The sequence below is a fragment of the Anomaloglossus baeobatrachus genome, chromosome 4 (genome assembly GCF_048569485.1).
Source record: "Anomaloglossus baeobatrachus isolate aAnoBae1 chromosome 4, aAnoBae1.hap1, whole genome shotgun sequence".
In the NCBI taxonomy this organism is placed as follows: Eukaryota; Metazoa; Chordata; class Amphibia; order Anura; family Aromobatidae; genus Anomaloglossus; species Anomaloglossus baeobatrachus.
The window spans coordinates 478,077,288-478,149,376 of record NC_134356.1 but is presented as its reverse complement, the minus strand read 5'-3'; positions in this window follow the sequence as shown (position 1 = coordinate 478,149,376).

The following is a 72,089-nucleotide window of genomic DNA, read 5'->3' as shown; positions in this document are numbered from 1 at the left end:
ATTTTAACAATCTCCAGTTGCAGTTATGCTTTTCTCTGAAATGTTTTGGGATGTTCTTCAGCATGTCAATATCTTCATCTTTCTTCAACTTGGCAGCACTCTTGATATCCCGAATGTGCTCCAAAATCCTAGTCCTAAATTCCCTTGACGTCAAACCGACGTATATCAAGCCACAAGGGCAAACTGCCCAGTAAACAATGCCCGAGGACCGACAATTTATGAAGTGTAATATTTTGTATGTCTTTGTTCTTGAGGAATCATAAAATTCAAAACTTCTCTCCACCTGCGTACAAGCACTACAATCCCCACATGAATAACAACCCCATCTGGGGCCTCTATCAACCCCAAGAAAATATTTTTGAGGAGATGGTATGTAGTGGCTTCGCACTATTAGGTCCCTGATTGTTTTAGAGCGCTTCGGTGTAATAGCTGGTCTGGGGGTCAGTACTGTAGCCAGATCACCATCGGACAACAAAATGGGCCAGTACTTCTCCAAGATGGTTGACATTTCCCGCCATTGAGCATGGTAAGGAGTTATGTATCTCACCTTGTTGTCCTGCCCTCTCTGCGTTGGTCTCAAAAGTTGCTCTCTCGTGCTTTTTTGTGCCCGTAAGTATCCATCCTCTATTACTTCCGTTCTATAGTGGCGAGAATGAAAACGTTTTTTTAGATCAGATGCTTGTACTTCAAAAAGTTCATTTGAGGAGCATATACGTTTCGCCCTCATAAACTGACCTGTTGGAATGGCCCTAATCGTTTGTGCTGGGTGAGAAGATTTTGCACTCAACAGTGCATTAACAGCGGTTTCTTTGCGGTGAATATCAGTCGTTAAATTCCCATTATCGTCCTTGGTAATCCTGACATCAAGATAGTCGATACTTTTATTACTAAAAACATAAGTAAATTTGATGTTATCCTCATTGTTATTTAGGTTTTCCATGAACCTCTCCAAATGGTGGACCCCCCCCTCCCATATGAAAAATACATCATCTATAAACCTTAGCCATAGATGAACTGTACCAGAAAATTCAGATGAAAATTGAATGGACCGCTCCCACCAACCCAGGAAAAGCTTTGCAAATGAGGGCGCACAAGACGCCCCCATTGCAGTACCCCTCTCCTGGAGGTAGTAGCGGTCCTTAAACAAAAAATAGTTATGTGTTAAAACAAATCTGAGTAATTGCAAAAGGAGGTCCACCATTTGGTCGTCCATGTTAGAGGATCTCAAGTAGAATTCAACTGCCGAGATACCTGCCTCATGTGCTATTGAAGTATATAATGACTGTACGTCAGCCGTTACCATCAGCATATCCTCACCCATCCTGATATCATATATCCTATTGAGAAACTCAGTTGAGTCCCGGATATGCGATGGCAACGTGCTGACAAATGGCTTAAGGTAATGGTCCAGGAACTGGCAAACAGGCTCACATAAGCTTCTATTGCCTGACACTATCGGTCTCCCAGGTGGTTGTAGGGGGTCTTTGTGAATCTTGGGAAGGAAGTAAATAGTGGGAGTGACCGGTAATTCTAACAGAAGGCCTTCTGCCACAGATTTAGGGATGAAATCATCTTCGCGTCTTGTGCGCCCTCATTTGCAAACCTTTTCCTGGGTTGGTGGGAGCGGTCCATTCAATTTTCATCTGAATTTTCTGGTACAGTTCATCTATGGCTAAGGTTTATAGATGATGTATTTTTCATATGGGAGGGGGGGGTCCACCATTTGGAGAGGTTCATGGAAAACCTAAATAACAATGAGGATAACATCAAATTTACTTATGTTTTTAGTAATTAAAGTATCGACTATCTTGATGTCAGGATTACCAAGGACGATAATGGGAATTTAACGACTGATATTCACCGCAAAGAAACCGCTGTTAATGCACTGTTGAGTGCAAAATCTTCTCACCCAGCACAAACGATTAGGGCCATTCCAACAGGTCAGTTTATGAGGGCGAAACGTATATGCTCCTCAAATGAACTTTTTGAAGTACAAGCATCTGATCTAAAAAAACGTTTTCATTCTCGCCACTATAGAACGGAGGTAATAGAGGATGGATACTTACGGGCACAAAAAAGCACGAGAGAGCAACTTTTGAGACCAACGCAGAGAGGGCAGGACAACAAGGTGAGATACATAACTCCTTACCATGCTCAATGGCGGGAAATGTCAACCATCTTGGAGAAGTACTGGCCCATTTTGTTGTCCGATGGTGATCTGGCTACAGTACTGACCCCCAGACCAGCTATTACACCGAAGCGCTCTAAAACAATCAGGGACCTAATAGTGCGAAGCCACTACATACCATCTCCTCAAAAATATTTTCTTGGGGTTGATAGAGGCCCCAGATGGGGTTGTTATTCATGTGGGGATTGTAGTGCTTGTACGCAGGTGGAGAGAAGTTTTGAATTTTATGATTCCTCAAGAACAAAGACATACAAAATATTACACTTCATAAATTGTCGGTCCTCGGGCATTGTTTACTGGGCAGTTTGCCCTTGTGGCTTGATATACGTCGGTTTGACGTCAAGGGAATTTAGGACTAGGATTTTGGAGCACATTCGGGATATCAAGAGTGCTGCCAAGTTGAAGAAAGATGAAGATATTGACATGCTGAAGAACATCCCAAAACATTTCAGAGAAAAGCATAACTGCAACTGGAGATTGTTAAAATTTAGGGGAATTGATAAAGTTCATCTTGGAGTAAGAGGGGGTGATCTTAAAAATAACTTAGCCCAGAAGGAAATCCGCTGGATTACCATCCTAGATACTATCAAACCTAAAGGGCTCAATGATATGGTGAGCTTCAGGCCCTTTTTGAAATATAGGTAGTTCACGACTGTGTGGGTGTTTGGCCAATAATGTACTGCATACCTCATCCCGATTGTTTTAATCTCTGTTTTTAATTTGTTTTAAATTTTGTATCTTTATAGAATTTAATCACTGGTTCCCAACTTACAACAATCCGAATTTGCTGTTTTGGATCAAATCTGGAGGGCCTGGAGAGCGAATAATAGACTGAGATTCACAACAATGAAACATACTTATGTTATGGCTGTTATTGATTAAGAACTGTCTAAAACATAGTAAGATCTTGTATATTAAGATATACTACGAGCGCTTGCCCTGCTATTTGCCCATACTTAAAATGGCATCTGGATCCTCTGTGCTCAGCGAGCGTGCGCGCGTTGTCCAGGTCACGGCCCCCTTCTGTTTCGTGCTCGGCGTCCAATGGTTGTCCGGTCCTACGCGCATGCGCGGGATGGACTTCCTGGACGCCGGCCGCGTCAGAGAATGCGGAAGTGGCTGGACGGCGCGCGCCATTACTGCTGCAAGCACATTAGGAATAAGGTATTTATGGAACCGGCTTTCACTGCCCCTGCACCTCCGGACGAAGCTCCGGCGAAACGCGTTGGGGTGCGGGGCAGTGCGACCTGAGACCTGGCACATCAACCCTAGGTGGCCTTTCCAGGGGTTAAACCCCCCATATTGTAACTATGAGCAGTTATTGTGACTAGACCTGGTTTTCTAAGCCACGCTGGCTAACATTCATAATGAGCATGGTGTTTAGTATGAATTTGTACCATGGTTTTGCCCATTGAAGATTTACCTCTGAATAATGGGAAATGTGCAATATTTCTATAATAGCTACACGTATACTATAGCTAAGCGCTGTATCCAAATCAAATTTTTTTGATATATGTTATATTGCAGATGGTGGGATATGTGCAATACGATTGAGGTGCAATAATTTGAAATATGTCATTTGACTAATAGCACTATAAATAAGCACTTTAATCTAGGGTTACATATCCCTGGGTACCGCTATATGTACATATATTTATATGGAATATGTGCAATATTTCTATAATAGCTACACGTATACTATAGCTAAGCGCTGTATCCAAATCAATTTTTTTATATAGGTTATATTGCACATGGTGGGATTTGTACGATACGATTGAGGTGCAATAATATGAAATATGTCATTTGACTAATAGCACTATAAATAAGCACTTTAATCTAGGGTTACATATCCCTGGGTACCGCTATATGTACATATATTTATATGGAATATGTGCAATATTTCTATAATAGCTACACGTATACTATAGCTAAGCGCTGTATCCAAATCAATTTTTTTATATAGGTTATATTGCACATGGTGGGATTTGTACGATACGATTGAGGTGCAATAATATGAAATATGTCATTTGACTAATAGCACTATAAATAAGCACTTTAATCTAGGGTTACATATCCCTGGGTACCGCTATATGTACATATATTTATATTGCTCTTGTGAATGCTGCATATAAGATCATTATACGAATTGTTCTGATTATTGCCTGTTGCTTGGGTCGCACTGTCCTGTTTTTCTGTTTACCCAAACGTACAGTTTGTTTTTATGCTGCACTTTTTGCACTTTGTGTATCCAAAAAATATAAAAAACAAAAAAACAAAATTAATAAAAGTGATATTGAATCCACTTGGAAAATATTTTTTGAATATTTCTTTGAGTATATATACTATGGGTGCAGGAATATGATGTAAATGTTCATCACCAAATTTGCATCTCTTCGAACAAGAATGCAAAAAATAAGAATTGGTTTTGATGCCATTTTGGTTCAGTTTTCTGCCATCAGTGCAAATTTGGTGCTGAAATCTGGTGCAGCCATTTCAGCACCACATTTGTACCTTCTGGCAGAAAACCGCACCTAAACTGCGTCAATACTGTTTTTTTTGCATTCTTGGGCCAAGAGATACAAATTTAGTGATGACATTTTTACACCATATTCATGCACTCAACCAACACCTCCTGGCAAAAAAAAATGCATCAAAACCACATGCAGTACGTTGCATTTTTTTGCCAGCAGGTGAAACTTGGGTGCCAGGGTGCCAGGAATATGGTGTAAAATTTCAGCACCAAATCTACATCCCTTGGCAAAAAAGAACTGTTTTTTTGCCAGGAGATGCAGGTCTGTGAACTTAGTGATCTCGCCTGAGGTGTGGCCACTGAGTTTACTGAGGTCATCTGAGGTCAGTTTACCTGCGATCACAGGTGGACGACCGTGGGAACCTCCAGCTGTGACCACAAATAGCCTGAGTGACGTCACTGCTCATCACACAGCTTATTCTCTGCCTGAAGCTCACAACAGGCAGACATTTTCTATGGCCACCCACTATCACTTCAGATATAGCAGAGCCGGAATTGTCATGGGTAGAGATGAGCGAACTGGTCCCGGTTCGGCTCGAGGCCGGTTCGCCGAACGGGGGTCCCGTTCGAGTTCGGTTCGTCGAACGTTCGACGAACTGAACTCGAACGTATAGGCTAGAATGGGAGGCAATCACAAACACATAAAAATGCATGATAAATGTACACAAACAGTTAATAAACATTGCCATAACACTTACCGGTCCTCGCGATCCCTTCTGCACTCTGTCTCCTGCCGCTATTCCATCTGATGATCGCTGAAACCTCCCGGTGACCTGCACTGCCAGCAGAGATGCAGGACCTATCGTGACGTCAAAATAGCCATGTGACCAGTCACGTGGCTATTATCTCATTGGCTACAGACTGGTCACATGACTATGACACGTCATGTAGGACCTGCGAGTGCATCTCTCCGGTACACGGTGCACATATGTGTATCGCCGTGTACCGGCGACATGCTCTAGCACACGGTCGACTCCCCGTTCCGTTAGGGACCGGCTGACACAGCCGGTCATTAACGGAGATCACCGTTGCCATAGCAACGCAGTTAGCGGTGACGTCACCGCTAACCGCGGCTCCGAGAGCACCGTTGCTATGGTAACGCGTCTCTCAGCGTTACCACTGTTACCGCTAGCAGCCAGCACTGATCACTCACGGAGTGAAGGCTGCACGCTGCTTCCCGATTGTAGTGATGATTGTAGTGAGGATGGAGGTTCCCCAGCCCCAAGTGATGAGCTGGTGAACCTCATCCTTCCTCACTACAATCATCACTACTACTACACTAGTGATGGTTGTAGTGAGGATGGAGGTTCCCCAGCCCCAAGTGATGAGCTGGTGAATCTCATCCTCACTACAATCGTCACTACTACTACACTAGAAAGAAAGAAGACAGAAGAGCAGGATCGTGGAGGGCTGACAGGGGGTAATAAAGATGGAGTCTCTAATGTGTCTGTGTATTTATTTCTATTAAAGTATTTTTTATCTGTGTGGTGTCTTTTTTTTAACCCTTTATTGGAGATTGTTAATGGCCGGGTCAAACGTGCCTGACATTAAGAATCTCTGGCTTAATACTGGCTGGTAAAACAAAGCCAGTATTAACTCATGATTACCCAACAAGCCACCCGGCTCCAGGGCTGTTGGAAGAGTTGGATACAGCGCCAGATGATGGCGCTTCTATGAGAGCGCCATTTTCTGGGACGGCTGCGGACTGAAATCCGCAGCAGAGGCGCCCACAAACCTCGGGCTAACCTGTGCTGCGGATTCCAATCCCCAGCTGCCTAGTTGTACCCGGCTGGACACAAAAATGGGGCGAAGCCCACATCATTTGTTTTTTAATTATTTCATGAAATAAGTGAAATAATTAAAAAAAACGGGCTTCTCTATATTTTTGGTTCCCAGCCGGGTACAAATAGGCAACTGGGGGTTGGAGGCAGCCCGTGGCTGCCAGCTGTACCTGGCTAGCATACAAAAATATGGCGAAGCCCACGTCATTTTTTTGGTGGGCAAAAAACTTCTGCATACAGTCCTGGATGGAGTATGCTGAGCCTTGTAGTTCTGCAGCTGCTGTCTGCTCTTCTCCATACAGACAGACAGCAGCTGCAGAACTACAAGGCTCAGCATACTCCATCCAGTACTGTATGCAGAATTTTTTTGCCCCCTGAAAAAATTATGTGGGCTTCGCCATATTTTTGTATGCTAGCCAGGTACAGCAGGCAGGTACGGCTGCCCCCAACCCCCAGTTGCCTATTTGTACCCGGCTGGGAACCAAAAATAAAGGGAAGCCCTTTTTTTATTATTTCATGAATTTCATGAAATAATTAGAAAACAAATGACGTAGGCTTTGCCCCATTTTTGTGTCCAGCCAGGTACAACTAGGCAGCTGGGGATTGGAATCTGCACCACAGGTTGGCCTGAGCTTTCTGGGCCCCACTGCTGCGAATTGCAGTCTGCAGCCGCCTCAGAAAATGGCATTTTCATAGAAGCGCCATCTTCTGGCGCTGTATCCAACTCTTCCAGCACCTGCCTGCTATACCTGGCTAGCATACAAAAATATGGCGAAGCTCACGTCCTTTTTTTGTAGTTTTTTGGCAAAAAAAATAAAAAATGCTTCCCTGGATTTTCCATTGCCAGTGAAGGTAACACCAAGCAGTGGGGGTTAGCAGCCAGTAGCTGCTTGGATTACCCTTAGCTAGCAATACAAAAAATGCAGCGGGAGCCCATATATATTTTTTTTAATTATTTATTTAAATAACTAAAAATAAAATGGGCTTCCCTGTATTTTGATTGCTGGACATCACAGTGCTGTAAAAATAAATCTTTAAAAAAATGACGTAGCGCTCCGCGGTATTTTTGATTCTCAGCGCAGATAAAGCAGACAGCTATGGGTTGCCACCCCCATCTGCCTGCCGTTACCTTGGTTGGCAATCAAAATACAGGGAAGCCCATTAATTTTTTCTATTTAAAAAATAGTTAAAAAAAAAAATGACGTTGGGTCCCCCCATTTTTGATAGCCAGCTAGGGTAAAGCAGAGGGCTGTAGCCTGAAAACCACAGCTGGCAGCTTTACCGTGGTTGGGGATCCAATGTGGAGGTCCCCTCAGGCTCTTTTTTATAATTATTTTATAAATATTAATAATTACACAATAAAAGTAGGGTCCCCCCCAAATTGGATCACCAGCCAAGGTAAAGCGGACAGCTGTGGTCTGGTATTCTCACGGTGGGAAGGTCCATAGTTATTGGGCCTTCACAGCCTAAAAATAGCAGGCCGCAGGCACCCCGGACGTGGCGCATCCACTAGATGCGCCAATCCTGGCGCTTCACCCCAGCTCATCCCGTGCCCTGGTGCAGTGGCAAACGGGGTAATAAATCGGGTTGATACTAGCTGTAAAGTCACCTGAGATCAAGCCCAGCAGTTTGTGATGTCATGGCGTCTATTAGATACCCAACATCATAAACTGTCAGTACTAACAAAAACAAAAAATCGACAAAAGAAATTTATTTGAAAAAACAGTCCCCAAAACATTTCCTCTTTCACCAGTTTATTGTAAGAAAAAAAATAAAGGGGTCCCACGACAACTCTGGACCGTCTAGAATATGGGGGGGAGACGCTCGGGGAACGTATCCCCCATTTTCTAGGAGTGCGGACCCTTCATGTGAGGAGTGTGGGTGCAATGAATCTGCACTCACTCTCCCCGGGTCCACAGCAGCAGAGTCCATGTCGTAATGGTTGCTACCAAAGCTGCAATGCCCTGCTCATGAGGTAAGGGCATGCCTAATCAGGAGAACTACTGTAGAGGAAGCTCTGCTCACTGGTATATAGGTGCTCAGAGGTAATAATAGATAAAATTAGTGAGTAACCTCGGCACTCTATATCTCCCAGACTAAGTCAGTAAGTCACAATGGATAGTAATGCAAAATCACTCTTTATTGGTCCGTATTAAGAACATTTTTTTTCATAAGCATATATGTTTTTGTCCAAAACAAGTTACAAATGACGTTTCGGCCTGAGCCTTCGTCAGATTGGACTTATCTGCATGTAATCATGAAAAATGACAATAATCAGTATCACATAAGAGTGAGAGAACAATAACATAAACTCGAACAATGTAGAGGTACAATTGGGATGCAGCAAAAAAATTGCAACACAGCAAGAAATGAAACACATGATACAAATGTCATAATACAGTACAAGGACAATATAGTAATAACAAATATGGGGTCAGAGTAGGCTTAGACAGCTCTGGTACGAAAGAGATGTCAATCATAAAGTAACATGTGCAGTAGGTGTAGAGCTACAGTATGCATGGCAGAGCTAATGGGTAGACCGACCATAGAAAAAGAACGGAGAAAAAGTGGAGAAAAAGTGGAGAAAAAATGGAGAAAAAGTGGAGAAAAAGTGGAGAAAAAGTGGAGAAAAAGTGGAGAAAAAAATGGAGAAAAAGTGGAGAAAAAGTGGAGAATAAATGGAGAAAAAGTGGAGAAAAAAATGGAGAAAAAGTGGAGAATAAGTGGAGAAAAAGTGGAGAATAAGTGGAGAATAAGTGGAGAAAAAGTGGAGAAAAAGTGGAGAAAAAGTGGAGAAAAAGTGGAGAAAAAAATGGAGAAAAAGTGGAGAAAAAGTGGAGAAAAAGTGGAGAATAAGTTGAGAAAAAGTGGAGAAAAAGTGGAGAAAAAGTGGAGAAAAAGTGGAGAAAAAGTGGAGAAAAAGTGGAGAAAAAGTGGAGAAAAAAATGGAGAAAAAGTGGAGAAAAAGTGGAGAATAAATGGAGAAAAAGTGGAGAAAAAGTGGAGAAAAAGTGGAGAAAAAGTGGAGAATAAGTGGAGAAAAAGTGGAGAAAAAAATGGAGAAAAAGTGGAGAAAAAGTGGAGAAAAAATGGAGAAAAAGTGGAGAAAAAAATGGAGAAAAAGTGGAGAATAAGTGGAGAATAAGTGGAGAAAAAGTGGAGAAAAAGTGGAGAAAAAGTGGAGAAAAAGTGGAGAAAAAGTGGAGAAAAAAATGGAGAAAAAGTGGAGAAAAAGTGGAGAATAAATGGAGAAAAAGTGGAGAAAAAGTGGAGAAAAAGTGGAGAATAAGTGGAGAAAAAGTGGAGAAAAAAATGGAGAAAAAGTGGAGAAAAAGTGGAGAATAAATGGAGAAAAAGTGGAGAAAAAAATGGAGAAAAAATGGAGAAAAAGTGGAGAATAAGTGGAGAATAAGTGGAGAATAAGTGGAGAATAAGTGGAGAAAAAGTGGAGAAAAAGTGGAGAAAAAATTGGAGAAAAAGTGGAGAAAAAGTGGAGAAAAAAAATGGAGAAAAAGTGGAGAAAAAGTGGAGAAAAAGTGGAGAAAAAAATGGAGAAAAAGTGGAGAAAAAGTGGAGAATAAGTGGAGAAAAAGTGGAGAAAAGGTGGAGAAAAAGTGGAGAAAAAAATTCTCCACTTTTTCTCCATTTATTCTCCACTTTTTCTCCACTGTTTCTCCACTTTTTCTCCACTTTTTCTCCACTTTTTCTCCACTTTTTCTCCATTTTTTCTCAATTTTTTCTCAAGTGGAGAAAAAAGTGGAGAAAAAAGTGGAGCACCCTTTGGTGCCTTTCATGTGGCACTAAGGGGTGCTTAGCTTTGTATTTAGCCAAAAAAATGAAAAAAAATGACGTAGGGTTCCCCCTAGTTTTGTAGCCAGCTAGGGTAAAGCAGACGGCTGTAGCCTGCAGACCACAGCTGGCAACCTCACCTTGGCTGGTAATCCAAAACTGAGGGCACCCCACGCTGTTATTTTAAATTAAATAAATAATTTAAAAAAAAAACACGTAGGGGTCCCCCAAAATTGGATTACCAGCCAAGGTAAAGCAGACAGCTGGGGCCTGATATTCTCAGACTAGGGAGGTCCATGGTTATTGGACTCTCCCCAGCCTAAAAATAGCAGGCCGCAGCCGCCCCAGAAGTGGCGCATCCATTAGATGCGCCAATCCTGGTGCTTCGCCCCAGCTCATCCCACGCCCTGGTGCGGTGGCAAACGGGGTAATATATGGGGTTAATACCAGATGTGTAATGTCACCTGGCATCAAGCCCTGGGGTTGGTGAGGTCAGGCGTCTATCAGATACCCGACATCACCAACCCAGTCAGTAATAAAAAAAAAAATAGACGACAAACACATTTTTATTTGAAAAAACACTCCCCAAAACATTCCCTCTTTAACCAATTTATTAGAATGAAAAACAAATCCAGGTCTGGTGTAATCCAAGGGGTTGCCATGACGATCCACACTGTCCCAGTCAATGAAGAGCAGGATGTTCCCCATTGACTGGGAGAGTAATGCAGTGACCTGAGCTAACATCAATGGGTCAGCCCAGGTCACTGCAGGGGATGACAAGTGCTGCTGTCAGCGAGGTACATTACCTGCGCTGATCTCCAGCACTGCCGACAGCCCCTGTCACTGAGGTCAATGACCGGCGCCTTCACATCAAGTATCGCGAGAGGTCCGTGACGTCTCGGGTCGGAAGCGAGAGGTGATGTGACAAGCGGCGGCCATGGAGGACAGTGACAGCGCTGAGGTCGGGATGGCGGGACTTCATCACCGCAGGTAAGCCGAGCGGGGGGGGGGATGTGTGTGTGTCTGTGTGTGTGTGTATATGTGTACATGCCGCGGGCAGGAGGGGGCGGAGTGAGCTGAGCGGGAAGTGTGGGCTTCCTGCACGTAACTAAGATAAACATCGGGTTACTAACCAAAGCGCTTTGCTTGGATACCCGATGTTTATCTTGGTTACCAGCTTGTGGCAGGCTGCCAGCGATGGCTCCTGCACACTGTAGCTGTAAAAAGCCCTGCTTTTTGCTGCTAGAACCGTTCTCGAACGTATCTAGAACTATCGAGCTTTTGCAAAAAGCTCGAGTTCTAGTTCGATCTCGAACAGCCCCAAAAATCACTCGAGCTTAGAACTGGAGAACCTCGAACCACGAACCGCGCTCAACTCTAGTCATGGGACCTTATGTGGATTATGTCCGACCTGGATGTTTTGGGGGTTAATAAAGGGGTGAAAGATGGTTTTTGTATTTTATTTCAAATGCAGGATTTTTTCAGTGTTTGTGTTTATTTTCACTTACTAGTATTATTAGTAATGGGGGGTCTCATAGCTGCCTACCCATTACTAATCTAAGGCTTAGTGGCAGCTGTGGGCTATTATAAACTCCTTATTACCCCGATTGCCACCGCACAAAGGCAATTGGTATTGGCTGGGTAAAGTGCCGGGATTGTCATGTCTAATGGATGTGACAATCCTGAGCAGCTTCAGGCTGCTATTTTTAGGCTGGGGGCCCAATAAACATGGGTCTCTCTAGCCTGAGAATACCAGCTCCCAACTGTTGGGCTTTATCATGGCTGGTTATCAAAATTGGGAGGGGGACGACCGCATGCCATTTTTGTTTTTTAAATGAGCTATTTAAATAATTAAATAAAAAAAAGCTGCATGCGGTTCCTTGTATTTTGATTCACAGCCAAGATAAAAGCACGACGGGGGGTGAAGTCTGTAGCTGTGTGCTTTATCTATGCCATCATAATATAAGGGACTTTACGACAATTTTTTTTAATTTATTTTTACATCACGCCATGATAGAGCTGCAGACAGGGTCTGTAATTGCAAGTAGTCAGACTAGTCATACAAACTGTCACACAGGTTGAGGGTGCATCTGACTGCAACCAATCACAGACTCCAAGATTGATGGTGGGCGGGGAAAGCAGTGCATATGGATGAGCGATAATGAGCGGTTCCAGAAGTAGAATGAGTGGCCTTGGAAGCAGCGTACAGCCACAGGAGAGACTCGGTAAGTATAGCGCGCTTGCTCCAATCCCCCTATCCCTTCTACTACCATAAGAGTCAGATTTTGTCCCTATTTATTTATATTGGGATCGGCGTCTAGCCAGATTCCGGACTGTTTTTTGTTTTTTTTTAAATCTGGTTAGCCCCGCCAATCCCAGTTATCTGTGAGTCCCCTTATCGCTATTAAGAAATAAAATCTTATTTTTGGACATGGGATCACTTTATTTTTCTATTTCACAATTCATATTTATCTACTCTGTGTGCACAAATCAATGCCACACCTACTGTGCTAAAGCAGAAACTAAGCAATCACAGTGGCATCTGAGCATGAACAGATCAAAAGGAAGGTATGCTAGATTAAGGATCGCATCTCCCATATCTAAGATAGCAAAATGTTTCCGTCTCCCACTCTGACCTGAGATTCTGCACATTGGTGTGAAGCATCACTTTGTGTTTTGTGAGGGTGGGGCAGACGTTCTCTCTCGCTGCATACTGTTGGCTGTGCAAAGTACTATCTGCTGTTGGTTCCAATCCAATTTTTCTGCAGTTGGCTCAAAAGAATATAACACATAGACTTCTAAGACTGATCGCTAGTAGAGCAGCTTAACCACTTTTTCCCCTACTTTTACACTGCACCAGGTGAAGAAGAAAAGTGCCATGGTGCTGCTGTGGTGCCCTACACAGTAACAGTACCTCTCTTCCACAGCAACATTATCCCCTATAACAAAACATATTACAGTTGTGATATTTTTCTTTGTAGCCCCGCCATTTGTGCCCCCCCCCATAAATAAAGTATTAATGCATATATCGCCGTCTTTTGATTCTTCCATAGAATAGTAAAATAGCTCTTTGTGCACCCAAGCAGTATCAATATCCATCTTTGTGCTCAAATGCAATAGTAATGTCCCCTCTCCCATGGCACCAATATATTATTACTGTAGGTCTTGTCTTCCCCCATACAATTATAGCTTCGAACTTTTATGTCTCAAAAGGGAAGTGACAGAAGTATACAAATGCTTTGTGATCACTGTATAAAAGCCTTTTTTTTAAATAACAATAATGGGCAAACTAATACCCAAACATTAACATTTTAAAAGCCTATTAGCTATTGGTACATAAAATATAAAATAATATAACTGATGTACAGACATTAATGGCTGTGTGTTGAGTTATTTAGAAGGCACAACACATTTACACTGTAAGGATGGCTTTACACGCTACGGCATCGCTAAAGCGATCTCGTTGGGGTCACGGAATTTGTGACGCACATCCGGCCACGGTAGTGATGTCGTTGCGTGTGACACCTATTAGCGATTTTGAATCGTTGCAAAAACGTTCAAAATCGCTAATTGGTGACATGCCCCCCTATTCCAAATATCGTTGCTGCTGCAGTAACGATGTTGTTCCTCGTTCCTGCGGCAGCACACATCGCTCCGTGTGACACCGCAGGAACGAGAAACCTCTCCTTACCTGCGTCCCGCCAGCAATGAGGATGGAAGGAGGTGGGTGGCATGTTCGTCCCGCTCATCTCCGCCACTCCGCTTTGATTGGGCGGCCGCTTATTGACGTCGCTGTGACGCCGAACGAACCGCCCCCTTAGAAAGGAGGTGGTTCGCCGGTCACAGCAACGTCGCTAGGCAGGTATGTGCGTGTGACGCTGTCGTAGCAATAATGTTCGCTACGGCAGTGATCACCACATATTGGCCGTGCGATGGGGGTGGTTGCTATTGCGCTCGACATCGCCAGCATCAGCTAGCGATGTCGCAGCGTGAAAGCACCCCTAAGGCCGGGGCCACACAGGGGACTAATGCGATCCTCGCATGACACTTAGCTCACGCTGGCAGCACAGCGGGAGCCGAGTGTCATGAGAGTGTCACTGCGACTGAGGTCAGATCATGTGATCGGACCTCAGCTGCGGGGGTCGGGTCGGCACTGAGGAGAGGAGGGTCGGTGCTGAGGAGTGGCGGGCCGGCGCTGCGGAGGAGAGGGAGGGATTTATCTCCCTCTCTCCTCCATAGCTGGCTATTGTCATTCTCGCCCTGCACTCGCATTACATCGGTGTCTGCGAGTGCAATACAATGTTTCTCCCACCCCATAGACTTGAATGGGTGTGAGAGAAACAAGAATCACATTGCACCCGCAGCATGCTGTGATTGTATTCTCTGTCCAATTAGACCTGAGAAAATAATCGCTCATGAGTGCTGGCATATAGGCTAATATTGGTCTGAGTGGAATGCGATGTTTTATCGCATTTCACTTACTCTGATTTTCATGCCGAGTGTCTTAGGCCTTATACAAGCTGTTCACTAACTACTTTACATTATATCAAAGTGTTACATCTTCAGTGTTATCCCATGAAAACATATAATAAAATTAGAGGTAAACTGTAAGAGGTGTGCTCATTTTTGGGACATACTGTATACACTTAAGGCCACTTTACACGCTGCGATATCGTTACCGATATCGCTAGCGTGCGTGCCTGCCTCCATCGGTTGTGCGTCACGGGCAAATCGTTGCCCGTGGCGCACAACATCGCTAGGAACTGTCACACATACTTACCTGCCTGGCGACGGCGCTGTGACCGGCGAACCGCCTCCTTTCTAAGGGGGTGGTTCTTTCGGCGTCACAGCAACGTCACTAAGCGGGCGACCAATAGAAGGGGAGGGGTGGAGATTATCAGGACGAACATCCCGCCCATCTCCTTCCTTCCTCATTGTGTGCGGCTGCAGGTACGATGTGGTTCCTCGTTCCTGCAGTGTCACACATAGCGATGTGTGCTACCGCAGAAACGACGAACAACATCATACCTGCAGCTGCAACGATATTTGGTAATAGAGCAGCCTGTCAATGAGCAACGATATGGTGAGTATTTTTGCTCGTTAACGGTCGCTCCTGCGTGTCACACGCAACGACCTTGCTAACGAGGCCGGATGTGTGTCACGAATTCTGTGACCCCAACGACATCTCTTTATCGATGTTGTTGCGTGTAAAGCGGCCTTAAGTGTCATGGTAACTGAATTTTTATTTTTTTTGTATCTTTCTCTTAGGCCCCCTTCACACGTCCGTGATACACGTGCGTGTTTGGTCCGTTTCCGTATATACCGGAGACACGGCCAAACGTGCACCAATGTTAATCTATGATTGTGGTCACACGTCCGTTATTTCATTATGTCCGTGTGTGCGTGTCCGTGATCCGTATGTGTTTGCGTTTGGCACGGATGCATGTCCGTTATCTGCACGGAGCACGCACACGTGGACACAATGAAAGTCTATGGGTATGTGCACACACGTTAGTAAACACGTATGCATATACCTATAGTCCGTGTCCGTTTGGTGTTTTTATTTCTAGTGATGTCGGCTATTCTTTCTATTTCTGTGTATGTCGGTCAATCTCCCTGAGTCCGTCGGTCAGTCTCTCTGTCTCTCTGTCGGTCTCTCTGTCTGTCTGTCCCTCTCTCACAGTCTGTCGGTCAGTTTCCCCCCCTCTCTCATACTTACCGTTCCCCGATCTCCGGCGCAGCGCTGCACGGCATTCACACTGCTGCGGCGGCTTTTACTATTTTGAAAAAGCCGGCCGCCCATTAAACAATCTCGTATTCCCTGCTTTCCCCGCCCACCGGCGCCTATGATTGGTTACAGTGAGACACGCCCCCACGCTGAGTGACAGGTGTCACACTGCACCCAATCACAGCAGCCGGTGGGCGTGTCTATACTGTGCAGTAAAATAAATAAATAAATAATTAAAAAAAAACGGCGTGCGGTTCCCCCCAATTTTAATGCCAGCCAGATAAAGCCATATGGCTGAAGGCTGGTATTCTCAGGATGGGGAGCTCCACGTTATGGGGAGCCCCCCACCCTAACAATATCAGTCAGCAGCCGCCCAGAATTGCCGCATACATTATATGCGACAGTTCTGGGGCTGTACCCGGCTCTTCCCGATTTGCCCTGGTGCCGTTGGCAAATCGGGGTAATAAGGAGTTATTGGCAGCCCATAGCTGCCAATAAGTCCTAGATTAATCATGTCAGGCGTCTATGAGACACCCTCCATGATTAATCTGTAAGTGACAGTAAAAAAACACACACACCCGAAAAAATCCTTTATTTGAAATAAAAAACACACACAAATTCCCTCATTACCAATTTATTAACCCCGACAAACCCTCCATGTCCGGCGTACTCCACGGACCTCCAGCGTCGCGTCCAGCTCTGCTGCATGGAGGTGACAGGAGCAGCAGAAGACACCGCCGCTCCGGTCACCTCCACACAGCAAATGAGATGAGTAGCGCGATCAGCTGCTGTCACTGAGGTTACCCGCGGCCACCGCTGGATCCAGCGGTGGCCGCGAGTTACCTGACTGACAGCAGCTGATCGCGCTACTCACCTCATTTGCTGTGTGGAGGTGACCGGAGCGGCGGTGTCTTCTGCTGCTCCTGTCACCTCCATGCAGCAGAGCTGGACGCGACGCTGGAGGTCCGTGGAGTACGCCGGACATGGAGGGTTTATCGGGGTTAATAAATTGGTAATGAGGGAATTTGTGTGTGTTTTTTATTTCAAATAAAGGATTTTTTCGGGTGTGTGTGTTTTTTTACTGTCACTTACAGATTAATCATGGAGGGTGTCTCATAGACGCCTGACATGATTAATCTAGGACTTATTGGCAGCTATGGGCTGCCAATAACTCCTTATTACCCCGATTTGCCAACGGCACCAGGGCAAATCGGGAAGAGCCGGGTACAGCCACAGAACTGTCGCATATAATGTATGCGGCAATTCTGGGCGGCTGCTGACTGATATTGTTAGGGTGGGGGGCTCCCCATAACGTGGAGCTCCCCATCCTGAGAATACCAGCCTTCAGCCGTATGGCTTTATCTGGCTGGCTTTTAAATTGGGGGGAACCGCACGCCGTTTTTTTTTAATTATTTATTTATTTTACTGCACAGTATAGACACGCCCACCGGCTGCTGTGATTGGGTGCAGTGTGACACCTGTCACTCAGCGTGGGGGCGTGTCTCACTGTAACCAATCATAGGCGCCGGTGGGTGGGGAAAGCAGGGAATAGGAGATTGTTTAATGAGCGGCCGGCTTTTTCAAAATAGTAAAAGCCGCCGCAGCCGTGTGAATGCCGTGCAGCGCCGGTGATCGGGGATCGGTGAGTATGAGAGAGGGGGGGACACTTCAGTCAATCGGGGGATTAGCGGTCACCGGTGAATCCTTCACAGGTGACCGCTAATCAGTACTCGACACAGACAGAGCCGCGGTATGAGGATGAAGTCGGGTGAAGTTCACACGAGTTCATTCTCATCGCGCAACTCTGTCTGCTGTCAGCCGACATTTATAAACGACATTGTACATCACACACACGGACATTACACACGGACATTACACGTACACATACACGTTAATTCCACACGCACACACGGACGTTCTGCACACAAACACGGCTAGCATACGCAATTCACACAGGTGCCACACGGACCATAAAAACGGACACAAAAACGGGACACGGACCCGAAAAACGGCCCGTAACACACGTGCGTGTTTTTCACGGACGTGTGAAGGGGGCCTTACAGATATTACATACTGTACCCTTGCATACTAAGTTTTATGCTTCTAATACTTAAATAATGTGTATAACCTCAAATATTCTAGTCCAGGTGATGATATTTGTCTAAAAATCTCAAATAAGTTTTGTTTCTTTTGGCACTGATTTCCTCACTTTTATTGATCCACAAAATGTCCAGTTATGTAAATCTAGAAGAGACTATTGATTATTCAAGGTCTCTTCAGCAGCAATGTTTTATCTTATTTATTTATCAACTTTGTAACTTGTCTGGACGCTGAATAAACTGATACTTTGATAACTGCGATCCCATGTCTTAAGGCTGCTTTACACGAGATGATCTACTGTGCGATAGATCGTCGGGGTCACGGTTTTTGTGATGCACATCCGGCATCGCTTGCGACGTCGGCCTGTGTGACACCTCCTAGCGACGCAGTATCACTCACAAATCGTGAGTCGTGTACTCATCGCTAGATTTCATAAAATCGTTTATGAAACATGGCGCCTGTTGTTCATCGTTTTCGTGGCATCACACGTTGCTCCGTGTGACACCACGGGAACGATGAACATCGCTTACCTGCATCCCGCGGCTCCCGTCGGCTATGTGGAAGGAAGGAGGTGGGCGGGATGTTTACATCCCGCTCATCTCCGCCCCTCCACTTCTATTGGCCGGCCGCCGCGTGACGTAGCTGTAACGCCGAACATCCCTCCCACTTCAGGAAGTGGATGTTTGACGCCCACAGCGACGTCGCACGGGAGGTAAGTACATGTGAACGGGGGGGTTAACGAGTTTGTGCGCTACTGGCAATCAATTGCCCGTGACGCACAAACGACAGGGGCGAGTACGATCGATCGTGAAATTGCACAATCGGTCGTCCCGTGTAAAGCAGGCTTTATTCCAGAGAAATCCAATGCTTGGCTGAGTTGTACTGTATTAGTGCAAAGCTGTGCAGTGTGATCAGAGTAGCAGACTGTCATTCATTATATGTCTCACATTTTGTGTTTTACTCCCTTTCATTTTAAATAAGCTCTGGAGTTATACTCTCAGGGAAATCTGTGTCTGGTCCATAAATCTTAACAGCTCATTTACATATAAGAAAAACGTGGATTTCTCTGGAATAAGACATCAGATTACAGATATCAAGGTCTTTTTTTATTCAGCTTCTTATGACCTGTGTGGCCATATAGACAACTTTGGAGGGTTGATCCTACTGACGGATTCCCTTTAAGTTTTCTTAATAGCTTAAGAGCAAAACAAACAATAGAACTACAGTATATTATAGTAAAATTACATTAAAAGTCACTAGGGCTAAAATATAACTACATGATTCACCACTACTGTATATGTGCCGCCCCCGCGTCAGCAGCCGGGCTGCTCGGATCTGGATCTGCGGTGGCTTGAGGGGTCTCCGAACCCGGGGGTCGGGGTCGTGCGGCCACTCAAATAAAAGGGGGAATATTTACATGGGGTTGTTTGTTTAAAGTTCGTGACGCCATCCGTGGTGTGTGGTAAGGGTGAAGTACCACCGCTGCAGCTGGGAGTGCCCGGTGGGGATGGAGTGGGCGGCCAGGTGTTTAACCCCTCCACGGGTGGGGGGAATGCCCCGGGACTCGGTGATGGTGTCGGGGAGGTGCCGTCGGGCCGGTAAGGGTTAATTGTGTACTCAGTCCAATAACGCTGATGCTAACAACCATGGAAAACCAAAGTTTTTGATGCCACTGCAGCAGGGAGGGAGCACTCCCGTGCCCATTGGTGTTACTTGTTAGCCTGTGACCTTAACTTCGGCACCTCTTTTCTGTAGTTGGTCTCTTTCAGCATGGAACTAAATGGGTCCCGCTCACAAGTGTGGCTAACTGGGTGAGCTTGCTCTCAGGGTTCACGCTTGGGATTTTCTGGACTATGCAGTGGGAAAGTCCTATCCCCCTTGTTGCACTAGTACCCCGATTTTGGAGCGGGTGGAGAATGGATCTTGAAGGCTCCGTCCTCGTCGGGTAAATTACCAGGACGCCTGAAGCTACTTCCTGGCCTAGGGTCGACGTACCCCGTCGTGCCCTGGCCCCTGCCCGGTTATGGCACAAGGCCGCCGGCTGTCCTCCTTGACAGTCCGTGCCCCTTGTCATGATCCCCTGCGACTGGGGTCCAGCTCCTACCAGGCCCAGACCAACGTCAGCCACCTAACGGATCTTGAAGGCTCTGTCCTCGTCCTGTAAATTACCAGGATGCCTGAAGCTACTTCCTGGCCTAGGGTCAATGTACCCCGTCGTGCCCTGGCCCCTGCCTGGTTATGGCACAAGGCAGCCAGCTGTCCTCCTCGACAGTCCGTGCCCCTTGTCTCGATCCCCTGTGACCGTGGTCCAGCTCCTACCAGGCCCAGACCAACGTCTACCACCTAGTAGTAACAAGGAGCCCAGCTCTCACTTTCACCTCCCTTTAACCAACCCCCAAAGTGGCCAACCCTATTCCCTTCAGGCTGTCCACTGGTGTGTCTGGTGGGTGTGGTGCAGAGTTTTCCTAGGGTTTTGATTAGTTTGTTTTTAGCAACACCAAAGGTCAGGGACCCGTAACCAAGGAGGAGGTGGATATTATGCAGAAGGGCAGATTGCACAATAGCCTGTGACGACCTGATAGGCCAGGACGTCACATATACATGATAGATGTAAATTAGAAAAAGAAAATATAATAAAATTGACAAAGAATTAAATATATTTTTAATTTCTGAAAGCACTTACATAATACACTGAATTCCCAAAGAAACAGTACCGAACGTGAGGTTGCCATAGATCAGCTTTCTTCTTTTAGGTAAGAATTCGATCTGAATCTCTTTTGATGTTCATCTTCCTGTTAATTCTGTTATCTGTGTGACTTGAGAAGGTAATAGATTTAGGAAATCTGAAATATTAGACTCTTGATATTGTTTGTTTTTTCTGTTCAAGAAATACTTCTATACAGAAATGATATGACGTTCTGTAAAACATGCACATGTATTTTATGTGCATGCTTCTTTATTTGAAATGTTTCTCATTTTGTTATATAGTACCTTGCATCATTGTATTTTCAATATGTGCCATCTGGTATTGAAGCAGTGTTGATTTTTGCTCACCTTACCTGTTACTTCATGACCAAACAAATACCTAGATATATTTACATAACATGCAATGTTAACCCCAATACGACCTTGAACGTACAGGTACTTCCAAGGTTGTTTCTGTTACTTTAATTCGGGCTCACGCGGTGACCCTGCATCTTTCCCCACACATATTGGCTGATATGATCAGCTGATTTGCTCAGCTGACAGGAACGGGTGGATCGGAAATCCACCAGCACCTGTTAACCAGAGAGTCACAATGAAAAGTCGAGAATTACTAACCCAGGTCATGAAATTGCTAAGATATTGGGACTCTATCACAAAACCATCAAAAGTTTTGTTGTAAATAGTCAACAGAGTCACAAAAAAGGTGTTGAGGAAAAGTGATGCACATTAACTGCCAAAGATTTGAGAAGAATCAAGCGTGAAGGGACACAAACCCATTACCCTCCAGTGCTGTCATATTCCTGAAATGCAACCTTTCTGGAGACCCCAGAAGTACAAGGTGTTCAGTGCTCAGAGACATAGCCAAGGTAAGGTAAGTTCTTGTAATCATCCATTAGAATGGCTCCTGTAGAGATCTTTTGGCAAAATGATGTTTGCCTTGCCTTATCCATTTTTTTTAAATATGGGAGTCAGTGGAGAGCTGATCCGTTAATGGATTGCTATTTATCTTCCATTTGAAACGGATTCTGTAAGAAAAAACAAATCAGTTACAAATGCAAGAACAGCGGATGACGAAATAGCAATCCGTTAATGGATCCATTCTTCATAGACTCCAATGTTAAAAAAAAAGGATCTGGTAGACATCAGTTATTTAACAATGGTCAAAGAAGTTGTGTTTGCACAACTTTTTCCCAACAGCTGTCTGCAGGATCTGTTCTAACGGATAATTACAGGTCATGTGAACTCAGCCTAAGGAAGGCTGAGACCTGACCACTAGTGTTGAGCGAGTATGCTTGTCACTACTCGGTACTCGCACGAGTATCACTGTATTCGGGCTACTTGGCGGGTACCGAGTAATCTCGCGATACTCGTGCTGTACTCGTGGTCTTCATCCCTGCATGTTGGCGCTCTTTTGAGAGCCAGCCCTCATGCAGGGATTGGCTGGACCACTGCAATGCCACAGCCCTGTTAGTTGTGGAATTGCAGTGATTGGCCGGCCCTCACAGCATGACCGTGCCTTTAGCCCGACACTTCCCCGCTCGGCTAAGGCCCCTCCCGCACTCCACTCCGCATGTATATATATACACGCATACACACACACGCACGTTTTTTTTTTACTTTACAATTTTATGGTTTCAACATGCTGCCGGGGGTCATTTCAGAATAATACTCGGGTCTCCCATAGGATAACATTGGGCTCGGTGCTCGGGCCGAGTACACGAGTATCTTGGAATGCTCGGCCCGAGCCTCAAGCACCCGAGCTTTTTGGTACTCGCTCATCACTACTGACCACCACTGAACAAGACTCCGGGTGACCAGCACATGTGGGGAGAGTCTATCACTGAATGCAAGGCGTCCTGTCATTGTACGATGGACCTGCAGACCATACTTCGGGCCATTGGTGTTGCCATTCTGGTCATTAGAACATAGTATTTAAGATGGCCTTTATGCTTTTTTGGACCTAATATCAAGTCCATTGAATGCCGCTGATGAACCCCTAAGAAAAAATAGGGGGAAAACGTGTCGGGATTCTTGTTTGGATGATCCCAGCAGATAAGTTGCCCTTGCTGGGATCTTGATTTATTCACTTAAGCCTATAATATAGTGTCACTATTAGTTGTGTTTCCAATTTGCTATACCTTATTCAGCTCCTAGGTGGAGAATTTACTCTGCGTAGTTGTTTAGCGTTTATTATGTACTAATATATGGAAACCCCTTTGAACATCTTAGTTTCACTATTTATTGTGTTTCCAATTAGTTATATATTAGTTATTCAGCCCTTACGTGAATTTTTCGCTGGGTGGTTATTTAATACTTATTGTGTACCAATTTAGGGAAACCATTTTGTATACTGTATAATTGACCTGAGACGACTTTGCACTTTTTACATCTTTTTCTTGGTGATGGGTGACTATTTTTGGCAACAGCAAAATATTAGGGATAGAATAGGGATAGCCGACGAGGAGTGGGGGGTATCCAAAACACTATGGTGCACGTAAGTAAACAGGGAGAGAATAGACAGTACCCTTGTTAGCCCATCCCTGTTACTGCCATATAAAATATTGGCTATTGTTCAGTCGGTTAACACTTATTATATCGCACTAGTCACCAATTGTTTGCCCTCTGTTGCACTCACATTACGTGACTTTGTCTGTATTATAGGGAACATCTATAAACTTAAATAGGTTTATACATGTGTACCGCCCCTGTGGAAGCAGCCGAGCTGCTTGGATCCGGGTTCGCTAAGGCTCAGGGGTCTCCGGACCCAGGCGTCGTGCGGCCACTCGAATGAAAAGGGGGTGTTATTTACAGGGGAGTTATAGTTCATAACGCCACCCGTGGTGTGTGGTAATTAGGAGTACCACCACTGCTATTGGGAGTACCCGGGGATGATGGAACGGGGCAGCAAGGTGTTGGAACCCTCCACGGGTAGAGGATGCCCCGGGACTCGGTGAAAGGGGGGGTGCCGTGGGGATGCAGAAGTCACTCTTGTACTCAGTTCATAATAAGACACCGACAACTGGGTAAACCAAGTCTCTGGGTACCGCTGCTGCTGAGGGGAGCTCGTCCGGATCCCGTCCCCAAGTGGTACTGCCTGGTGGTCCGTGACCTGCCTCCTGGCACATAGTTTAGACTTCAACTTGATGGCCCGGTAGCTTGAAACTAGCCGGGCCCCGCTACCTACTATGGCTAAGTATGGGAGCTTGCTCTCAGGGCTCACGCTTGGGATTTTTTGGACCGTTTTGGTTGGAAAGTGCTATCCCCCTTGTTGCGCTAATGCCCTGATTCTAAAATGGGTGGGAAGGAATCGTGAAGGTTCCGTTCTCCTCAGGTGAATTGGCGGGTTACCTGAAGCTACTCCCAAACCTAGAGTCCATGTACCCCGTCGTGCCTTTGGTCCCGGACCGGTGACAGAGCCAGGCTGCAAGCCAACCTCCTCGATGGGTCTGAGCACCTCGCCACAATCCCCTGCGACCGGGGATCCGATTCCTCTAGGCCCAGACCACCGTCTGCAACCTATGCAGTTACTTTGTGAGTCCCCACTCCCGACTTACTCTGAGCTCCTCTCAGCTCGAGGGCTACTTCCAACTCCTTCTCCACTCACTGACTAAACTCTACCCTCTACACACCTCACCTCCCCTCCCTGACCCCCCAGGTGGGTGACTCTATTCCTCTCAAGCCGTCCACTGGGGTGTCAGGTGGGTGTGGTGCAGGGTGTCTCTAGGATTTTGATTTGCTGTTAGAGGCAACACCACTTAAGTAGGGACCCAGAACCAAGAGGGAGGTGGAATACTGCACGTAAGGGCAGCTTGTGCAGTAACCTGTGAGGACCTGATAGTTCAGGGACGTCAAACATGCATTTTAATAATTAAATAAATAAATACTGTTTTTAGGAGTTTTTCTTTGGTATTTAAGTTGTTAAGAGACTGGCAGTGGTATTTAATAGGTTATCAGCTGCAGACAGAAGGCCACTGCCCCCGCAGCTGTTGCAGATGGTGGCTGACTAATTCAGCTTTCATCTGCAGGGAAAGATTCCAGTTTCGGCATGAGGACCCACATCAAAGGCAGAGAGATGACTCTTATGTCATGCATAGTATGTAGTATGTATAGTTAACTGTTAAGGGGTTAAAGATTAACTATTAATGATATGGCTTCCTTCGTCACCTGAACTAAACCCTGATTAGAACTTTTTTGCCCTTCTTAAATCTGATATATATGGTGAGGGAAAACAGTAAACCCCTCTGAACAGCATGAGGGAGGTTATGGTTGGCGCTGCCCAAAAAAGTTAATAGATCGTGAACAGATTAAGAAACTGACAGACTCCATGGATGGGAGGCTTGTGACTGTTACTGAAAAGAAAAGAAATGTCAGAAATATAGTTTTGAACATTTTGAGTTGTTTGGATATAATTCTTACTTTAACAGTGTGGTATTAGCTCTGATTGGCAATGGCAGGCACACAGTAAAGGGGCATACAGGGGTTTTCAGTCCAAACTCAGTGTTTTCTTCACACTCATTGATTAAAGAAAAACACAGTCTTTAGAGATGGGCAAAACCTAAGATGTTAGGGTTCGGTGAGTCCAACTGTACCGTACTTTAAAAAAAAAAACCTGGTTCGGGCCCGGACTTGAACCCGAATGGGAACTGAACTTTGTGTGTAAAATGGTGGTAGAATGGGCTAGGGGGATTAGAGCAGGACCATTATACTTATAGAGTCTCACTGCTGTAACACTACTTCTGGGTCTACTCATTAACTCTCATACATAGACACTGCTTCTCTTGTCCACCATCAGTCCTGACTAGAGATGAGCGATGTTCGAGATTCGGCAATTTCATGTTCGAGTGATTTTTGGAGGGGGTTCGAGTCGTTCGACGAACTCGAACGATTTGCTAAAAGTTCGGCAGTTCGAGTTACGTTCGAGAATGGTTCGAGCACCAAAAGCGTGTCTTTTCACAGTAAGTATGTGCGCACGGGCGTCTCGCTGCACGGCTGTCACAAATCTCCAGCGGCATTTCCTCTTTTGAAAATGGCTGCCACTTCATTATTCAATTAGTTATTCCGTGCTTTCCCCGCCCACCGGTGCCCATGATTGGTTGCAGTCAGACACGCTCCCACGATGAGTAACAGCTGTCTCACTGCAACCAATCACAGCTGCCAGCGGGCGGCTCTATATCGTGCAGTAAAATAAATAAACAAATTAAAAAAAAAAAATGCGGTTACCCCCATATTTGATACCAGCCAGGATAAAGCCACACGGCTGGAGGCTGGTATTGTCTGGATGGAGAGCGCCACGTCATGGGGAGCCCACCACCCTAACAATATCACCCAGCAGCCGCCCGGGATTGCCGCATCTGTCGCGGGCGGAGGGGACGCGCTCGCCACGCTTGGGTCCGGGGCTTCTGCTGCTGCTGCTCGGTGGCTCGAGCGGTGGACCGGACCCGGGGACTCCAGCAGCGCTCCTCACCCGTGAGTGAAATGGGGATGGTATGTTTAGGGAGATTGTTCATGACGCCACCCACGGGTCGTGGTGATAAGGGCACCACCGCTGCTGGAAACGGGGATCCCGGGAGAGATGGTAGGGTTCAGCTGAGATATTGTCCCCTCCGTGGGCAAAGGTTGGTGATCCCAGGGCCCGATGGTGATACGGGGAGGCTGGATGGCTGGGGTGCAGGGACTGCGCGGCGCGGTGCCGGACGGCACTGGTGTACTCACTCAGACAATCACTGACAGAGTCGTAGGTAAACCAAAACGGCCGGATGGACGGGTCGAGCAGCCGGCTGCAGTGTTGTTGCGGCTGCAGTGTTGTTGTTGTGCTCTCCCCGGACGGCTGATGGTGGCTGTCTTTCCCTGCACCTTTGAGAATGTTCTTGACTCCTGTGGTTGCCCACCGGTAGTCCGCTCCCCGGCGTATAGGTGCCGTAGAAGCCCGTTTTGCCCGCAGGCGCTGGCCCTTGGATCTCTAGCCTGTGGCGGTAGCTGTATATCCTCTCTGGGTGGACGGTTGTCTTCAATCGGGACTTAGTAGTTGAGAAACCACTGGGGTTCCTGTCACATTCGGATTTGACTATTGACGGCGGCTCCAAGCCTGGTCGGGGTCCGATGGCCCTGCCTGTGTGCTTAGCTTCACTCCGTTCCCCGGTCCAGTACCAGCGGGCCGACGCCCGACCCCGGTCTTTACGGCTCTGCGGAGTTCCACCAACTTCTGCAGATGGCCACCACCGTCTGCCAGCCTTGCTGTCAGTGTCTTGGCTCCAACCCAGACACCTCAAGTGTTCACTCCTCTCACTTTCACCTCCAAGACTAGACTGTCACTTTTCCCGCCTCCAGGCCTGTGAACTCCTCGGTGGGTGGGGCCAACTGCCTGGCTCTGCCCCACCTGGTGTGGACATCAGACTCTGGAGGGAGGAAACAAGGGTTTTTGGTTTGGCTGGTGTGACTGCCTAGGGTGGGGGTGTGTGTGTTGCTATGTATGTGACTACCTGGCTAGTCCAGGGCATCACATTCCCCCTTGGTAAAATGCAAACCGTCCGCGGGCTGCCCGTCCATCATCGGTTTTATTTTTCAAAACTTTAAAAAGATAAATAACAATGGTAAAACGGTAAAGCAGAAAACAAAAGCATACTTTCAAGTCTTCCCTTACGGGAGGTGCATTACTTTTAATGTTTCAAACATTTTTATTACTGACGGACGGGTTCATGGTCATCCGCTCTCCCACCCAAATAACCTGATCCTTGATGCTGCCCCTAAGAAATGGGCAGCACCCCTTTACCCCAGTCCTGGTCCCGGTTACCCGAGCGGGAATGGGTACGGCGTCTCGCACCCGGCTGTCACTTCAGGGGATCCCACGTCCAGGGGGACCCCTGACCCCTGACCCCCGGAGGATGGCCACCAGTCCTGGTGGTGGCCGGGCCCCAGCCTGCTCTGCTGCGGGCCCTTCCTCCAATCTGCCTCTCCGGAGGCGGCACGGACGGAAAACAGCCCACAACACTATTTACAGGCCCACAAGTTCGTGGGTGGCCTGCCAGTTCTCGGCCATGTTCATGAGCAGTTTCTCATGTGGGTGGTAAACATAGAGATTCCCTCTGGGGACAACTTGCCGGCAACGGCCGGGATAATCACTGTAGACAATCAGGTGAAAACTTCGGTTGATTCGAATTCATTCAGATATGGGTCCCAACGGGGACAACTTGGTTTCAACGGAGGACCGCTGCCTTTACTGGAGGTCACCGTTGCCACTTACTTCCTCCGGATCCGTCTTGGGACTGTACGGCGGAGAAGGTGACCAGGGCTGCTCGAGGTCATCATGGCTCACCCTTCTCTGGACATCCAGGGCAAACCAGCCCCTCTCTCCCAGGTGGCAGGTATATGTGACCAACTCACCCGCACAGAGGTCACGCTTCAGATGGCCCAGGGCAGCTGGCTGTTAACATCTCACCTGGAGAAGAACGCCTCGACCCCCAGGCTTGGCTCGTGAATAAACCCCCATCCACGCCAGGGGTAGAACTGCCGGACTTGACCTTCAAAGATCGGGCCCCGAGCTTCGGGAGAGGCCCTCCGGAGAGCATCCTTTGCCTCTACAGTGTGGGCCAGGATAGCAGCCTTCTCTTTCTCCTGGGCCTCTACCTCTCGGCCCATCAGGTTTGGCTGCCGCTCCCAAGATGGCAGCTCCTCTAGCGCGGGGGTTGCGCCCAGCAGGTACCCCCCAATGCGGGCCACGATCGGCATCTTCTGGGTAGGGGGGCACCGCTGTGTCACGGCCTGTTTTGCTGCCTTGCAGCGGCAACCCTCTGCAGCCTCAGCTGAGGCCTGGAGCTTGGGAGCGGTCAGTGTCACTTTCCGGGCTTGAGGCAGGCTATCTTCCACCTCTGTACTGGCCGGGCAGACAGCCGGGGCCTCTTTGGGTGCGGCCGCTTCCGGGCTGGATGGCTCCCTTTGGGGAGCGGGCACCCTCCAGGGGAGCGGGGTTGGTGCTGGCCGGGCAAGCTGTCATCCGCGGGCAGCGCCTGCAGGTGGATCTTCGCGGGCGGGAGCGATATCATCTGTTGCCGGGTTCGGGAGCAGCGGGCCGACCGGCGGGGTGGCACCGACCAACATGGGCAGCGAGGAACGCAGCAGGCTGAGCGGGGGCAGACCGGGCCCCTTGGCCACAGCGACCGGTCCCTCCGGGACACAGGGGCGTGGGTCACTGACCCGCTCCTCCGACTCTGCTTTCACCTCACGGGCCTGCACGGTCATCGCCACTTCCATCATTCCAGCCTCCCATTCTTGCACAAGGAGCTGGAGCCGGGGACTGCAGCCTGCGGCTTAACTGTGCCACCCGAGCTTCCACCCACGCCGCTGTTCTGGGCGTGGGCCTGATGTACGGAACGAACATCCTGCTTGCTCAGCCTCCAGGAACGGAATATGTTTCAGGGTCCTGGCGTCCCCGCTTCCTATGCCCTCGGCTACATTAGGCAGGCTTTCACCCTCCCCCCCTTGGTTCTTTCTAGCACTTCCGCTTGTTGGGGTCGGGGCTTCACTTTCGCGCCTTCCCTGCTCGGGGAAGATGCTTGAGCGGGAAATCTTCACGCCAAACATGGCGGAACTTCAAATTTTTCAGCCGGATGCCGCCGGCGGGAACTACAAGGCGCACTTCTAACGGTAGTTAGATTGGTTCTATCCTGTTCGTGACGCCAAGTTGTCGCGGGCGGAGGGGACGCGCTCGCCACGCTCGGGTCCGGGGCTTCTGCTGCTGCTGCTCGGTGGCTTGAGCGGTGGACCGGACCCGGGGACTCGAGCAGTGTTCCTCACCCGTGAGTGAAATAGGGATGGTATGTTTAGGGAGATTGTTCGTGACGCCACCCACGGGTCGTGGTGATAATGGCACCACCGCTGCTGGTAACAGGGATCCCAGGAGAGATGGTAGGGTGCAGCTGAGATGTTGTCCTCTCCGTGGGCAAAGGTTGGTGATCCTGGGGCTCGATGGTGATACGGGAAGGCTGGATGGCTGGGGTACAGGGACTGCGCGGCGTGGTGCTGGATGGCACTGGTGTACTCACTCAGACAATCACTGACAGAGTCGTAGGTAAGCCAAAACAGCCGGATGGACGGGTCCCACAGCCGGCTGCAGTGTTGCGGACGCCCCCGACCCCGGTCCTCACGGCTCTGCGGAGTTCCACCAACTCCTGCAGACGGCTACCACCGTCTGCCAACCTTGCTGTCAGTGTCTGGGCTCCAACCCAGACACCTCAAGTGTTCACTCCTCTCACTTTCACCTCCAAGACTGGACTGTCACTTTTCCCGCCTCCAGGCCTGTGAACTCCTCGGTAGGTGGGGCCAACCGTCTGGCTCCGCCCCACCTGGTGTGAACATCAGACTCTGGAGGGAGGCAACAAGGGTTTTTGGTTTGGCTGGTGTGACTGCCTAGGGTGGGGGTGTGTGTGTTGCTATGTATGTGACTACCTGGCTAGTCCAGGGCGTCACACATCCATTAGATGCGGCAGTCCCGGGACTCTACCCAGCTCATCCCGAATTGCTCTGGTGCGGAGTCAATCGGGGTGATAAGGATTTAATCATGGCAAGCGTCTCCCCGAGATACCTTCCATGATTAAACTGTAAGTGAAAGTAAATAAACACACACAACGAAAAATCCTTTATTTGGAATAAAAGACAAAAAAACACCCTCTTTAGCAATTTTATTAAAATTCCCAAATACCCCTCCAAGTCCGAAATAATCCACATGACAGTGTCAGCTCTGCTATATGAAGATGACAGGGAGCACCGCAAAACATGATCGCTGTGTCCTCTCCACGTACCACCTGAAGTGAATCGCGCTATCACCAGAGACTTCAGTCTGCAATGCAGGCGTCAAGATTACCAAATCTGCCTATGTTTCTTATTAGAGCCAGTGGCTGAATGGTTAGCGCTCTCAGCTAAGAAGCATTAGTTCACGGGTTCAAGTCCTGGCCGTCCCGGGAAAAATTTTAATTTATTTTAAATTTTAATTATTTATTTATAATTATAATTTAATTTAATTATGCACTGAGGGGAGGATGATGGGGGTTGTAGTGCCTGCGGTGATGATGGTGGTTGTAGTGCCTGTGTGTGTGCGGTGATGAGTGCGGTACTGCCGGTGTTTGCCCACCCATCCATCCGCCCATCTGCCCATCCATCCGCCCATCTGCCCATCCATCCATCTATCTGCCCATCCATCCATCTATCCTTGCAGCAGAACAATCTGCTTCTAGATTCTCTACTGCAGTATAGAGCTAAAGATTACCAAATCTGCCTATGTTTCTTATTAGAGCCAGTGGCTCAATAGTTAGAGCTCTTGCCTAAGAAGCATTAGTTCACGGGTTCAAGTCCTGGCAGTCCTGGGAAAAAATTAAATTATAATTATTATTTATTTATAATTTAATTTAATTATGCACTGAGGGCAGGAGCCGGACATCAGCTGTGAGCTGCGGCACACACCTCTAAAATCGGAGCAGTTCACGGAATGAGGCTGCATTGCTCTCTCCTCTCTCTCTTCTTTCTCTTCTCTTCTCTCTCTCTCTCCCTCTCTCTCTCTTTCTCTCTTTCTCTCTCTCTTTTTCTTTCTCTCTCCCTCTCTCCCCTGTCTCTTTTTCTCTCTCTCTCTTTCGCTCTCTCTCTCTTTTTCTCTCTTTTTCTCAGTCTCTCTTTTTCTCTTTTTCCCTCTCTCTCTTTCTCTGTCCTCTCTCCTCTCTCTCTCTCTTCTCTCCTCTTCCTTCTCTCTTCTCTCTTCTTCTCTCCTCTTCTCTCTCTCTTCTCTCTTCTCTCTCTCTCTTCTGTCTCTCTCTTCTCTCTCTCTCCCTCTCTCTTTTCTCTCTCTCCTCTCTCTCTTCTCTCTCTCTCTTCTCTCTTTCTTCTCTCTCTCCCTCTCTCTTCTCTTTTCTCTCTCTTTTCTCTCTCTCTTTTCTCTCTCTTCTCTCTCTTCTCTCTCTCAGACCTGGCGATGATCAGCTGATGCGGTCACCTGACAGAATCAGCTGACACTATAAGTCGAGCGGTGATGCCGGCTTTTTACCGCCCGGCTGGCTAAACTATCTGCAGCTGCTTTCGGACAGGAGTCTGCACTAAAGTGTGTAGTTTGTTTTGGGTTTTTTGCACTGATGCATCAGCTGATTGTATAAAAGCCGTTTATACAATCAGCTGCTGTGTCATGTGATTCCGGCCCTTGAACCTGACACATCATCTGATTGCTTTGCCTTCCAGCAAACCGATCAGATGATATTGGATCTGGATTGGACGGCGCGGGACCCTTGATCCAGGATTACTGCGGAGGGGGTTCTTTAGTTCAATAAAGATGGAGTCACTAATTGTGTTGTGTTTTATTTCTAATAAAAATATTTTTCTGTGTCTTTTTTTATCTGTACTAGAAATTCATGGTGGCCATGTCTAATATTGGCGTGACACCATGAATTTCGGGCTTAGAGCCAGTTGATAATATAAAGCTAGCCCTATCCCCATTATTACCCAGTGAGCCACCCATCACCAGGGCAGCTGGAAGAGTTGGATACAGCGCCAGAAGATGGCGCTTCTATGAAAGCGCCATTTTCTGGGGCAGCTGTGGACTGCAATTTGCAGCAGGGGTGCCCAGAAAGCTTTGGCACCCTGAGCTGCGGATTCCAATCCCCAGCTGCCTAGTTGTACCTGGGTGGACACAACAATTGGGCGAAGCCCACATCATTTTTTTTTTAATTATTTCATGAAATTCATGAAATAATTAAAAACAAAAAGTGCTTCCCTATATTTTTGGTTCCCAGCCGGGTACAAATAGGCAGCTTGGGGTTGTGGGCAGCCCGTAGCTGCCTGCTGTACCTGGCTAGCATACAAAAATGTTTTGAGGGGGGCAAAAAAACTCCTTCCTACAGTCCTGGATGGAGTATGCTGAGCCTTGTAGTTCTGCAGCTGCTGTCTGCTGCCTGTATGGAGGAGAGCAGACAGCAGCTGCAGAACTACAAGGCTCAGCATGCTCCATTCACTAGTGTATGCAGGAGAGCAGACAGCAGCTGCAGAACTACAAGGCTCAGCATACTCCATCCAGGACTGTATGCAGGAGTTTTTTGCCCACCAAAAAAATGACGTGGGCTTTGCCATATTTTTGTATGCTAGCCAGGTACAGCAAGCAGGTACGGCTGCCCCCAACCCCCAGCTGCCTATTTTTACCCGGCTGGAAACTAAAAAAATATCGAAGCCCTTTTTTTAATTATTTCATGAATTTCATGAAATAATTGAAAAAAAAATCGACATGAGCTTCGCCCCATTTTTGTGTCCAGCCAGGTACAACTAGGCAGCTGGGGATTGGAATCCACAGCACAGGTTGGCCCAAGCTTTCTGGGCCCCTCTGCTGCGAATTGCAGTCCACAGCCGCTGCAGAAATGGCGCTTTCATAGAAGCCATCATCTGGTGCTGTATCCAACTCTTCCAGCAGCCCTGAAGCTGAGTGGCTTGCTGGGTAATTATGAGTTAATACTAGCTTTGTTTTACTAGCTAGTATTAAGCCAGAGATTCTTAATGTCAGGCAAGTTTGACCCGGTCATTAAGAATCTCCAATAAAGGGTTAAAAAAAGACACCACACAGATAAAAAATACTTTAATAGAAATAAATACACAGACACACTTAGAGACTCCATGTTTATTACTCCCTTTCATCCCTCCACGATCCATGGTCTTCTGTCTTCTTTCTCCTCCAACCCATGCAGCTCTGCTACATCAGACAGCACAGCATGGGAGGAAGAACACTGCTGCTCCTGTGCAGTCTATTCACTCAGTGAGTGAGCAGAAGCTGCGGCCTGTAAGCGGTGACGTCACCGCTGACAGGCGGGTTGCTTTAGCAACGGTGATCTCCGTTATTCACCGGCTGTGGCAACCAGTCCTTGCATGCGGGCTGACTCTGTAAAGAGCACACACATGCAGGAACGGGGAAGCCAACCATGTGCCAGAGTATTTTGCTGGTACACGGAGATGCTGGAATGATCACCGCGTACCAGAGAGATGCACTGACAGGACCTAGCATGACGTCTAGCCATGTGAGCAGTCTGTAGCCAATCAGATAATAGACACGTAACTGGTCACATGCAATTTTGACGGCACAATAGGTCCTATCATCAGTGCTGGTTACCGGGAGGATGCAGTGATTATCGGAAGGAAAATCAGCGGGAGACAGAGTGCAGGACACATCGCAGGGACCTGTAAGTGTTATGGCAATGTTTATTAACTGTATGTGCACATGTATAATTGTTTTTATGCGTTTGTGTTTGCCTCCCATTTTTTTCAATGGGGTTCGAGTGGTTCATCGAACGTTTGTCGAACCAAACTCGAACGCCAGGGGGGTGGCTCATCTCTAGTAATGACATCTGTGAGAGGTTGCAGACAGACCTTGCCCCCACTCGATGTGACAGCGTCTATTATTGGTTGGATTCACACATGTTGTCTGCGTCCATATAGTAGTGTAACAATTAATAAATAAAATGGCATAGGGTCCCCCCTTATTGTGATACCCAGCACAGACAAAGCATATGGCTACAAGCTGCAGCCCCCAGCTGCGTGCTTATCTCGGCTGTGTATCAAGATAAAAGGGACCCTATGTGGATTTTTTTAAATTATAAATAAATCATTTAAAAAAAACTGCATGTGGGCCCTCTAATTTTGATACACAGCCATGATAAATCCGACAGCTGGGGGTTGGTGTTCTCAGCCTGCGAATGGCCATGGTTATTGCCCCCCCAGCCTAAAAATAGCAGCCTGCAACCGCCCATGATTTGTCGCATCCATTAGACGGGACAATTCCGCACTTTCTCCAGCTCATCTCGATTTCTCTGGTGTGATGACAATCGGGGTAATATAAGGGGTTAATGACAACTGATAGATCCAACTATGCCCTAAATTAGTAATGGAAGGCGTCTATGAGACCCCCATTACTAATACTATAACTGAAAAGAAATAAGCACAAACACCAAAAAATCCTTCATTGGAAATAAGATGCAAAAAAAACCCCACTCTATTTCTCTAATTTATTACCTCCAAACACCCAGGTCCGATGTAATCCACATGAGGTCCCACAACTATCCAGACTCCTACATACTGAGTTGCAGCATGAAGGCTCATTAGTAGAGATGAGCAAACCGGTCGCGGTTCGGCTCAAGGTCGGTTCGCCGAACGGAGGTCCCGTTCGAGTTCGGTTCGTCGAACGTTCGACGAACCGAACTCGAACCGCATAGGAAACAATGGCAGGCAATCACAAACACATAAAAACACCTAGAAAACACCCTCAAAGGTGTCCAAAAGGTGACAAACAACTCACAACACAACACAAACACATGGGAAAGTGACAAGGACATATACTCATGCGAAAACAAAAGAGCTGGACAAGGAAAAAGAGGAGGAGACACAGATATATGAGTATATGCAAGGAAACATCGATGCCATTACTGTGCAACTTGAGCCCTGCTCATTTTAGGCTTCCAATCTGGATAAATTGCCTGAGCTTGCCACGTACGCCTTGGGGATCTTATCGTGTCCTGCAGCCAGCGTTCTCTCGGAACCTGTCTTCAGTGCTGCTGGGGTTCTGCTGGCAGATAAGCAGACGTGTCTGTCCACTGACAATGTGGACATGGCTCTCAGAGGACTTTTCTTCCCCTGGCTCAGCCAGGGGAGGCGAAAGGCACGCGTATTTTTGAGAGTGCTTCATGCAAAGCATCTTTTTCATTTTGAAAAGGGGGGTCAACTGATGACAGTCAAGTGGGGTGTGTGTGGCCCAATTAGTGGCAACGAGGAAGACTGTGGTTGGAGTCCCCTCGCTTTTGAAAAAAGAACCAAGATGAACAAGTCATGGCTCTCAGAGAACTCTTCTTCCCCTGGGTCATCCAGGGGACGGGAAAGGCATGCGTATTTTTGAGAGTGCTTCATGCAAAGCATCTTTTTCTTTTTCAAAAGGGGGGTCAACTGATGCCAATCAGGTGGGGTGTGTGTGGCCAAATTAGTGGCAACGAGGGAGACTGTGGTTGGAGTCCCCTCGCTTTTGAAAAAAAGAACCAAGATGAACAAGTCATGGCTCTCAGAGGACTTTTCTTCCCCTGGGTCATCCAGGGGACGGGAAAGGCACGCGTATTTTTGAGAGTGCTTCATGCAAAGCATCTGTTTCATTTTGAAAAGGGGGATCAAGTGATGCCAGTCAAGTGGGTTGTGTGTGGCCCAATTAGTGGAAACGAGGGAGACTGTGGTTGGAGTCCCCTCGCTGTGTTTCTAAAAGAACCAAGATGAACAAGTCATGGCTCTCAGAGGACTTTTCTTCCCCTGGGTCATCCAGGGGATGGGAAAGGCACGCGTATTTTTGAGAGTGCTTCATGCAAAGCATCTTTTTCTTTTTCAAAAGGGGGGTCAACTGATGCCAGTCAAGTGGGGTGTGTGTGGCCCAATTAGTGGCAACGAGGGAGACTATGGTTGGAGTCCCCCCGCTGTGTTTCTAAAAGAACCAAGATGAACAAGTCATGGCTCTCAGAGGACTTTTCTTCCCCTGGGTCATCCAGGGGACGAGAAAGGCACGAGTATTTTTGAGAGTGCTTCATGCAAAGCATCTGTTTCATTTTGAAAAGGGGGGTCAACTGATGCCAGTCAAGTGGGGTGTGTGTGGCCCAGTTAGTGGCAACGAGGAAGACTGTGGTTGGAGTCCCCTCGCTGTGTTTCTAAAAGAACCAAGATGAACAAGTCATGGCTCTCAGAGGACTTTTCTTCCCCTGGGTCATCCAGGGGACGGGAAAGGCAAGCGTATTTTTGAGAGTGCTTCATGCAAAGCATCTGTTTCATTTTGAAAAGGGGGATCAAGTGATGCCAGTCAAGTGGGGTGTGTGTGGCCCAATTAGTGGCAACGAGGAAGACTGTGGTTGGAGTCCCCTCGCTGTGTTTCTAAAAGAACCAAGATGAACAAGTCATGGCTCTCAGAGGACTTTTCTTCCCCTGGGTCATCCAGGGGACGGGAAAGGCATGCGTATTTTTGAGAGTGCTTCATGCAAAGCATCTTTTTCTTTTTCAAAAGGGGGGTCAACTGATGCCAATCAAGTGGGGTGTGTGTGGCCAGAATAGTGGAAACGAGGGAGACTGTGGTTGGAGTCCCCTCGCTTTTGAAAAAAGAACCAAGATGAACAAGTCATGGCTCTCAGAGGACTTTTGTTCCCCTGGGTCATCCAGGGGACGGGAAAGGCACGCGTATTTTTGAGAGTGCATCATGCAAAGCATCTGTTTCATTTTGAAAAGGGGGATCAAGTGATGCCAGTCAAGTGGGGTGTGTGTGGCCCAATTAGTGGAAACGAGGGAGACTGTGGTTGGAGTCCCCTCGCTGTGTTTCTAAAAGAACCAAGATGAACAAGTCATGGCTCTCAGAGGACTTTTCTTCCCCTGGGTCATCCAGGGGACGGGAAAGGCAAGCGTATTTTTGAGAGTGCTTCATGCAAAGCATCTGTTTCATTTTGAAAAGGGGGATCAAGTGATGCCAGTCAAGTGGGGTGTGTGTGGCCCAATTAGTGGCAACGAGGAAGACTGTGGTTGGAGTCCCCTCGCTGTGTTTCTAAAAGAACCAAGATGAACAAGTCATGGCTCTCAGAGGACTTTTCTTCCCCTGGGTCATCCAGGGGACGGGAAAGGCATGCGTATTTTTGAGAGTGCTTCATGCAAAGCATCTTTTTCTTTTTCAAAAGGGGGGTCAACTGATGCCAATCAAGTGGGGTGTGTGTGGCCAGAATAGTGGAAACAAGGGAGACTGTGGTTGGAGTCCCCTCGCTTTTGAAAAAAGAACCAAGATGAACAAGTCATGGCTCTCAGAGGACTTTTCTTCCCCTGGGTCATCCAGGGGACGGGAAAGGCACGCGTATTTTTGAGAGTGCATCATGCAAAGCATCTGTTTCATTTTGAAAAGGGGGATCAAGTGATGCCAGTCAAGTGGGGTGTGTGTGGCCCAATTAGTGGAAACGAGGGAGACTGTGGTTGGAGTCCCCTCGCTGTGCTTCTAAAAGAACCAAGATGAACAAGTCATGGCTCTCAGAGGACTTTTCTTCCCCTGGGTCATCCAGGGGACGGGAAAGGCACGCGTATTTTTGAGAGTGCTTCATGCAAAGCATCTGTTTCATTTTGAAAAGGGGGGTCAACTGATGCCAGTCAAGTGGGGTGTGTGTGGCCAAATTAGTGGCAATGAGGGAGACTGTGGTTTGAGTCCCCTCGCTGTGTTTTACATGATTTTCGAAGGGCATGACATGCCTAAGAGGTTGAGTTTCATCATCTGCAACTTGTTGGCAACAGAAAGGCTGCCTTTACACCCTTTTGAGACCGAGGATTTTCGAGACCTTATGCCCATTGCAGTGCCCCAAGAGCCGATGGCCAGTCGTCACTCCTTCTCCAAGAAAGGCGTGCCCGCGCTACCACAGCAGGTCACACAAAACCTCACCGATTCCTTGAGAAACTCTGTGTGTGACAGGGTGCATTTCACCACAGATACTTGGACCAGTAAGCATGGACAGGAGAGTTACATGTTGCTGACTGGGCACTGGGTAACTATGGTGAGAGATGGAGAAGGGTTTGCTGTACAAGTCTTGCCGTCCCAACGACTTGTGTGTCAATCCTTCCTCTGTATGTACAAGTTCCTCCACTGCTTCTGCCTCCTTAACCTCGTGTGGGTCCTCCACCTCGGCCCAAACCCTGTGTGGTCAGGCCACCCTTCCTTGTAACTGCGCCCAAGGAATCCCACACACCTCCTTACTATGCTGGCAGCAGAGCTCAAGGCCATCAGGCGGTCAAATGTTTACTTTGAAATGTAGGGGAAATATGAGACACTGCTGAGGAATTGTGGACGGTTAGCTCTGGAGAGTGAGACCGAGTTTCATCAATGGTTGTCTACTCAACCAGCAGTCAGGGAAGGTCGGGTGCGACTATGATGCAAACCAGTCTGCAACCCTTCTTCAGGGCAATGTGACACACATGCCTTGTATGGCTCACGTGTTGAACCTGGTTGTCCAGCAATTTTTAAAACACTATCCTGGCCTACATGGCCTTCTGCAGAGGGCACGGTGTAACGCCTGCCTGGATCGACACACTCAGATGTGCTGTAAAGGATAGGCTAGAGGCAAGCCACTCACCAAGCTGGACACCCAGAACCCTGAAACCCTTTAACCCCTATACAGTGATTTGGAATTACACAGGGCCCAAGTTGATCAATACCTGTGGAAGGCTGCAGTTCCAGAGAATAGTAGTCATGCAGGGTCAAAAACATTAATTGAGGAAGAGGAACAGAATGGGATGGCCAGGACTTAATCAGAAAACAAGCAGAGGTGAAATGCGGATCGGCCAACGAGGTACATAAACAGCAAGCAGGAAAAGTAGTCAGGTAACAAGCACACAAACTCATAAAACTGAACTGGGGGTAACAGTAACAAGAGGTTCATAGCTTTGTCTGGCAGTGGTCTGCAGACAGGAGGGGCCTAAAAAAGGGTGTGGTGTCTTCCCATTGGTTGTAGCTGAATGATGGTACTTCATCTGTGAGATACCCACCACCTACATTCAGCCTGTGGTTCTGTATCTGTCAAGGTAACGCAACCCAGTGGGTGACCATAACCTGCGTCCACCTGCGCCGCAGGCATCGACTCCTTTCCCATCATCAGCACTATGCACGAAAGGAACACGTTGTCACCTGGCGACTGGAGTACAAATTGCCGGAGCGGACTACGTTGGTGACTTAACAGCCGTGTGCGGCAATGATGCAAACCTGTCTGCGGCCCTTCGTCAGGGCAATGTGACACACGTGCCTTGTATGGCTCACGTGTTGAATCTGATTCTCCAGCAATTTTTAAAATACCATCCCGGCCTACATGGCCTTGTGCAGCGGGCACGCTGCTATGTGCTCACTTTCATCCTTCGCACCCAGCAGCTCAACAACTTTCATCGCTCCTGAAGTCTTAGGGTCTGGCGGTTAAACGCCTGAAATGCGATGTTCCGACACGCAGGAATTTGAATCTGCACATGTTTCAGCGTCTGTGGCAGCACCGCAGAGCCCTGATGAAATACAGTATGACGTATACCCTGGGCTAACTTGATCCAGAGGTGGTGCAGATCACGCTGCTGGAGTGGTGTCAGATCAAGGACCTATGCACCCTTCTACACAGTTTACAAATATCGACGAAGATCTTTAGCACTGGCGATGCCATTCTCAGCGTGACAATTCTGGTCATCTACAAGATGGAGCACACTGTATGCATTATTCGGAGTCAGGTGTTGGTCCAAGAGGAAGGGGAGGAAGTACAGGAGGAGTCATATGCAGAAGGGATAATAAGATCTACAAGGTCCAGACGGTGAGCGGCACCTAGGCGGAAGTCAAGGGACGGTGGGGGAGAGGGATTAACAAGGGCGCATAGTATCAGCAAAAATTGTTGAGGAAGGTGCAGGAGCCCATGAAGAAATGGAGGACAAACTGGCGATGGGCATGGAAGACTCAGCAGATGAGTGAGAGCTTGCTCACATTTCGGTTGTGCGAGGTTGGGGGGAGAGGGCAGAGGAAGGAGGAACGATTCTCACCTCTCTGCCACCAACACACCAAGGACTTGGTCCTCCTGGATGCACAAGACACATGAGCGCCTTCTTGCTGCACTACCTACAACATGACCCTCGGATTGTACGAATTCGAAGTAATGCTAACTACAGGGTTGCCACACTGTTAGATCCCCGGTACAAGACAAAATTTGGCGAAATAATTCCTGCCATAGAAAGGGACGCACGTATACAGGAGTATCTGCAGAAGGTGGTACGGATTCTTAGATCTACTTTTCCAGTAAACACCAGTGCTGCACAGAGTGAATCTCAATGCTTTGTCATGGATAGGAGGAAATGGGCTTTTACTTGTCCACATCTGAGGGACCGAGGGCTGGCTGCTGTGCTGAGATGGCGTTGAGTACGGTGTCCCTGCAGAGTTGCACTTTTGGTCATATACCAAATGAGTTGAAAAAGGACAAATGCTGGTGGAAAGGGGAACAGGTGTGTTGGAAAGGGGAAAAAAGTTTTTCTCCGTGGGTTTGTTGGTTAAGCAAAAGTAACATTTGATGAAGAAACACCATCTGTTACGGTGGGACTGGCAGATTTGGATAAGGTGGTATATACTATGTTACCGCTATATAATGAAAATTAATAAGAAAAGAAAGAGAAAGGTATATATCCCCATCAGCAGTCAATGTCCACCGTGCTCCCAGATGGAAAAGGAGAGGTTGGCAACTGGAAGGTTAGGTGGAGGATACAGATCTGTGTGGCTATGAAACTAATAGTTGCCTGAACCGAGTTAGACGCCACTCGGATCTTGAGACTGGGAGCCCTGTTAGCGTCACAGGGTCCACACGCCCACCCAGCCCAGGAACTCCCTGTTAACATCACAGGGGCCATTCAGTACGCTGACCGTGTGCATTGGGGCCACACCTGTGGACAACAGGCGCATCAGCAGCAGGCCTGTTAATGCCACTGGGCTGCACAAGCAGGACTTGTAGGACAGGAGCTGGTCTTAACCGTTCTGCGTTACCAACTGTGGTGGCGGCCTGCATCGACGCCCTCTCCCTGCCTACCTCTGGCCTAAAGCCGCAATGGGATCAACACGTGGAGGTGTGCTCTTTCGGAGCAAAATAGAAGACTGCGCACCTTCTTGTTGGCTCCAGCCCGTTTTATAACCTGGGTCCGCCCCAAACCAGGGTGGACCACAATGCACCTCCTGGAGACAAAAGCAGAGTGACACGTCATGAGTGGCATAACTAGCGTCCTATTTGGAACCGCAACTTCAATAATGACCTCATGGCTGCCACGACACAAACACCTCACCAGTCATCGTCTGACCATCAATAATGAGGTGACAAGTCATAGGGGCGGGCCTCTGCAAGCCATTTGGGAGTGGCCTGGCCACATCGTCAGGACACCTGATGCTTGTGGTATTTATGGGCCCCCCCACATCAGGGGCAGGGCCAAAGGGTTCATTACCGGACCTAGTTTCTGATGCAGTAAGTGCCTGAGCATGGTCAGTTGCATGAAATAGAGTCTCTGAAAAAAGACTATCAGCTTTAGCATGGTGACTCGGCACAAAACAGGACTTAGACCCGGCACGGAATGCAAGTACCTGTGCAAAGAGGCTTTTCACACTAAGTGTGGGAGCATGCGCTGTATCCCGAAATGAAGACTTAGCCTCAGCAATGGCACAGTCAGGCTGAGCATACTCACTAGGCAAAACACTGTAGTTAGGCTGCAGCAGGGGTAAATCGGCACACGCATGCGCACTAGCTGCCTCTCCACACTTACACGTGGAGGAGAAATTGCTCTTCGGGTGTGGACTTGGAGATGCTGTCTATGAACAGAAGGAAAAGCTAAAGGAAGCCTCACTTTCTATCCCTCCGAATTATCAAATGCAGCAATGAATTCCCTGAGTTTGCTATAACATTAGCGTAGCAAAATGTGCATGAGGGTGTCATGCAGAGGTACTGAAAATAGATTTGCACCAGTGGGGCACTAATGAAATACAACATCCAGTTCTATGTGGCCACTAAATGGCAGTATTTTTTGCTATCATTATAGCTTATTAAAAACAGGGCAGGTGGGTGTCATGCAGAGGTGCTGCACATAGATTTGCACCAGTGGGGCACTAATGGAGTACAACAGCCACTTCTTGTATGCCACTAAGTTTACTCAATTTTTGGTATTATAATGTCGTAGTAAGTAACAATGAGTTTGAGTGTGCAATGCAGGCAGAGGTGCTGCAAATATCTTTGCACTTGTGGGACGATACAGAAGTCCAACAGCCACGTTTAGGATGCCACTAAGTTCACTCAGTGTTTGCTAGTATAATGGCTTAGTAACAATGAGTTTGAGTGTGCAATGCAGGCAGAGGTGCTGCAAATTTCTTTGCACTTGTGGGATGATACAGAAGTCCAACAACCACGTTTAGGATGCCGCTAAGTTCACTCAGTGTTTGCTAGTATAATGGCTTAGTAACAATGAGTTTGAGTGTGCAATGCAGGCAGAGGTGCTGCAAATATCTTTCACTTGTGGGACGATACAGAAGTCTAACAGCCACGTTTAGGATGCCACTAAGTTCACTCAGTGTTTGCTAGTATAATGGCTTAGTAACAATGAGTTTGAGTGTGCAATGCAGGCAGAGGTGCTGCAAATATCTTTGCACTTGTGGGACAATACAGAAGTCCAACAGCCACGTTTAGGATGCCGCTAAGTTCACTCAGTGTTTGCTAGTATAATGGCTTAGTAACAGTGAGTTTGAGTGTGCAATGCAGGCAGAGGTGCTGCAAATATCTTTGCACTTGTGGGACGATACAGAAGTCCAACAGCCATGTTTAGGATGCCACTAAGTTTACTCAGTGTTTGCTAGTATAATGGCTTAGTAACAATGAGTTTGAGTGTGCAATGCAGGCAGAGGTGCTGCAAATATCTTTGCACTTGTGGGACGATACAGAAGTCCAACAGCCACGTTTAGGATGCCACTAAGTTCACTCAGTGTTTGCTAGTATAATGGCTTAGTAACAATGAGTTTGAGTGTGCAATGCAGGCAGAGGTGCTGCAAATATCTTTGCACTTGTGGGACGATACAGAAGTCCAACAGCCACGTTTAGGATGCCACTAAGTTCACTCAGTGTTTGCTAGTATAATGGCTTAGTAACAATGAGTTTGAGTGTGCAAAGGGCAGGAGGGTACAGTGGCAGGGTTGTGGGTCTCTGGGTAGAGGAAAGGAAGCCTGCCTTTCTATCCCTCCTAATGGGGAAATGCAACGAGGAAATCACTGACCTTAGCTACACAGACGCTGTCATCTTGTGTAGCTGTTAAACTCTGTTTTAAACTCTGTCACCTATGGCTCTGACCCTGCCGGTATGAGCCCTTAAAAGGACTGATAGAAAGTGCTATCCCTAAGCTGTCCAGCGCTGTGTATGGAGCGTATACAGCAGTATCGGCGATAGGAGCTGTGCCAGTGATGTCTGACACCAAGGACGCAGAAGGCAGATAATGGCGTGCTGGAAGAAAATGTCCGGTTTTATAATGCAGGAACATGTGACATGGACATCCTATCACACATGCCATTGCTTCTCTGGCTAAAAGTCCACTTAGTTGTGTGTGTGTCTGGGATTGGCCGACATGCTGGCCCACCCCACAAGACGCGCACGCTTAGGGAAGGAAGACAAGGAAAAAAAAAAAAAAATGGCGATCGCCATTATACATACAGCAGTGATCTGAATGCGCTGTTCCCGCACACTATACACTGAAATGTCATAATAGTGTGAGTCACAGAGTGACTTACACTATTACAGCGGAAAGCCAGCTAGGAATTAGCTAGTTTTTTTGCTGCTAGAACCGTTCTCGAACGTATCTAGAACTATCGAGCTTTAGCAAAAAAGCTCGAGTTCTAGTTCGATCTAGAACAGCCCCCAAAATCACTCGAGCCGCGAACTGGAGAACCTCGAACCGCGAACCGCGCTCAACTCTACTCATTAGAAAACATCACTGCCTGCTGTGGCATCAGGCAGAGACTGACTGAGCTGCAGCTGTGAGCGGTGATGTCACTCAGTTTATCTGCGATCACAGCTGGAGGTTCCCAAAGAGCTCCACCTTTGATCTCAGGTAATTTCAGATAAACTGACCTGAGGTGACCTTATTGAAGTCAGTAACCTCAAGTAAATTCATACAATTCACTGAGACCCGCATCTCCTGGCAGAAAACTGTGTTTTTTTGCCAAGAGATGCAAATATGGTGATGGAATTTATACACTCAGTTCCTCCACCAAATCTGCAACTTCTGGCATAAAAAACACATCTAAATGAAATGCGGTTTTGAACAGTTACACGAAGTTCCTTGAGAACTCCATGTTCAGGGTCTGTGCACAGACACTAGGTATCCGGTATGAACCCCAAACTTAACAGTTCGGGTTCGCACACCACTATCATTCTTACATCAGACAGGAATAGAGCCCAGAAATGCCAGCCCATTCAGGTGTGATGTTCCCATAAAACACACCAGCTTTTCCGATCAAAACACCAACACACACTGAGGAGTTAGAGATGTCTATTTATGCTGTACTCATTACTTCAACTGTGAAATCTGGGCATTGTCTCAAAAATCTGGAATGGCAGAGGAAGTCCAATCCAGGGCTTGACCTCCTCCGTGCTGCTCACCAGTGCAAGAGGCGGTTGCTTGGATAAATATATCTCCAATCTCCATATCTCCAATCTACCGGCTCACTGAATCACAACAAATACAAGTAAACAACTGAGATGGCAAAATTTATGTTTTTCATTTAGTTGCATAATAATTCTGCGCAATAACAGTTTCCCAATAATCATGCACAGATAGATATTCTTCTAAGGCTGCAGTCACAGTTGCCTGTGACTTGTGCGAGGATGGCATCGGATCACCCGAACTGGCTAGCGGCTCTCCTGACAGGAGCATGTCAGCTGCATAGAAATACATGTAGCTGAACCGCTCCTGTCAGGAGAATGGCCGGCCAGTCCGGGAGATGTGATCTGTACATCGCACGAGTCACATACAAGTGTGACCCCAGTCTAAGGCGGGCTTTGCACGCTGCGACATCGGTAACAATGTGTTACCAACGCTGCAGCGATAGTCCCCGCCCCCGTTGCAGGTGCGATATCTTGTGATTGTTGCCGTAGCTAACATTATCACTACGGCAGCTTCACATGCACTCACCTGTCCTGCGACGTCGCTTTTGCCGGCGACCCGCCTCCTTACTAAGGGGGCGGGTTGTGCGGTGTCATAGCGACATCACACGGCAGGCAGCCAATAGAAGCAGAGGGACGGAGATGAGCGGGACGTAAACATCCCGCCCACCTCTGTCCTTCCGCATAGCCGGCCGGGACGCAGGTAGGAGATGTTCCTCGCTCCCGCGGCTTCACACACAGCGATGTGTGCTGCCTGCTGGAACGAGGAACAGCATTGTACCTGTCGCAGCAGCGGCATTATGGAAATGTCGGACCCTACACCGATCATACGATAACGACGCTTTTGTGCTCGTTAATCGTATGTAAAAGGCTTTACACACTACGATGTCGAGAGCGACGCCGGATGTGCGTCACTTTCGATTTGACCCCACCGACATCGCACCTGCGATATCGTAGTGTGCAAAGGGCCCCTAAGAAAGAGAAAAATAATCACTTTCTTTCTTAAATATTTAGGGTTTATTAACCTTTTGGATTTATGGATAGCACTGCAGTTGTTCAATCATAAAATGAATAATCAAAAAGAAAAATTGTCTAAAAATTGGGCATATAGTGTATTTTCCAGAGTGAAGATTTGGGTTTCCTAACTGTACTGTTTCCAAAACTCATATGTTAATATGCACAATGGCTTTTCTGATGTAATTTCCAGAACATTTTGCTTTATGACATTCCATTTCCCTTAGTCTGGCATCTGTTGCTTCAACAAAGCAAGACTGAATAGAGATATATCAAAAAATACCTTTGATAAAACACTATAAAGCAGGGGTGGGCAATTAATTTTCCCCAGGGAGCTACAAGAAAGAACATAACTGTTGTGAAGGGCTGAACCAATATATCAAAATTAATTCTCTTCAATTGACATATTACTGTTATTTTATATTCATTTTACTGCTTATTATTGATCAGATCAAAATTAAATATTTTATGGATTTTTATAGTTTATCATAAACAGTAACTCCTCCTGTTATTTAACCTTGTTACTGTGATTAACAGCTTTCCCATATGCAGCATGATGTCCCCACACCCCCCACACACATTATGATGGTCCACAGCTCCCCACACAGTAAACTGGATCCCATAGCCCCCCCATATACAGTATGATGCCCCAAAAGCCTCCCAACACATTATGATGACCTCACAATCCCACAAAAGTATGATGCCACATTATGCTGCCCCCCACTAAGTATGATTGTCCACACAGTCCTAACTACACTACGAACCCTGCCACCCTCCAAACACAGTAGGATGGCTCTAATAACCCCACTAAAAGTATGGTCTATGATACAGAATGATGAAACACATGCAGTATAATCCCCTACAGCTTCCTATATCTAATATATAAAGCTGAATGTGTGTATGTATGTATGTATGTGTGTATGTCCGGGATTGGCATCTGCACCGTCGCAGCTACAGCCACAAACTTTTGCACACTTACACGTCTTGACCCCGAGAGCGTCATAGGCTATGTTGTGAGGTGAAATTTTAACCCTGCGTGTTCCAAGTTACCAATCAATTTTGCCCCTATCTACATAATGGGGAAAAAGTGAAACGAAAAATGTATCCGCACCGTCGCATTTACAATCACGAAATTTTGCACAGACACCTCATGTGACCCAGGGAACGTCGTAGACAATATTTTGACAGGAAATTTTAACCCCGCGCTTTACAGTTACTCTTCAAAAAACATGCCTCCATTAAAGTAAATGGAGCCTGGAATTACAGGTTATTAGTAGGAACTGTGATTAGTTGCTATAGGAACAAAAGACATTAATAGTATAAGAAGCTTATATGTGAGGTAATAAGATGTCGTGGGGAGACGGATAGAGAGAGACAGAGAGATAGAGTCAGATAGGGAAAGAGACAGACGGGGAAAGAGACAGACAGACACAGACGGGGAAAGAGACAGACAGAGACAGACCTGGAAAGAGACAGACCTGGAAAGAGACAGACCTGGAAAGAGATAGACAGACATGCAGACAGGGACAGAGACAGGCAGACAGGGAAGGAGGAGACAGCCAGAGATACAAACGAAGATAGATGGGGAAAGACACAGACCTTGATAGAGACAGACGGGGAAAGAGACAGAGAAATAGAGACAGACAAGGAAAGAGACAGACAGGAAAAGACACAGACAAAGAGATGGGGAGACAGATGGGGAAAGAGACAGACCTGGGAAAGAGACATACCTAGAAAGAGACAGACCTAGAAAGAGACAGATGGGGAAAGAAACAGAGAGATAGAGACAGACAAAAAAAGAGACAGACAGAGACAGGCAGACATGGAAAGAGACAGACGGGGAAAGAGACAGACCTGGAAAGAGACAGACCTAGAAAGAGACAGACGGAGCACATTACTTGGCCAATTTAGTTAAATCTGTGTGGAATATCTGTTGTGTTGAAATATATACGTTGTGAAATGCTTCTATTAGCTTAGTTTTTGCCTTTTAATAATTACATTTGTATCTGTTTGTTTTGTGGTTTGTGTGCAGAATAAATTTTTGTTAATACATTCTATTTTGTTAACAGTTATTAACCCGGGCGAAGCTGGGTTTTACAGCTAGTATAGTATAATGATGATGTATGATCTCACCCACAGTGTGATCTCACACTTCAAACAGCATGATGACACCCACAGCCCCTTATCTACAGTATGATGGTCCCCTCCATAGCTCTTAAACACATAATGATGACCTCTAAAGTCCCGTTACATTGTCCGATCCCACACAGCCCTTCAATACAGAAAAATAACCCCACAATATTATCTCCCACAACACCTAAACTAAGAATGATGACAGCTACAGTTCCCCAAACACAGAATGAAGACCCCTACAGTCCCTCAAACACAGAATGAGGAAACTCACTAGCACCCTAGGCAGGTGCCTACTCTACCTACCCCTCATCCCAGCCCTGCCCCACACAGTATGACCCCTACTGCTCCAACACAGAAAGATGTCCCCCAACAGTATGATTACCCCAGCCCAACACATTATGATGGTCTCTACACAGTATGATCCCCCACAGTCCCAAACACAGAATGGTGAATCCTATAATATCATCCCAACAGTCCACAAAGACATAATTATGATCCTACTTGAAAGACAAAAAAAACAAACAAAAAAACCCACACACTACTTACCTCACCACAGTTCCCCTGGCATGCTGTTCTGGTTTTTTTTCTGCACAATGAGGGCCACATTAATGAATACTGGCAGTCATGATGAGGAGAGTTACTGAAGCTCCTGAGGCATGAAGAGTTGTATGCCTATTCATGAATGAAGAGCACTGGATGGGCGATGTACAACTCTGTGTGCAGCTCACCATAATCCCTGCTGGAGTAAGATCTATGGCATATTAATGGCTCCCTCTTCCACCATTATATTCACTGGTATCTACATGCTGAGAATGAAGATTTTTGTGAAATTGGGACAGAGTTGGGGAAGGCTTCCAGCCCTTTTGTTAATTCAGTCTGTAGACAGGATTAGAACATCCAAAGGGCTGGGTGTGGCCCGCGGCCATAGTTTGCCCAGGACTGCTTTAAAGAGATTCTGTCACCATGTTATACCTATATAAACTGTATCCAGGACCTTGTCTTTAAAGGTAACCAACCACCAGGATTTCGCTATATAAAATAAAGGCAGTGCCATACTGGCACTGGGATGCTGAATCCAGGCAGATCTTTTGTTGAACGATTGAATGCATATCCCACTATCCGACAATCCGGCAATCTGGCAGTGGGTTCCCAGAAACTGCAGTGATTGGTCGCGTTTTCCATCACTGCTGCTTCTGGATGTAACAGAGCCGGAATCGCCGTGGACATCGTGTAGACATGCGGCAGTGTTTTAGGGGTAAATAAATTGGTAAAAGTGGGGTTTTTTTGTGATTTTTATGTATTTGTGCTTTTGGTTTTACTTACAGGGTTGGTAATGGGGATATCACAGACCCAGCTGTGATTTTTGACAGCTGACATAAACCCCGTATATTACCCCAATTGCCAGTGCACCAGAGCAATCGGGATGAGCGGGGTCAAGCAGAACAATTGGCACATCTAATGGATGTGCTAATTGTGGGGTGGATGCAGGCTGCTTTTTTAGGCTAGGAAGGGCCCAATAAACATGGGCCTTCCTAGCCTGAGAATACCAGCCCCAGCTGTCTGCTTTATCTTGGCTGGGTATCAATATTGGAGGGGCTGCACGTTGTTTTTCCAAAATGATTAATTTACATAATTAAAAAAAACGTACAGGGTCCCTCATATTTTGATACACAGCCAACTTCCTGACCCAGATAGCCAGTGTGATGACAACGAACCACAAACGCTGGCAAGACTGCAACCAATCACAGATGCCAAAACATAAGGTGGGCGGGGGAAGCAGTGAATAATAAGGGTTAATAAGTAGACAAGGAAGTACTGTGACAGGGAATCTCAGTAAGTGTAATTTTCCAGCTTTAGTCATTTTCTTTTTTTCCACTGCGCGACAGTAATGTCAGTAGCAAAGATGGCTATGGCATTACTATGATTGGCAAGCATTCCCAGCATGTTCAGTGACTGAAAATCAGGCTCCAAACATGCAGGGAGGGGACTTGAATCTCAAGAGTCAAATATTAAAACTTGACGAGTAATGGATATCACAGATACCTTAATATTCGTGCAAATAATGCCAAATATATTCACTCATCTCTAGTAAGAACTTAAAATGTTGGATCGAGAACATTAAACTTTTCTTGATCACAACTATTCCATTACAATGATGTTGTCTGTAGTAAGTGTGATGTGACCCTATTTCTGAACACATATAAAAATGGATTCAGAGCCTAAGAGCATAGTTTTACTTTGTACTTCATCTGCTGATTACACACCTATAACATGGATTTAGGAAATCCATTCAGTATTATAGTCTTGTAAAAGGGAAAGTTATTATTGCTTTGGATTTATTCTAAAATATCGATCTCCAAGGATACATTGTTGCTGAAGAATGCTGAGCCTTTTACTCCATCACTACAGAGTGTATTTACAGCAAAGCTCCAGCTGAAGCCACAATTAATGTTATACTGGCGATTAGCATTGGGCCCTAATATAATATTATAGAAAATGTTTATTTTACAAGAATTAGCAAGTACAAGCCTACAAATATAAAGTAATTCCCTATTCTTTTTATCTGCTGAGCAGGAACAGTCAGCAAAGCACAGGCATGCCGAGTATTTGGTAGTGATGGTTCTGTCAGGTAAGCAGTTGGTTTATTGACAATTTTTCGTAATACTTAAGTAATTTCATACAAAAATTTACAAGTGGTCGTAGAAAACTGACTGATTGGGGGCAGATCCAGTAGGTTTAATGAGGACTACGTATGGGTCGTGGGCATTAAATTGTCAGCAAGTCCTATGAAGTTGTCTGGATCTGCGAAAAAAAAATTATAATAAATGATGATAAGTTCTAGTATCTATGGCCAACTTTACCCAAAGTAACATAGCTGACCATCTGGCAAAGGTAAACTGAGAATACATATTAGATACCGTACTTTTCCTACAAGAAAAAAATATACACAGAAGTAGCTGTAGGCTAAATGATTCAATACCTGTTCTCTGCAACTACCCTTCTCCCCAAGCATTTTCAATAGGGAGAGGAGAGGAGTCGAAGTTCACTGCCAGACACCTCTTTCAATGATATATGACCTGGGAACAAAAGGATTAGACACTGAAAATCAACATAACTTACAGCCCACAGGCAGACCACAGCCATTAACCTTCAGTTAGCGACCCAAAGTACCAGTCCATGGGACTCCAAGCACCTCGCTGTGGTATGTGAAGTCATAGAATCATAGAATCATAGAATGGTAGAGTTGGAATGGACCTCCTGGGTCATCTAGTCCTACCCCCTGCTCAATGCAGGATTCACTAAATCATCCCAGACAGATGTCCTCCAACCTCTTTCTAAAGACTTCCATTGAAGGAGAACTCACCACCTCTTGTGGCAGCCTGCTCCACTCGTTGATCACCCTCACTGTCAAAACGTTTTTTCTAATATCTAATCTGTGTCTCCTCCCCATCAGTTTCATCCCATTACTTCTAGTCTTTCCTTGTGAAACTGAGAATAAAACTGATCCCTCTACAGTGCGACAGCCCTTAAGATATTTGTAGACAGCTATTAGGTCTCTGAGTCTTCTCTTTTGCAAGCTAAACAATCCTAAATCCTGTAGCGACTGTACGATGTTGTTCCTCGTTCCCCTACGACAGCACACATCGCTGTGTGAGAAGCCGCAGGAGCGAGGAACACCAGCGTACCTGCATCACCGCGGCTCACACCGGCTATGCGGAAGGACGGAGGTGGGCGGGATGTTTATGCCCCGCTCATCTCCGCTTCTATCGGCTGCCTGCCGTGTGACGTCGCTGCGATGCTGCACGACCTGCCCCCTTAGGAATGAGGCGGTTCGCCGGCCAGAGCGATGTCGCAGGGTAGGTATGTGCATGTGAAGCTGCCGTAGCGATAATGTTTGCTACGGCAGCTATCACAAGATATCTGTCAGGTTTCCAGGTTTTCCAGTTCTCTTTTGACTGCCCTTGCCCTCGGTTAACATGGAGGTTACCGTTCTGTTGCCCTACTTCCTGTCCAGCAGCATAAAAGGCCGCCTCCCAGCCCAGTCCAGTGCCTGAGTATACTGCCTGCTGTGTGCTCCTGCTGTGTTTGCTGCTTATTCCGGATTGCCTCGGGATTCCCCTAAAGGACTACCTACCGATTGTCTCAGGACTGTACCCGGCTCTTAAGGCTGTGCCCGGATTCCGTTTACCATCTTCGGTCAGCACTCCGCCTGGTTCTCTTTTGGTTCGTAACCATCCTGGATAAACATTTCCGTACGGACACTCATTGACTTTACCGCTTGCTCCTTATCCCGGCCGCTGCGCATTTAGGCCTTCCGGGGTAGATTGCCGGACAGTCCCTGTATAGGGGTTCGCTCCGGTGGTCTCCCTGGGGGAGTCCGGTGCGTGGTCCCGGGAATTCCCTGCGCGTCTATTCCGGAAAGTATTGTATGTGTTATTGTATTGTTGTGTTTGTTCTGTTTCTACCGTGGTGACATACTATAAAACATCTTGTACCCGGAACTCGTCTCTGATTGTCATTGCCCTACGCTATCGAAATCCTCAGAATATAGAATAAGTATTACATTATACTCAGGCCTTTAGAGGATTTCGCTGGGGCAATGACTGAGACACGAGTAGATCAGCTGTTCTCCATGATTAACTCCCTGCAGCAGGAGATGGAGGTGGTGCAGACTAAGCTTAGAGATGTGGAAACGCAGCTGGGCCATGATCACCAGGTACTGGGTCCGGCTATACAGGATTTGCAAGTCAGAGTGGAGGCTCAGGAAGCCGTCCCCACTACGTCCGTACCAGCTGCCGGTATGCCTAGGTTACCCCCATTCCGTTTTAATGGTGATCGTAGTCAGTTCCGTGGATTTATTAACCAATGTATACTGTTTTTCGATGTACATGCTGAATATTACCGTTCTGACCGGTCAAAGGTGTTATGTATCATCATGTTATTAACCCCACGAGCACTGGCTTGGGCTAATCCGATGATAGAAAACCGGGACATCCGTTTAAATCACCTAGATGACTTTCTGAACGCAATGGCGCAGATGTTTGATGATCCGAATCGCCGTGCTACCGCTGAATCTGCTCTCCTTACCTTACGTCAGGGAAAGCGCTCTGTCATTGAATACGCCACTGAGTTCAGGAGGTTAGTGGTAGACACCGACTGGGGAAACAATGCATTATTGTCCGTTTTCAGAAAGGGTTTGTCCGGTACCATCAAGGACGAGTTAGCCCGTTCCGAATCCCCAGGGGATTTTGACCTGTTTCTCCAGCACTGTGTGCGCATAGATACCCGTTTAACGAAACGTAGACAGGAAAAATGGGCAGCTATAAACCGTATAAATAATAATACATTTCCTTCCAGAGAACCGGCTTTCAGGACGCCACGGGAGGCTGAGGACGTTCCTATGCAAGTGGACTCTCTACAAAAGCGAGAGACCAACGAACGTCGTGAACACCGGCTCCGTGAGCGTTTGTGTTTCTACTGCGGTCAATCGGACCATTTTTTAATCGACTGCCCGAAACGTCCGAATCGCCCAAATAAGGTATTGGCAGCCATGGCAGAGTGTGATAACACGGACGCAGAGTCTGATATCTCTGAGGCAAGTGGACACTTGGATGCGGTATTTCCCTTGACGGTAATGTCTACCTCACCGAAGGACTCAGAAGGGAAATATACCCATTGTTCACTCCCCATTCAGATCCGGTGGGAGGGACAGCTAATTCCTACCTCTGCAATGATAGACTCTGGGGCAGGGGGAAATTTCATGGACTTTTCTTTTGCTAGTAAACACGGTATCCGGACTCAGCAAAGATCCTTACCGGTTACCATGGAGACGGTAGACGGATCTCCGTTAACATCTGGACCAGTGGATCGGGAAACAGTACCGCTAGAATGCGTGATGAAACCAGGTCAGCAGGAGACTCTTGTTTTCATGATGATCTCTTCTCCACATTTTCCGATTATTCTAGGTATTCCGTGGCTACGGTCTACAAATCCGGTCATCAATTGGGAAACTAAGGAGATATCCTTCCCACCGCAGAGTGATCCGGCCATTTGTCCAACTGTTCCGGTTCCGGTAACACCACATGCAGAAGGCACGGTACAGGTACCCGTTTTACCCTCGGTTTATCGTGACTTCGCTGACATATGCGACAAAAGAAAGGCCGATCGGCTTCCTCCGCATAGACCGTATGATTGCCCCATAGACTTACTCCCAGGGGCAGAAATCCCGTTTGGTCATGTTTACCCGTTGGCGGCACCTGAGCTAGAAGCCCTAAAGGAGTATATTGATGAAAGCCTGGCCAAGGGATTTATTCGCCCGTCTACCTCGCCCGCAGGGGCACCCATCTTTTTTGTGAAAAAGAAGGAGGGGACTCTGAGACCCTGTATTGACTACCGGGAACTGAATAAAATAACCATCCGGAACCGGTATCCGTTACCGTTGATTCCGGAGCTATTGGAGAGAGTCCAACAGGCAAAGATATTCACCAAATTGGACCTCCGTGGGGCATATAATCTGCTTCGTATACGTCCCGGAGACGAGTGGAAGACCGCGTTCCGATGTCGGTACGGACATTTTGAGTATTTAGTGATGCCTTTTGGACTTTGTAACGCTCCTGCGGCATTTCAACATCTAGTTAATGATATTTTCAGGGATATCATGGACCAATTCATGGTGATCTATCTGGATGATATTCTAATCTTTTCTGATTCTCTCCAGGAACACCAGGAGCACGTCAAGACCGTACTTACCCGGCTGAGGGACAACCACCTGTACATTAAACTGGAGAAATGTGAGTTCCACTGCTCACAAATACAATTCTTAGGTTATGTCATCTCTCCTCAGGGACTGAACATGGAATCTAGCAAGATACAAGCCATTCTCGACTGGCCGGAACCGGGAAACATCAAAGAGGTACAACGCTTTGTCGGTTTTGCCAACTTTTACCGACGCTTTATCCGTAACTTTTCAGAGATTGTTCGTCCCATCACCCTGTTGACTAAGAAAGGACAGAAGTTTGTATGGTCCGCCCAGGCTCAGGAAGCGTTCCATCGTCTCAAGGGATGTTTTACCTCAGCACCCATACTAGTGCATCCGAATCCCGCACTTCCCTTCATCGTGGAGGTCGACGCTTCCGACTACGCATTAGGGGCCATTCTTTCTCAAAGGACCGGGGACAAGAGTCTCCTGCATCCGTGTGCCTTCTTCTCCCGCAGGTTGTCCCCTGCGGAAAGGAACTACGACATTGCGGATAAGGAATTATTGGCGATTATTGCCGCCTTCAAGGAATGGAGACACCACTTACAGGGAGCCGCGCAGCAAGTGATAGTACTCACAGATCACCGTAATCTGGAATTTCTCAAGTCTGCCAGGTGCCTGTCTCCACGACAAGCCCGTTGGAGCCTATTTCTTAACCAATTCAATTTTGTTGTTACATACCGTCCAGGTTCACGTAATGGGAAAGCCGATGCCTTGTCCCGAATCCCTGCCGTGGACTCCGTGCCTGGAACCCCGTCGCAGACCGTGTTAACAGATGCCAATTTCGTTGGAGTAATCCAGGACCAGGACTTGTGGAAGGACATCAAGCTGGCCTATGATGGTGATGTATTGCTTGCTGCCCCCCCGAATGATGTAACACTTGTTCTTCGGAATGGTGTATGGTTAAGAGAACGACGCATTTATGTCCCGGAGGCCGTAAGACTTCGGGTTCTCAAGTTGGTTCATGACTCCGTGTTGGCCGGTCATAGGGGGGTACAGAAGACGCAGGAATTTCTGAGCCGGTTTTTCTGGTGGCCTACCTGTTTAAAGGACGTGAAGGACTATGTCCACTCATGTGTGGTTTGTGCCCGGTGCAAGGTCCCTCGTGTGGCTCCTACGGGACTCCTCCAACCGTTACCCGTGCCATCTCGCCCTTGGGGGTCTATCTCCATGGATTTTATTGTGGAGTTGCCGGTCTCAGGCGGGCATAATACCATTTTAGTGGTGGTGGATCGATTGACTAAAGCTGCTCACTTCATTCCGTGTACCGGTCTTCCCTCAGCTGCAGAGACAGTGGATTTGGTTGTCCAGAACGTATTCCGATTGCATGGGGTACCGGATGAGATCATCTCCGATCGGGGCGTGCAGTTCACGTCGAGATTCTGGAAGGGGTTTTGTACGGCACTCCAGATTGATGTCTGTTTGTCTTCTGCATACCATCCTCAGACAAATGGACAAACCGAACGGACGAATCAAACCCTGGAACAATATCTTCGCTGTTATGTCAGCCATCTCCAAGACGATTGGTTGAAGATGCTTCCGTTGGCGGAGTTCTCCTACAACAACACTCAGAGCAGCTCCACTAAGGTAACGCCCTTTTTCGCTAACCTGGGTTACCATCCGACTATTTTGCCTAGGTCACCGGTTGCGGTTTCGGTACCAGCGGTGGAGGACAGAGTGACAGAACTACGACAAAATCTGGAGGTTTTAAGGAACACCGTAGCTACGGCCCAGGAGCGTTACAAGAGGTCGGCGGACACTCACCGGAAACCGGCACCCATGTACAAGGTAGGGGACTCTGTATGGTTATCCACCAAAAACCTGAGATTGGGTGTTCCTTCGCAGAAACTGGGACAAAAATTCATCGGTCCGTTCAAGATCACCGGGATCGTGAGCCCTGTGGCCTGTCGGCTACGGTTACCGCACCATCTAAAGGTACACCCGGTCTTTCATGTGTCTCTCCTCAAACCCGTTTCCCCTAATACTTTTCATGGTCGTATTGTGCCTCCTCCTCCGCCTGTGATGGTCGACGGCGAGGAGCAGTTCGTGGTTGAAGACATTATTCCTGGGAACCGGTGGGTAACATTCGGGCACCCCGGAAGATTGCTCAGTTTCATCGCCGGTACCCGGACAAACCTGGCCCTGATCCGTCCTGAGGCCGTCTCTGGGGGGGGGAGTAATGTCAGGTTTCCAGGTTTTCCAGTTCTCTTTTGACTGCCCTTGCCCTCGGTTAACATGGAGGTTACCGTTCTGTTGCCCTACTTCCTGTCCAGCAGCATAAAAGGCCGCCTCCCAGCCCAGTCCAGTGCCTGAGTATACTGCCTGCTGTGTGCTCCTGCTGTGTTTGCTGCTTATTCCGGATTGCCTCGGGATTCCCCTAAAGGACTACCTACCGATTGTCTCAGGACTGTACCCGGCTCTTAAGGCTGTGCCCGGATTCCGTTTACCATCTTCGGTCAGCACTCCGCCTGGTTCTCTTTTGGTTCGTAACCATCCTGGATAAACATTTCCGTACGGACACTCATTGACTTTACCGCTTGCTCCTTATCCCGGCCGCTGCGCATTTAGGCCTTCCGGGGTAGATTGCCGGACAGTCCCTGTATAGGGGTTCGCTCCGGTGGTCTCCCTGGGGGAGTCCGGTGCGTGGTCCCGGGAATTCCCTGCGCGTCTATTCCGGAAAGTATTGTATGTGTTATTGTATTGTTGTGTTTGTTCTGTTTCTACCGTGGTGACATACTATAAAACATCTTGTACCCGGAACTCGTCTCTGATTGTCATTGCCCTACGCTATCGAAATCCTCAGAATATAGAATAAGTATTACAATATCGCTGCTGCGACGGGGACGGGGACTATCATGCTCTGCATCGCTGCCATCGGCTTGCGATGTTGTAGTGTGCAAAGTACCCCTAAGTCTTTTTCACACATGCTGTTGGATAGCTCTTTTCCTCCCATGCTGTATATGCTCTTTTCATTATTCTTGCCAAGATGTATGACTTTGCATTTCTTCCTGTTAAAAACCATTCTATTAGTTGCTGCCCATTGTTACAGCTTGTTTAGATCTTGTCAACTCCGCATCTTGCAAAGTTCTGAGGAGGGGGACACAAGCTAGGAAGCTACCAAAATGGATGATTACTTGCTTTCCATATTTGTGGAAATATGATGAACATAAGCTCACTTAGGGTCCAATGGACCCCACACAACTAATTACAGATTCATTAACCAATGTTCATCCGCATGCAGACCAACTGGCGGTGGGTTATTGCTCTGTTTTGCAGACTGTTGGCACTTCCATTGGCACAGAGTGAGCATAAATATGATTATTCCATGTACATAAAATTTCTTGTTATCAGCACACAATGTTTTTTACGTGGAATGATGTTCTGGCATAAACAATGATTTTTAAGCTTGTTTAAAAAGAATCTCACTTTACAAACAAGTGCTTTGCCAATCTTCTCATATGTTCCTATGGCCATTTATTGGCCCGGCTAATAGGTCCCTCATGCTATTGCCCTTCTGTGATAAATTGTCATATTGCCACTGATAGAAACGAGTTTAGATCATTTTACCTTAATGTGTTCCTAAAATGTGTACTATGCTACAAATCCCAATTACAGACATGTTATCTAGTAAATGATCATGTAGGTCTTCAAATTGTCTCTCCAGTAAAGGAGACAAACTCTAGGACAGCGCCACCTATTGGAAGTAGCGATCCTAAAAGTCACAAGTGGATTTTTAACAATCCTTTGCAATATGACTCAGGATATATAAGCCAGATCAGAATCCCAATTTGCAGACACTGTGTTTCGGGGTGCTTGCCCCTCGTCAGTGCAAAGTATGGGGATGTCTGATCTGGCTCATGAGAAAGCTATGTGGGGACCACGGGGGAACACTATTCTCCTTAAGGAGACTTTGCAAGCCAGTCTGGCTGCCAGGTAAGGGGACTTATACCTGCCACGCCCCTCTAAGAAATATTCAAATTGTCTCTCCAGTAAAGGAGACAAACTCTAGCACAGCGCCACCTATTGGAAGTAGCGATCTTGTCTTGTCTTTTTAATAGAAGTTTATATAAAAAATGGAGCATATACCATTGAAATGTTCAGAGGTGTGTATTCACACAACACTTTTAAATAGAGATAGTGTGAATCCATTTGCAATATCCAGTCCAATGGAAGGATCAGTAATTTGTGACAGGAACTCTTCAAACCACATTTTATCTGATGGCTTCTCTGTGCAATTATGAAGGCTGCCTAATCAAAAGAAGACCCATGGATCCTGGGTGATGGGTGTTGGTGGTCCTCAGGATTCTTGTCCAAGTACCGACATGGCTGATGAATCTGCAAATCTACTTGCACCATCTTTACTTTTGAAACCTTTTTTCCTCACCTTTTTGAACACATTTAACATTACCATGTGCATCTTGGGTGTCAAGATTATCAAGTGTCAAGTATTTGGTCTTACTCTCAAGATGGTTAAATAATCTCAGTGTAAACGGAATAAAAAGAAAAATTGTTTCAGGAAGTCCATATTACAATCCTTCTGTGTTTTTGTGAAATATTTTTTCAATATACCCTCTATATACATAAAAATATAACTAGCCACTTACCCGTTCAAAAAATAAGTAAATAATAGAGTTGAGCGAATACCTAACTATTTGTACTCACTATATTCATAACAAATACTGTCTACTATTCATGTATTCATTCCGAATAGTGTGTGCAATGCAAGTCAATGGGGAAAAACTCGCAAAGTAACGAGTAACCCGAATTCAGCACTATTTGCTACTTGCACGCATAGTACGGCATTCGGGTTACTCGTTACTTTGCGATTTTTTTTCCCCATTGACTTGAATTGCACATGCTATTCTGAATGAATATGAGAGTATTAGAGAGTACTCGTTATGAGTATAGCGAGTACGAATAGTTAGGTACTCACTCAACTCTAGTAAAATATGAAAGTAGCTTAAAAAATGTACATTTTTTTCTATTCCTTTGGGTGTTTTATTGGCCTACTTTCCCTGACGATGCTGGTTTATGGTGATATTGGGTGAGGGGATAATAGCAAGATATTGTTGAAATGAAAATACATGATAACATTGACTTCACTGTCTAATGCCAGTAGTATATCAGAAACCATGTGCGTATATTAGAGATGAACCCAATTAAAAATCTCTGGGATATTTTGAAGAGACAAGATGAGCTTGACTCTCCATCCAGCTTCCAGGCTCTTAGAAAAATCGTTCTTGAAGAATGGAAAATTATAAATGTTGCAATATTTTGCCAACATGTTCATTCCATGTCTAGAAGACTTAATTAGTGCTGTCCTTCAAAATCATAGAGTTCATACAAAATAGCAAATGTTGAAAATTTTAACATGGGGTCTATTCATTTTTGTAATAAAAGAAATCTGTCAGCAAGTAATCTGAAGACAGCATGCTGTAAGGGTTAATATACCGATTAAAGCCATGCGTCTCTTATCGTAAATTGTATTTTTACCTGTAATTTTAGTTTAAGCTTCCTTACTTTATCATTAGTCTGACTAAGGAGCACGTGAGCTCAAGTCTGGAGCCGACGCTCTCTGTGATTAGGGTTCATGGGGTCTTTGTGGATGATGATGTGTTGTTATCCACAGCAGACATAGAATCTCTTGATACCTGCATTGACCATCAACATGGTTTGCAGGCAGTCTGCTTCTTCCTCAGGGGCTATAACCAGGACAGACACATTTGTGATTTGGTTGTTGAGCTGCTTAGCTTTGTCCTGACACATAATTTTTTTGTATTTAAGGATAATTTTTATTTACAATGTCGAGTCACTATGATGGGTGTGGCTTGTGTGCCCTCATATGCAAACCTCTTCCTGGAATACTGGGAGTGGGGTTTGTTTGGATGCAAGGACCCACAGGCCGAAAACCACATCCAGTACTGGATAAGATATATCGACGACATTTTGATTTTCTGGTAGGGCTCGGCTGAGCAGCTCGACAACTTTGTCCTTACACTTACTGACAATGAGTATCATATTAAATTATAGTTATACACGATTGTAGAAAAATTTATTTTTTCGATATTCAGTTGGATGTAAATTTAGGAGGTGTGATGCAAACTGATGTGTACAGGAAAATTACATCGGTGAAATCACTTCTGCACATATCCTCCTCCCATCAAAGGTCCACCATCAGAGCTGCCCCGGTGGGTCAATTCTCGAGGATGAGGCAGATTTTTCTACTAATTAGAGATTTGAAATCCAAGATGACAACTTTTTGACTCATTTCAAACAGAGAAGCTACAGCAGTAGGTGCGTAAAGGGTGGGTGTAGACTGGCAAAATTTACCCCTCGTAACCAGTTATTTCAGCTATCTAGGAGGAACCAGTCTGACAAAAAAGTGAGGTTTATTCCCACTTTTAACCATGAATAGACAACTATAAGGGCCATCCTTTCTAGAAACTGGCTGATTCTGAAGACAGAACCATCTTTAAACCAATTTTTACCTGACAAACCACTTAGGACTTCTAGGTGATATAAAAACCTAGGTGACCTTCTTATTCAGAGCCACTATGTGCCTAAATATGTCAATCCCTTCAGTACAAGAGGCCCCACTTTGGGGTGTTACTGTGCAGCTTGCTCCAGTGACCTACGCAGTTTTAAATTTGATACATCTGATGATTATCGCTTCTACAAGTGTAATTATTATATAACATATAAAAGCACACGTGATATATTATGCCATGTGCGACTGCTCAAAAATGTATGTCGGTCTGACCTCTAGAGAACTAAGGGTCAGAGTTCGAGAACATGTGAGAGACATTGGCGCAGCTAGGACAGTTACCGTTGTGGCTTCTTTGAAAACACTGAATTGCTATTATCAGGGAACATCACAACTGCGACCCCAAATCTTTAAATATTAGAGGCATTGATCTAGTACAGGAGGGTCTTAGAGGTGGTAACCTCAAAAAAGTGCTAGCCCAAAGGGAAACAAAGTGGATTGTTTCTCTGGGCATTTTGCCACCCAATGGATTAAATGAGACTGAGTTTTTATCCTTTTTTGAGATTTAGCCTGCCTGCCTCTGCTTTCCATATTTGTGCAACAAGGTTTTTAATCTGTTGATATAATATGATTTTTGTAATACATCTTTTTCTTTCAATGTTGCTCTGATATACATTACAGTCATATCAAAAAGTTTGGGCACCCCTATTAATGTTAACCTTTTTTCATTATAACAATTTGGGTTTTTGGAACAGCTATTTCAGTTTCATATATCTAATAACTGATGGACTGAGTAATATTTCTGGATTGAAATGAGGTTTATTGTACTAACAGAAAATGTGCAATTCACATTTAAACAAAATTTGACCGGTGCAAAAGTATGGGCACCATTATCAATTTCTTGATTTGAACACTCCTAACTACTTTTTACTGACTTACTAAAGCACTAAATTGGTATTGTAACCTCATTGAGCTTTGAACTTCATAGGCAAGTGTATCCAATCATGAGAAAAGGTGGCCACTTGCAAGTTGTTCTCCTATTTGAATCTCCTATGAAAAGTGGCATCATGGGCTCCTCAAAACAACTCTCAAATGGTCTGAAAACAAAGATTATTCAACATAGTTGTTCAGGGGAAGGATACAAAAAATTGTCTCAGAGATTTAAACTGTCAGTTTCCACTGTGAGGAACATAGTAAGGAAATGGAAGAACACAGGTACAGTTCTTGCTAAGCCCAGAAGTGGCAGGCCAAGAAAAATATCAGAAAGGCAGAGAAGAAGAATGGTGAGAACAGTCAAGGACAATCCACAGACCACCTCCAAAGACCTGCAGCATCAACTTGCTGCAGATATTGTTAATGTGCATCGGTCAACAATACAGCCCACGTTGCACAAGGAGAAGCTGTATGGGAGAGTGATGCGAAAGAAGCCGTTTTTGCAAGCACGCCACAAAGAGAGTCGCCTGAGGTATGCAAAAGCACATTTGGACAAGCAAGTTACATTTTGGAAGAAGGTCCTGTGGACTGATGAAACAAAGATTGAGTTGTTTGGTCATACAAAAAGGCGTTTTGAATGGAGGAAAAAAAACACGGCATTCCAAGAAAAGCACTTGCTACCCACAGTAAAATTTGGTGGAGGTTCCATCATGCTTTGGGGCTGTGCGGCCAATGCCGGCACCGGGAATCTTGTTAAAGTTGAGGGTCGCATGGATTCAACTCAGTATCATCAGATTCTTGACAATAATGTGCAAGAATCAGTGATGAAGTTGATGTTACACAGGGGATGGACATTTCAGCAAGACAATGATCCAAAACACAGCTCCAAATCTACTCAGGCATTCATGCAGAGGAACAATTACAATGTTCTGGAATGGCCATCCCAGTCCCCAGACCTGAATATCATTGAACATCTGTGGGATGATTTGAAGTGTGCTGTCCATGCTCAGCGACCATCAAATTAACTGAACTGGAATTGTTTTGTAAGCAGGAATTGTCAAATATACCTTCATCCAGGTTCCATGAACTCATTAAAAGCTACAGGAAGCGACTAGAGGCTGTTATTTTTGCAAAAGGAGGATCTACAAAATATTAATGTCCCTTTTATGTTGAGGTGCCCATACTTTTGCTCCGGTCAAATTTTGTTTAAATGCGGATCGCACATTTTCTGTTAATACAATAAACCTCATTTCAATCCAGAAATATTACTCAGTCCATCAGTTATTAGATATATGAAACTGAAATAGCTGTTGCAAAAACCCAAAATGTTATAAAGAAAAAAGGTTAACATTAATAGGGGTGCCCAAACTTTTCATATGACTGTATATATTGTTTTTAAATAGTATCTATATCTTACATTTCTGATGTTATGGACCATTCAATAAGCAAGAGACTTGTGAAGAAATGAATTAATTCTTTGGAAGCAGCTCGCATCCTTGCTCAAATGATGTGTGGCACCCCTGAGGCTCTGGCGCCACAGGGTACTGCACCTCAGTTAAGGTGTGGTATCAATCTCAGGTAAGGGTGGGGGTTAATCACCGGTGTTTGACATTCACACTCTACATACAGCTTAGGAGCCTTCTCACAGGGGGGTTAGTTCAGGTTAGATAGAGGGTAGCCATCACGATGCATGGGACTTCCCCGGTCACTGAAGCCATCCACCTGGGTGGCAGGTTCCACTTGGGGGTTAGAAGTAGGTGCAACACACTCACATCAGACAGATGAGTCGGGTCCATAGTTCTGACAAGACACTTCTGGAACTCTTGGACTTTACTAGACCCGGGGCTTGGAGCGGGAGCTCAGCCCGGGTACCTAACTGCTGAAGGGGAATCCTAGGAAAAGAACACTCTGTCTCTCTCTCTCTTTTTTCAAACACCAGTGGTGGCCCCTTTACTTGCTTGGGATTAACCGATGCCCACGACAGCAGAGACCAGCACCTGGGTGCAGCTTTAAATCAGTGAGTAAAAGAACCTGGAACTGCAGTTGCTGACTCAGACTCTGATTAGCGACACCGTCGTCCTGTGCTCAGGCGCTCCCAGGGAACTGCTAAACTCTTCGTCATCCACCCGGGACCCACTCCATCTGTGGCGAGCGACACCATCCCGCCTGCCATAACGCCTGCCCCGGCAAGGAATTCTGCAGTGGCGGCTACTCCCTGGCTGCATACCACAGATGGTGTCATGACAAACTTCCCCCATCACCCCGCTTTCCCTTCCTTTCACTGCATGCCTGGGGGCAACAGAATTTGGCAAGGCCACCCGTGACATCGCCTGACCTGACCCTCAACGGCCCGGCAACGAGTAGGTTAACTACCTGCCCCTGGGGTGCTGCAGATGCATGCAACTATATGAACTGCTGTATAAAGATGGATTATCTATCTATCTATCTATCTATCTATCTATAACGTGGGGAGGTCCAGCAGGAAGGAGACTTCAGGTAGTAGTTAAAATCCAAAATTTATTGCAAATGGATTAAAAGGTTTCCAGAGTTCAATAACAAGGTGCAGACATCACGCTGAACAGACTACGCGTTTCGGCAGTTACAATATGCCGCCTTCTTCACGGTCTCAAGCTGGTTCTGGAATTCCCAAACATTCTTAAATAAGAAAAAACACTCTCCAAGTGGTAGTGGTAACAGGTGTCAGTAAGCCTATCAATGTTTAACTCTATGCATACCAGAAGCAGCCTGAGAGAACAGACATTAATGTGAACAGAACTTGCATTAAACAGAATTAACTGACTTTAAAAATCACAAATATGTAATTGTGAACAATAGTGTTTACATGACAAAAGTTGTACAGAAAAGTTACAATACTGTACATAATATTTAAAAAAGACAGGGCAGTATTATTATCTAAATATGGGAGCACCTGGCAAAAAAAAAAGACCATAAAACAGTAATGTGAAAAACATTAGTTGTAGTGTATCGCTAGATCCATTCTATTGTTAAATCCATTTGGGAGCCTGGTATCCAGGAGAAACATCTATTTGCTTTCTCTGGCTAGGATTTTGTTGTGATATTCTCCCCCTCTCTCCGGTTTTTTAACCTGCTCAATACCCATGAAAGAAAAACCTTTAACATCACCTCCATGTATTTGAGAAAAATGTCGAGAGACTACAGATGCTCCTGCTGGTGGTAAGTTGGCAGCATCTGAAAGATGTTTTCTAATCGTTTTTTTTAGACTGTTCATCGTACAACCTACATATTGTTTATTGCAAATATTGCAATTAATAAGATAAATGACATTAGCAGTGTTGCAGTTAATATATGAAAGGATGTCAAGTTTTTTTATTATACATGGAGGTGAATGTTTTGGATTTTTTAGCATGTTTACAGCATTTACATACATTAGCCCCACACCCCTAAAAGCCTTTAGTTTTTAACCAGTTACTATCCTTAGAATTGGAAAGCATAGGATCTCTGAAAAGGCTAGGAGACAATAATGAGCTAATGTGGGGGCACGTTTAGCCACAAAGGAGATGGATTTGTTCTCTATTAATAATTTTAAAGTTTTGTCTTGGTAAAGAACGGGCAGGTATTTTTTGATAATGGAGACAATACTGCGGTATTGGGGACTATAGGGTGTACTGAAGGTAGCTTGAGCTGAGACATTACTAATATTCTTATTTTTTTTCCCTTTTGAATACAATAAATGGGTTCTATCCATATTGTCCACCAATGTTCTAGCTCTTTCTAAATAATATTTAGGATAGCCTCTTTTGGTCAATCTATTACAAGCTAGGTCAGCTTCCAATTTGTAAGTAGGATTTTGTGTGCTTTTCTTTTTAACCGGATAGGTTTACCAAGGGGAATGCTTTTATTAGTATGTTTAGGATGGTTTGAATTAGCTGTCAAAATACTATTAAGCCTGCTTTACACGTTGCAATTTCGCATACGATATCGTATGTGATTTGCAACGCCCCCATCGTATGTGTGGCACGTTCAACTTGTTGAATGTGCCGCACAAACGATTAACCACCCGTCACACGTACTTACCCGTCCATACGACATCGATGTGGGCGGCGAACGTCCACTTCCTGGAGTGGGAGGGACATTCAGCGTCACATCGACGTCACGCGGCAGCCGGCCAATAGAAGCAGAGGGGCGGAGCTGAGCGGGACGTAAACATCCCACCCACCTCCTTCCTTCCGCATTGTGGGCCAGGAGCCGCAGTACGCAGGTAAGATCTTTTCATCGTTCCCGGGGTGTCACACACTGCGATGTGTGCTGCCCTGGGTACGATGAACAATCTGACGTGCAATTCTAGAGAAAGGTACGATGTGTATGCGATGAATGTTTTAACGTTCAATTCCAATCGCACGTACCTTTCACACACTGCAATGTACCTTACGATGCCGGATGTGCGTCACTTACAATGTGACCCCTCCGACACATTGTAAGATACATTGCAGCGTGTAAAGCAGGCTTTACAATACGTATATTTTCTGAATGGAGAAATATTTATCAGATGTGTGGTTACATCCCCTGTCAAGGTCAGATCCAGAAAATTGGCAGAACAATTGTGAACAAAATTAGTGAATCTAAGGTTATAGTCATTAGTATTCAAATAGTTGAAAAAATTACTAATGGAATTGTCTCCCAAGACATCTCTGCCCTAAATAAACACTAAATCATCTATATATCTTCCTAGCCAGATGATACCATTTTTAAATGGGTTATCTTCAGAAAATAGAAAATTTTCCTCCCATGTAGCCATAACAATGTTAGCTAAAGACAGGGAAAAACGTGCTCCCATGCTAACGCCCCATTTTTGTAAAAAAAAAATCTGTTGTTGAATGAAAAATAATTGTGTCCAAGGAGAAAATTGATTGCAGAAATAATGAAGTTTTTTATGTTTGGATCGTATGAGCTGTATCGATGTAGATACTATCTAACACATCTTAAAGCAATATGATGTGGAATTGAAGGATAAAGTCCTACTACATCGCATAACAGCCAAACATAATTATTCTGCCATCGTATTTTCTCCAGTACTCCAATTACGTCTCTAGAGTCTCCAAGAAAACTTGGTGTTAGTGGAACAAGAGGTTTTAAAAAAGTGATCTACCCATTCTCCAAGTCTTTTGCTGAAAGAACCTATGCCTGAGACTATAGGTCTCATGGGGGGAGGAAACACCTCTTTATGTACCTTGGGAAATGAGTGGTACACTGGTATAATGGGATTTTCTACATATAGATATTTCATAATTTTATTAGTGATAACTCCCATACCAAAACCCTCATGTAACAAAGCGTTCATTTCCATATTAAAATCCAATGTGGGATCCTGTTTTAACTCGACATAGGTGTCTCTGTCCTCCAGATCCTGCAAGTTGAGTTTTTTATACAGACCAGCATTCATGGTAACAACAGCGCCGCCTTTGTCTGCTTGCAGGATGAGGAGGTCAGAATTGTCTTTAAGTTCTGCAATGGACTTCTGCTCAGAGAGGCTGAGATTGAAATCACGACCACTACTTTCAAGATTTTTACTAAGATGTATTAGATCATTCTCTATAGCCTCCTGAAAGAAGTCCAGTGCAGCTGGTCTTGATTTGACAGGATAATAGTCAGAAAAACGCACGCATGCAAAAGTTATCATTGAGATTGACAAATTCAGACACGTCGGTTTCACTTTCCAAATGTCTAAGGCTATTCAAAGTAATTTGTTCATTAAAAGAGGTTGCCATTATTCTATTGTATGTATCATTAGAAGAACCAATAATTGGTAAACTAACATGCTCGTGAACCGCTTCAGTATCAAAGTGTACTTTTAAAGTCAAATTGCGAGCGAAGCGGTTCACATCAATAAGAGTGTCGTACAAATGAAATTTATTAGTAGGTGCAAACCCCAGACCTTTGGAAAGGAGACCGACATGGGACTCGGACAAAATATAACTGGATAAATTGAACACTGGAATATCTAGCGTTTTGTGTTCCTGATTTTCATGTGAAAACCTCTTGGGTTTGTGTTTTCTTCCTCCTGTTCTGTGTTTTCTTGCCCGTTTTTTGACAAGGTATTATCTTTATTAGTATTTTTGTTGAAAGTCCCTTTTTTGTTGTTTTTCCAAGATGGTATAGTGTCTATTGAAGTGGTGGACGTGTCCGTAAAGTCCCCTGATGTTTCTCCAAATGTAGTATCCATGGTGTCTGGATTATTTCTAAAAGTGACTTTAGATTTTTTATACCAAGGTCTACGTTTCTTTAGGATAGAAGAAGGGTTGCCAACCCAATTATATACTTTATCATTTTTGTAATCGTCCAAATCACGTTGAAGTTTTCTTTTTTTCATAGCAATGATTTAATTTTCTTTCTTTTTTAAATTTTTCTGGACCCGTTCTAGAGATTTGGAAAAATCATCAGTGGATTGTATTTCTAAGATCGCATTTTTTAGTTTTTGTATATCATCATTCAATTTAGTTAGCTCCTTATTTTCTTCCTCCACAATAAGTTCAATTAAATTCAGAGAACAATTGCTTAGAATATTGTCCCATTTTTTCTGAAAGGGATAACCATATGCAGTAATAGAGTACTTTTTTAATCTTAATCCACTGGGAATCATTGATCTTTCCAGATAACCATTTAGTGAGTTGTGATCCCACCATAATTTTTGTTCCCTGGTGAGCAACCGCTCCAGCTCTGCCATTTGGGAATCTGGATCATTTCAAACATGGATTTTCTAGGTTGTCCTCTGAAAAAATAGCTGCCAACTTGTTTAGGCGGATTTGTTGGTCCTCCATATTAGACAATATAGCTGATTCTGTCACACCATTGACATATAAACAAACTTTCAGATAAAACAGTTAAAAAGACAAGCAAAGTCTTTGCACCATATGAATCGCAGCAATGTGCTGGAGATATATAAGCACGATCCAATATTCCAAAATTGAATCAACACACAAGGTGGACCAGCTGTCCTCCGAGCTCTGGATAGTAAATATCTGTTCATTCTGTGTTGAATGATGAATGAATTGAATGATGATATACAAAAACTAAAAAAAAGCGATCTTAGAAATACAATCCACTGATGATTTTTCCAAATCTCTAGAACGGGTCCAGAAAAATTTAAAAAAGAAAGAAAATTAAATCATTGCTATGAAAAAAAGAAAATTTCAACGTGATTTGGACGATTACAAAAATGATAAAGTATATAATTGGGTTGGCAACCCTTCTTCTATTCTAAAGAAACGTAGACCTTGGTATAAAAAATCTAAAGTCACTTTTAGAAATAATCCAGACACCATGGATACTACATTTGGAGAAACATCAGGGGACTCTACGGACACGTCCACCACTTCAATAGACACTATACCATCTTAGAAAAACAACAAAAAGGGACTTTCGACAAAAATACTAATAAGGATAATACCTTGTCAAAAAACGGGCAAGAAAACACAGAACAGGAGGAAGAAAACACAAACCCAAGAGGTTTTCACATGAAAATCAGGAACAAAAAACGCTAGATATTCCAGTGTTCAATTTATCCAGTTATATTTTGTCCGAGTCCCTTGTCGGTCTCCTTTCCAAAGGTCTGGGGTTTGCACCTACTAATAAATTTCATTTGTATGACACTATTATTGATGTGAACCGCTTTGCTCGCAATTTGACTTTAAAAGTACACTTTGATACTGAAGCGGTTCACGATCATGTTAGTTTACCGATTGTTGGTTCTTCTAATGATACATACAATAGAATAATGGCAACCTCTTTTAATGAACAAATCACTTTGAATAGCCTTAAGGCCCCGTCACACTAAGCAACATCGCTAGCAACATCGCTGGTAACGAACAACTTTTGTGACGTTGCTAGCGATGTTGCTGTGTGTGACATCCAGCAACAACCTGGCCCCTGCTGTGAGGTCGTTGGTTGTTGCTGAATGTCCTGGGCCATTTTTTAGTTGTTGCTGTCCTGCTGTGAAGCACAGATCGCTGTGTGTGACAGCGAGACAGCAACAACTAATGTGCAGTGAGCAGGGAGCCAGCTTCTGCGGAGGCTGGTAACCAATGTAAACATCGGGTAACCAAGAAGCCCTGTCCTTGGTTACCCGATATTTACCTTTGATACCAGCCTCCTCCGCTCTCACTGCCTGTGCTGCCGGCTCCTGCTCTGTGCACATGTAGCTGCAGCACACATCAGGTAATTAACCCGATGTGTGCTGTAACTAGGAGAGCAAGGAGCCAGCACTAAGCAGTGTGCGCTGCTCCCTGCTCTGTGCACATTTAGCTGCAGCACACATCGGGTTAATTAACCTGATGTGTGCTGTAACTAGGAGACTGGGGGCTGGTCACTGGTTGCTGGTGAGCTCACCAGCAACTCGTGTAGCCACGCTCCAGCGATCCCTGCCAGGTCAGGTTGCTGGTGGGATCGCTGGAGCGTCGCAGTGTGACAGCTCACCAGCAACCTCCTAGCAACTTACCAGCGATCCCTATCGTTGTTGGGATCGCTGGTAAGTTGCTTAGTGTGACTGGACCTTTAGACATTTGGAAAGTGAAACCGACGTGTCTGAATTTGTCAATCTCAATGATACCTTTTGTATGCTTTTTTCTGACTACTATCCTGTCAAATCAAGACCAGCTGCACTGGACTTCTTTCAGGAGGCTATAGAGAATGATCTAATACATCTTAGTAAAAATCTTGAAAGTAGTGGTCGTGATTTCAATCTCAGCCTCTCTGAGCAGAAGTCCATTGCAGAACTTAAAGACAATTCTGACCTCCTCATCCTGCAAGCAGACAAAGGCGGCGCTGTTGTTACCATGAATGCTGGTCTGTATAAAAAACTCAACTTGCAGGATCTGGAGGACAGAGACACTTAAGTCAAGTAAAAACAGGATCCCACATTGGATTTTAATATGGAAATGAACGCTTTGTTACATGAGGGTTTTGGTATGGGAGTTATCACTAATAAAATTATGAAATATCTATATGTAGAAAATCCCCTTATACCAGTGTACCACTCATTTCCCAAGGTACATAAAGAGGTGTTTCCTCCCCCCATGAGACCTATAGTCTCAGGCATAGGTTCTTTCAGCGAAAGACTTGGAGAATGGGTAGATCACTTTTTAAAACCTCTTGTTCCACTAACACCAAGTTGTCTTGGAGACTCTAGAGACACACACACAGAGTGAACAGGTATTTACTATCCAGAGCTCGGAGGACAGCTGGTCCACCTTGTGTGTTGAGATATATATATTTTATATATATATAATATATATATATATATATAAACAATCAAATGGACCATGACTCCGAGACCGCAGTGGACAATTCAGGCAATGTAGGGCGTATGCGCTGCATTGCCCATTACAACTGGCCAATATGGAACATGTGACCGTGGCCACATGCAAAAAAAGGTCCTGGCAAATACTCATGATCACTCCCCTTGACAAAGCAAGCACAGTAACACATGAAACACCCATTGGGGCTGCTATACCAGGGCTATTACATGACCTAAGCCTCATACAGGTAATTCTAGGATCTGGCTATTTGTGGACATATTGAGACTACTCGTTATTTACTGTGCTGGTTTCTTTTTGTTTATTTTGTGGCCCAGGGAGATTTTCATTGGTATTTGTATATTATATATATAAGCCCGGACGCCTTCACGTTATGAAAAAATAAAAAAGGATTGCTAAGGGATTATTTCTGACTCAAACATCTTTCAGATAAGTTTATTTTCCCTATCTTTCCTGACCATTAATGGTATA